The sequence below is a fragment of the Tachysurus fulvidraco genome, chromosome 10 (assembly GCF_022655615.1).
Source record: "Tachysurus fulvidraco isolate hzauxx_2018 chromosome 10, HZAU_PFXX_2.0, whole genome shotgun sequence".
Lineage (NCBI taxonomy): Eukaryota > Metazoa > Chordata > Actinopteri > Siluriformes > Bagridae > Tachysurus > Tachysurus fulvidraco.
Genome location: NC_062527.1, coordinates 23,342,004 through 23,414,092, shown reverse-complemented (window position 1 = coordinate 23,414,092; position 72,089 = coordinate 23,342,004). Strand labels below are relative to the sequence as shown.

Here is a 72,089-nt window from a genome sequence, read left to right as displayed (position 1 = left end):
TTTACAAGACAAACAGATCCACAGATTGCTGCTATTTGCTGTGCACAAAATCATGACTCTGAGAAAAAGGACAGTTTCACAAACACACCCGGCTCTCATTGTGCAGAGCCCCTGCCCCCACCTCGGCTACACAGGCCACATCTCTGCTATGCTACAGTAATTCCAGCATACAGACCACTCGTCAGACTCTAAACAGGTTCTGAAGCAGGTGAAAACCTGGCCATCAGGAGCTACCTCTGCTCTTCAGGACTGCATTGAGTGCACTGACTGGAACATCTTCAAGAAGGCTGCAAAAAATGGCGACTCCATTAACTTGTAGGAGTAAACGGCATCTGTGACCATCTACAGTACATCTTGAGTCCATCACCACACAGTCCAAATAGAAGCTGTAGACGGCCAAAAAGGTACAAGTGCTGTTATGGGTCTCATCAGTAAGAACGATGAGTCAGCATACAGAGAGGAGGTTGAAACAACTAACTTCCTGGTGTAAAGCCAACAATCTGTCTGTAAACCTGAAGTACTGTAGGTTCATCGGAGTCAAGAACACCAAGACTGGAACATGGATCCATTGTAGACCGTTCATAAGCACTTTGGGACAGCATTGGACACTCTTGTATGTTTAATGCTGTTATGACATCTGCCATCCTAGTCCAACCCCTATTTATTTTTGATTAGTTCTGAAAAACACTTGAACATAAAGAACCCCCCCCCCCTATATATATATATATATATATATATATATATATATATATATATATATATATATATATATATATATATATATATATATATATATAATAGAATCCCCCCCTTTATTTATATTATATATATATATATATATATATATATATATATATATATATATATATATATATATATATATATATATATATATATATATATATATATATATATAAATACAACACTAAAAACATTACAAACACATGTAGCCCACTTGGGTGTTATGTATTAGTTCATTAGATGTTTCAGAAAGGATGTTCAACCCACTCTGAGTTTAAAAATGAACTCTGAGTTTATTTACCCTGAGATGGGAAACTCAGAGTTTTCGGTTACTTAACAGCTGAAAAGAGTTTGTTTTTATCAACTCTAAACTCTAAAGCCATTATCAACGGAGCGCAGATATAACGAGTCACCATGGTAACAGCATCATGAAAAAGGGGTCAATGTATTTCTTACCAACAGAACCTTAATTAAAGACTATAAAACCATTCTGTATAAAACAATAGTGGATTTAACATTAAATGTAAGTAGACCAATACTTTCTAGAGATAGTAATTATTATATTAATCTAATATTACTTGTTGAAGATGTAATTTGTAGTTAGTAATTAAGAACTATTTTAGTAAACTGTTAGAATATCAGAGGTGAAACTGGAAGAAAAGTATTTTATTAATTTAATTTTCATGTATAGTTGCAATCCTACAGGCATTAAAAGAACGTGGCAACAGATTAAGATTAAATATAAAAACATAATTTAATCAGGGAAGCCTTGAGCATATCATAGGTGTATGGTACATGGCTTTACAAACATTTGACATTAAATAACTAAATAGCATTCAGTGTCTAGCAGTGCAGCAGCATTTTTATCATGGGTCTAAATGCTCATTCTCATTCGACTACTCAGCCAACAGAAAGAAGGCAGAGACTCGCAAAACAGGGGGAGGACCTGCACCACCACCACCTCTGACAAATGCAGAGGAGATTGTCCTGAGCCTGAATGCTAGAAGGCCAATGGCTGAGGGAATTCCTGGAGGGACTTCATCAGAGCCAATCACTCCAGAAGATTCCAGAAGTGCCTTCATAAAATGTAAGAGGTCTACCTACAGTATGTGTTAATTTTATATAGACTTTTTGTGATATTCCCATTTATTACTTTGGGTTGGGTTTTTTGTTGGTCCCAACAGATTCACATGGTAATACCTGTCTCTTGGAGCCTCCTGTCCCAACAGAACCCCAGGCAGTTGTAAGTAGCCTACTCATACACCATAAATTATGACAAATAGTGTTATAAAGTGTACTTTATGGAATGCTCATCTTCACAGGATGATGAGAATGATGAAGAAACTGTTTCTGCTGCCACAGAGAGGCCTATAGAGGTAATGTTAATATTATGTGTCTACACATCAAACAATCTACACATTCACATTTCTTCACATTATGTGGAGTAGCCTATAGAATCTAAGTTTATGTCTATAAATGGTCATTCTTTCTTTCCAGAGTGTGGAGGAACGACAGGAGGAAGGTCCATCAACTTCTGGTGCACAGATGAACACAGTTCAGTGACTTACAGTAAATGACAGTTTTATTCTGTAGAATTTTAGAACTACATTATGTAACTCTAATCTACTGTATTTTCAGTTGCCAGTTAAAGAGTTATATAGAATTCTTCTGATTAAAAAGATCCAAAAAAGCAGATCTGAAAATGGAGATTTTGAAAGAAAAGCTAAAGGTGAGTGTATGGTCATAGATGAATTCTAGGAAGGATTGAGAAAATATTAAAATCTAACCTTTTTTAACACCACCATATAAATTGCTGTGATTTTGTCTTTTCATTTTTTGTTTTTTTTTTGTTTTGTGGTGGATATAATTATTAATCTGAGAAGACATTGCAGCATATCATATCATGGAATACCCTTCCATCCTGGAAATCTGCAGGGTTGATGAGGTATTTTTCAGGATCTTGTAATTGTAGGGCAGGGTGTTGCTCCACTCTAATTATGGCAATATTATGGAGAAAAACACATGCCACAATAATGTCGCAGGCCCTTACAGGGGTTACCCTGAGGTAACGTAGGCACTGATAACATGCTTTCAACAGGCCTATGGTCATCTCCACCCGGGCTCTTGTCCTGCAGTGTGCCACAGTGTTGCACCACTCTGCAAACAGTAGCCTTACTAATGTGTTCTGCGTCCCTGATGTTATACAGAAAACTACCATTTGCAAAGAAGCGTAAGGCAACGCAAAGCATCTGCTTGGATATAAGCGCACGGACGCGGTGGCTGAAATTTTTGATGTATGGATGGATGAGATATATTATGCAGATAAGTACATAGGTAAATAAAAAATAGTGATAAATGTACTGCATTCATTGAATCAATTATTTTATTAATGGACAGAGAATTTCATCAACATCATTTTCAAATATTTTAAAATTTAAAATATTTTCACGAGTCATGCATCGTGGGAAAAAACGCCTTGAATGCTGTATCCATCCTTGACATGCTTGTGCCCCAATATCTCCACAGGCCTCTTCCATCGCTTGAAGAAGACTTACTTGGTTGTAAGGGTTGCGATCATGTACTTTCCATCTCCAAGAGGAGAATTCCTCAATTCAGGAAATTAGAATATGGTGGAAGAAACACCATCCTGAATTGTGAGTGATTCTCAAACCACTCTTGCACTAGTGCTGAATGGTGGAATTGAACATTGTCCCAAACAACTACAAATTTCCGCACCATTTACTCCTGATCACCCTGCAGAAAGAGGATTTCATTGAGGAGGTTTAAAAAAAATATAGGAGCCTTGCTGTGTTGTATGGTCCCATGACAGCATTGTGAGCCACAACACCAGTTGCTGCACAGAGAGTGATGTTGCCTCCTCGTTGTCCAGGGACATTGACTGTAGCACGATGGCCAATCACATTTCTCCTCCTTCTAACTTTTTTTTTTTTTTTTGAAGACTGAAGCCTGCTTCATCAATATACAGGTACTCATAATGAGTTACACTGCTATCCAACTCCAAGATTCTCTAGAGTAAAAAGAACACAAGGTAAAATATAGTAAATTTGTGTTTTACAGTAATGGCATTGATTGCAGTCAATACTACTGTGAAATTGTTGCTGAAGTTTGAGTTCACACTTTGAAGCAGCAGTATACATACTGTAGATATGCCTAAATCTTTTCACATATAGTAGCATGGAATAGTTTATGGACACACATTTAAAATTCAGGAAAATATATCTTTGAGTTGACAGTAAAATTGCAGTAATTGGGTTGCACATACTTGAACAAACTGGAATCGCAACTCCTTCACTCTAATGGAGTTCCTCTCAAAGGGCACTTTGTATACTTGCTTCATTCGGATAGCATTTCTTCTTAGAACACGGTCAATTGTGGAGCAACTGCATTGGTGGATATTGTGGAACAGTTGATTGTCCTGTGTTATTCTTTGTTGAATTTCTTTGAGGCTGAGGGTGTTGTTATGGACCACCATGTCAACAATGGCATGCTCTTGTTCAACTGAAAAGTCTTGTTCATCCACCTGAATGTTCTCGAACTTCAATTCTGAAAAAGGTTTGGATAAGCAGGAACATTTACTGTAGGGCTCTAACTGGGTTCTCATCTATGGTCTTAGATGAAGTGCTCATGAGAAAGACAGCAGCACTCACTTGAGTAAGCATTTGGTTTAACATGGTTTCAAAGTCTACCCCACTGAGTGTTGCTATCTCTACATTGTAAATTTTTTATTGTAATTTTAAAGTTTGTTGACCTTCTACCCTTTGTTCCCGTGAGGTAAAAAACTAAATAATGCATTTATAAGGTACAAGTGAAAGTAACATGACGTACAGCTAAGTATGGTGACTCATATTCAGAATTTGTTCTCTGCGTTTAACCCATCCAAAGTGCACACACAGCAGTGAACACACACACACACACACCGTGAACACACACCCGGAGCAGTGTTCAGCCATTTAGGGGGGGTTGGTGCTTTGCTCAAGGGCACCTCAGTCGTGGCCGGCCCGAGACTCGACCCCACAACCTTAGGGTTGAGTCAGACTCTCTAACCATTAGGCCAATATGACAATAAAAAATCTTGAATTTAGGTCATCACAAGCACCATTAATTCACGTGTTTGTCATATTTATGTGATCTGCAGTGAAACATCAAATCGCTACTGGACGGAGCAAATGTCAGTCAAAAAGAGGGTCACCCACATAGCATGGAGAGACCTCATTGGTTTCTTAGCTGCCTATCTCGGCCGCACAGGCACTGGTTGGCTCATGCGAGGGCTTGTTTGATTCGTCAGATCCTCGACTACAAATCTGACGCGTTTTGAAATTTTGGTATGTGTCCAATGAGACGTAGGAGTCCAACAAAGGGCGGAAGTGAAGCTTCATGTTCAGTTTCCGGTCAAACACATAATTCTTGTGAAGCGAGCAAAGAGTTTTGGATTAAAAGGATTACATTTTCAAGTTTTTTGGACTCTCAGGGATTTTTACAAGCATTTGTTTTGGAAAATACATTAACATTAGTGACAATGTGAAGAAAGGGAAATTTAAAGACCAGCGTTAAAGGTGAGTAAACAGATCGAACTAGCGCCACCTAGTTCAATTTTCTATCAAATGGTTAAATTACTATAAATCATATTATGCTTTGTGTGTGCGCTTAATAAAATCCTGAGAGTCTAAGCTTTCAAACAATATATAATTTAACCATGTATTTAGAGGATTTAATGCTTAAAAGTTACAATGAAGTTACAATGAATTTGATGCACTTTCGCCTCCTAGCGGTGGTGGCTCGGTACCGAGACGTAGACATGCCATTGACTCAAAGTCACTACCCTGAGACTTTGGACGAGGTATTTTTCATTTTTAACTACATGCAGCAAATCATGGAATAAATATTTATTAATAATACATTCTACAATGCTTACATCTAATAACTAAATTCTTCTGCTGCTTTTATGGTGAAATGTAGCACTATAACAAGGTTAATCTATCTAGAGCACACATAAATAAAGAGTCTAGAAATAAATGATCATTAAAGGGTTAAATAAGGTACATATTCATATAAAAATAAATCAGTACTAACATGAGCTGTTTTTTTACGTCCCTGCAAAAAACTAGCGTCAGTCCATGAAGGCAGCTAGAATGGAAATGACAAGTCTCAGATTGTATACAACAGGGTTTTGAGGAAAGGATTAATAATGCAGGTGTTGCAGAAGTCTCAGAATCTCATGTTTCTAATATGATACATTTGGCATGATATGGTTAAAGGCAAATTTGGTTAGTAAGATGTAACAATATCCAAGATGATATATTCTTAACGACTGTTAAATGATAGTGCCATGGTGAGGTATACAAATGTTTAAAATTAAAACTTTCAGTTTTCAGTTTTACAGCCTTTCACTTCCCTGAGATAATAACACACAGCTTTTGTGTAGGCATCAGGTCAACATCTGTGAAGATGTGTACCACACATTAATAATGATATTAAAAAATAACTGCAATATCATCTTAATTTTAAACTTCCATCACACTGAAGCTCCTACATGCAAAAAACAAACGGAACATTGAAGAAGCACTTCAGACAAAATACAAGTGATTCCTTGCACAACCAATGCTGCTAATTGTAACCTATAAATTTATATTGATTAGCATAAATATACCAGTCGTGATCCATTGAGCATCAACAAAAAGACGAGTTTAAATAAGCAACGCTTTAAATTTTAGTTTAGTTTCATTTAAATTCATTAACTCCACTCAGCAGGAAGTTCTGGGGGTTTTTGTAGCAGCTAGTAAACTTTTATATAGCTGATTTACCAGATTAAGCCTCGTAAAGTCTGACACATAAAATAATTGACGTGATTTTTTTATTTTTTTTTGGAAACTGAAGTGTTTATTGGCTCTTTAAAACAAAGAAATGACAAACCATTTACAATTGTGATTTTTGTTGCATCATATTGGATACATCAGGCATTTATGGCAATTTACTGACCACAACAGTGTTTATTTCCAAATAAAAACAAAGAATGATTATTGCATTTTGAAGATTTCTTTTTAAAACCAGTAACCTTTCTATGGCTTCAACACTGTACTTTTGACATCTCGAAACACATAAGAAACAATATTGTTTTCTGAATTTCTTCTCTGAATTGGTAAATATAACAGATTATTACAATCATTTAATTGTCTTACTAAAAACTGATACCTGCTGTATCACACATATATACACGTTAAACACTATTTTACTATAACATTCTGTGTAACAGATTTATAATTAGTTGCTTATTTTGAGTTAAACACAGGACAGAACCATAGCTTTAACGGCCCTCGACAAAATTGTAAAAACTGTAGCAATAAACCTACTGGGCAAATCAAACAAACACATCTTGAACAATAGTAATGATAGCTCTGAATATTCAGACTCTGAAGCTTTTCCTGATGTTCTGGAAGCAGCACTAGCATGCACCATACCATGTCCTGATCAGTGCTTGAACGTGTCTGTCTCTGATCCTGCTGCTCCTGACCCTGTAACTGACTCGAGCTTGTGGAGGAGTGGTGCAGTACTGACAGTCTGGGTTAATACACATATATATACACTGCTCAAAAAAATAAAGGGAACACTTAAACAACACAATGTATCTCCAAGTCAATCACACTTCTGTGAAATCAAACTGCCCACTTAGGAAGCAACACTGATTGGCAATCAATTTCACATGCTGTTGTGCAAACGGAATAGACAACAGGTGGAAGTTAGCAAGACACCCCCAATAAATGAGTGGTTTTGCAGGTGGTGACCACAAACCACTTCTCAGTTCCTATGCTTTCTGGCTGAAGTTTTGGTCACTTTTGAATGCTGGTGGTGTTTTCACTAGCATGACACGGAGTCTACAACCCACACAAAGGGCTCAGGTAGTGCAGCTCATCCAGGATGGCACATCAATGTGAGCTGTGGCAAGAAGGTTTGCGGTGTCTGTCAACGTAGTGTCTAGATCATGGAGGCACTACCAGAAGACAGGCCAGTACATCAGGAGACATGGAGGAGGCCGTAGGAGGGCAACAACCCAGCAGCAGGACCGGTACCTCCGGCCTTTGTGCAAGGAGGAACAGGAGGAACACTGCCAGAGTCCTGCAAAATTACCTCCAGCAGGCCACAGATGTGCATGTGTCTGCTCAAACGGTCAGAAACGGACTCCATGAGGGTGGTATGAGGGCCTGACATCCACAGGTGGGGGTTGTGCTTACAGCCCAACACCGTGCAGGACGTTTGGCATTTGCCAGAGAACACCAAGAGCGCCCTGTGCTCTTCACAGATGAAACAGGTTCACACTGAGCACATGTAACAGACGTGACAGTCTAGAGACGCCGTGGAGAACGTTCTGCTGCCTGCAACATCCTCCAGCATGACCGGTTTGGCAGTGGGTCAGTAATGTGTAATGACGAGTTGTAAGACTGAGGATCCATTTGCAGCTTTAATTTGACAATCTCATGAACAACAGGCAGAGTTCGATACCGAGTTCGAAGTTCACCGAGTTCGAAACACAACAGAGTAGGCAAGGCAAAGACATAGTCAGAATAACAGGCAAAAGGTCGGGGGAGGCAGAAAACAGTCGTAAGGCAAAAATACAGAACCAGGAACAGAAACAAACGCTCAGTAAGACAGCCGTAGCAAATTAAGTCTTCGCACTGGAGCCAAGTTCAAGTTTGCCTTAAATAGGCGCTGGGTAATTGGCTGCAGTTGGCGGTGTAATCAGTCCCAGCATGTGGCTTATGGGAAATGTAGTCCAGAAAGGTTAATACTCAGGGGACAGTATTGTATTTTTTTACTTCTTGCATTTATGGGTGTTTTGTAATCAGTTGTATTTGACTTGGTAGACTTGACCTCTGGCATAATAACAAAAATAACATTGTGACTTTTATAAATAAGGTTTTGTCTGTATATTGGTCAGAACTCACTCTTTCAATGCAATCTTTGTTACATACATCGGAGAACCAGAAACCAGAAAAATGTATGTCTGTGTGTCTATCTAGATTTGTCACAACACACAAAACTGTCTTGCCAGAATTTAATGAAATTTTTGCAGTACTTAGACATCTGCCTGAAGTTTAACCTGTAGTGAAATCAAAATGTTTAGTAACAGTGATGTTATGAACAGTTAAATACCGAATTTATTACTCTCTCTCACTCACTCATTTTCTACCGCTTATCCGAACTTCTCGGGTCACGGGGAGCCTGTGCATCTCAGGCGTCATCGGGCATCATGGCAGGATACACCCTGGACGGAGTGCCAACCCATCGCAGGGCACACACACACTCATTCACACACACACACACACTACGGACAATTTTCCAGAGATGCCAATCAACCTACCATGCATGTCTTTGGACCGGGGGAGGAAACCGGAGTACCCGGAGGAAACCCCCGAGGCACGGGGAGAACATGCAAACTCCACACACACAAGAGGGAGGTGGGAATCGAACCCCAACCCTGGAGGTGTGAGGCGAATGTGCTAACCAATAAGCCACTGAGTCTAGCCACCACTAAGTCAAGTTCACAGTAGTAAAGCCTTTTCATTGTCATTGTCCTTTTGTTTCTTCAACAAAGTAAGTTTGTAAGTTCTTAGTTACTGTGAGCTGTTGTTTCGAAGGTGTGAAAGTAACATCCAAATCTTTGACTGCATCCCACAGCTCTGTGAACCTCACTATTCAATCTCTCAGAATAGTAGTTAAAAGAATATCTATTCAATTCAATTCAAGTTTATTTGTATAGCGCTTTTTACAATAGACATTGTCTCAAAGCAGCTTTACAGAACATAAACATAAAGCAGAAGGTAAACATAATTAATGATAAAGGAAATAACGAATAATAAAAGAAATAAGAATTAACAGAATAAAAATTTTAGATTATTATTAGATGTATATAGTTCACAGTGTGTATGTATTTATCCCCCTATGAGCAAGTCTGAGGTGACTCAGGCAGCAGTGGCAAGGACAAACTGCCTTAAATTGGTAAAGGAAGAAACCTTGAGAGGAACCGGACTCAAGGGGGAACCCATCCTCATATGGGTGACACTGGGGGTGTGATTGTAATATACAGTCAAACAAATGGTGTATTGGTGTGAGGTTTAAGGACTTCTGATGGATGTGGATGTCCAAAGGCTTCGTCCCACAGAGGACGATGGGAGCTGGTACAGTGTCTGGATGCCTCGGGATGGGTACAAAGAGAAAAGCAGTGGAAAGGGATTAACATATCTGCCGTTCATAAAAATGTGCTGGTCTGATGTACTGGTGCATGATATTATGGGATGTATTATGTGTACGCCTGACTGAAGAGATGAGTTTTTAATCTACATTTAAACTGGGAAAGTGTGTCTGAGCCCCGAACACTATCAGGAAGACTATTCCAAAGTTTGGGAGCTAAATAAGAAAACGCTCTACCACCTTTAGTAGACTTAGATATTCTGGGAACTACCAAAAGCCCTGAGTTTTGTGATCTCAGAGAGCGTGAAGGATTGTAACGTGTTAGCAGACTAGTTAGATACATGGGAGCTAAACCATTAAGAGCCTTGTACGTAAGTAGCAGCAGTTTGCAGTCAATTCTATACCTAACAGGTAGCCAGTGTAGAGATGATAAAATTGGGGTTATATGGTCATACTTTCTTGTCCTAGTGAGAACTCTGGCAGCTGCATTTTGGACTAACTGTAACCTATTTATTAAAGATGCAGGACAACCACCTAGTAATGCATTACAATAGTCCAGTCTAGAGGTCATGAACGCATGAACTAGCTTCTCAGCATCAAATACAGACAGGATGTTTCTCAGCTTGGCAATGTTTCTAAGGTGGAAGAAGGCTGTTTTGGTAGTATGGGCGATATGATTTTTAAAAGACAAGTTACTGTCTAGTATAACACCGAGGTCTTTCACTGTCGAGCTACTTGTAATAGTACATCCCTCTAAATGGGAGTTAAGTTGTGAGAGTTTCTGTGCACTGGTTTTTGGACCTATGAGTAGTATTTCAGTCTTATCGGAGTTTAACAATAGAAAGTTGCAGCTCATCCAGTCTTTTATCTCTCTAAGGCACCGAGTTAATTTGGACACTGTGGCTATTTCATCTGGTTTTGATGAGATATATAACTGTGTGTCATCAGCATAACAATGGAAACTAATCCCATGTCTTCTAATAATGTTCCCTAATGGAAGCATGTATATAGAGAAAAGCAGAGGTCCTAGAACTGATCCTTGAGGGACCCCATAATTAACTGGTAGTAAACTGGAGGATTCACCATTTAATTCTACAAAATGGTATCGGTCAGACAGATAGGATCTAAACCAGCTTAAAGCCTGACCATGAATACCTGTGTAATATTGTAAGCGATCTAGAAGAATGTTGTGATCTATAGTGTCGAATGCAGCACTAAGGTCAAGTAGAACTAATAGTGACATACAGTCTTGGTCCGAAGCTAAGAACAAGTCGTTTGTAACTTTAACAAGTGCAGTTTCTGTGCTATGATGGGGCCTGAAACCTGACTGAAACTCTTCAAGGATGTTGCTCCCCTGTAAGAAGGAGCTCAGTTGAACAGACACAACCTTTTCAAGTATTTTAGACATAAACGGGAGGTGTGAGATAGGTCTGTAATTTGATAGTTCATTAGGGTCTAAGTTAGGTTTTTTGATGAGTGGCCTAATAACTGCCAACTTAAAAGACTTCGGGACGTAACCTAAAGATAACGAGGAGTTAATGATATTAAGAAGAGGCTCACCAGCTTTATGTAACACTTCTTTCAGTAATTTAGTTGGGATGGGGTCTAGTGAACATGTTGTTGATTTAGCTGTAGTAATAAGTTTATCTAACTCTTCCTGTCCTGTACTTGTAAAGCTGTGTAAAGCCTTAGGTGAGATTGTGTCACTGGTTGCTCTCATATGTTGAGCGTCACCTATTTTATTCCTGATACTTTCGATTTTATCAGTGAAGAATCTCATAAAGTCCTCACTACTGAAATGTGATGGAATAGTGTGTTCAGATTTCTGATTTTTTGTTAAACTAGCCACTGTGCTAAATAAAAACCTGGGATTGTTCTGGTTATTTTCTATGAGTTTGCTCAGGTGCTCAGACCTAGCAGCTTTTAGAGCCTGTCTGTAGCTGGACATACTGTCCTTATACGCTATTCTAAACACCTCTAATTTAGTTTTTCTCCATTTCCGTTCGAGGTTACGGGTTTCTCTCTTGAGGGTGTGAGTGTGACTATTATACCATGGTGCAAGTGTTTTATCTCTAACCTTCTGTAATCTGACTGGGGCAACAGTGTCTAATGTGCTAGTGAATATAGCGTTAGTCTATGCTGTTAGTCATTGCATCTAGGTCGTTTGAGTTTGAGGGTACATTAAGAAGTCCAGACAGATCAGGCAGGTTATTTGTGAATCTGTCTTTGGTGGTCGAAATAATGGTTCTACCGAGTCGATAACGTGGTGAGACACAGTTAGTCTGTTCTATAGGTAGTGTGTACATTATAAGGTAATGGTCTGTGATGTCATCACTTTGGGGTATGATATCTATATCAGTGACCTCTATTCTGTGTGATATTATTAAATCTAGTGTGTGGTTACGTCGGTGAGTTGCACTAGTGATGTTTTGTTTGAGCCCAAGTGAGTTTAGTAAGTCCATAAATGTGAGTCCTAAAGCGTCGTTTGTGTCATCAACATGAATGTTAAAGTCTCCTACAATTAATGCTTTGTCAAAGTTAACCAATAGGTCTGAGAGAAAATCTGTGAATTCTCTAAGAAAAACTGTGTAGGGCCCTGGGGGTCTGTACACGGTCGCTAGAGCAAGAGACATCAGGGATTTCTTCGTGTGCACGTGCGATAGTGTAACATTAAGGACGAGCACTTCAAAAGAACTAAATCTAGGCTGTGTTCTCTGGGTAACAGTGAGGTAATCACTAAGGATAGTGGCGACACCACCTCCACGACCAGTCAGACGAGGCTCATGCTTATAGATATATCCTGATGGTGTAGACTCGTTTAGACCGATGTATTCATTTGGTTTAATCCACGTTTCGGTGAGGCAGAGTGCAGTAAGGCTATTATCTAAGATCATTTCATTTACAATAAGTGCTTTGGGTGCAAGAGATCTAATGTTCAGAAGTCCAAACTTTAAGAACTGTTTTTGTTTGTTTCTTTGGCATTTTTCTGGTCTAATTACAGTAAGATTATTTCGAGGACTTCTCGTGTATTTACTTTTGGATCTCACTGCTCGGGGAACAGACACAGTTTCTATAGGGTGAGCTATGTGTGCATTTTCTGTGTCAATGTGCTGAGGTGAAGGATGGCTATTAAGATTTAAATTTAAGGAGTAGTTTACCAGTCAGAAGGTGTTCAGCGCCCTGGAGATGTGGTCCGAGAGGATCTCCGCTCCAACTCTGCTGGGGTGCAGGCCGTGAGCACGGAATAGCCTAGGACGCTCCCAGAAAACATTCCAATTATCGATAAAGAGTAGTTTCTGAGCCTGACATCATGACTGTAACCATTCATTTAAAGCGAAAAGTCTACTGAACCTTTCAATTCCTCGTTGGTAAGTTGGAAGTGGTCCAGACACGATGATCCTCGTCGTGGGTGATGTGCTGCGTCGTGGGTGATATCTCCCATATGGTATAATTGAAATTGTGTTCAGTTGAACAATTGAAGTTGTGACTTACAACTGAGCAACTGAGGGTTAAGGGCCCAGCAGTGGCAGCTTGGTGGACCTTGGGGTTTGAACCCATGACCTTCTGATCAGTAGCCCTACACCTTAACCACTGAGCTACCACATCCCCAATTGCTCATGACTTCTGTCTCGGGCCCTTCCGTGTGAACAGTAGACAGGGGTTGATACAGGCGGCTCCTGAGGACAGGGAGGGAAGTTTCCTTCCATAGCATTACTTTTACTAGCAGCTAGATGGCCATGAGCAGGCTGGCTGTGAAATAGTGAATACATTTCTCCATCTGTTACTGAGTGCGGTTTAAGGCACCACTTGCACTCAGACGCAATCACCAATGTGTCATCATTAATGCCGTCAGTTTTCATTAAATTTATTACGAGGTATTATTTCTCTTATGAATAATTTTATTAACGGCATGTTATTGTCAGGACTCAGCCCGGACTTTTGGCCACGTGCCTTTTTGTTTATCTTCCTCGTCACGTGTCTGCCCTGCCTTCGTCTGCCCCGCCTTCGTCTGCCCCTCCCTGTCTCCACACCTGATCCTTATTGTGTCATCGTGTCTTATATTTAAGTGAGCCGCGTTGCCAAGTGCAGTGTGGAATCATTAGTTACGTTTACCCTTCGTCATGTCTAGTCATTGTTAAGTGTCGTCAAAAATGAAACAAATTAAATAACTTTTACTTTCTGTCTCTCTCTCTCTCTCTCTCTCACTCACACTCACACTCACACACACACACACACAGTGTCGCTCTCTAAAAGGTAAGACATAAAATAATTTAAATAATTACGTTATTTCATCTTTTTTATATAAATGATTAGATGTGGTAAAGCTTTTTTGTTGATTGTTTTCTCCCAAGTTTCTCTTAAACATCAGAGAGAATTTTACGAAGCTGATTATTTAAACATTTCCAGTGTTGCTGAGATTTGATTTTGCCTCCAGTTTGATCCTGAGCTACGTTCAAGCTGCATTCAAACCTGTGTAGAATATTGTAAAATAAAAAAAGAAATAAAATAAAAAGCATGTGGTCCAATGAGTCAGTCAGTCATTCATCTTGGCTTCTTACTTTATCTTGACAAGGTGTCTGTGGAGATGGAGTGAAGTACAGCAGTGCGTTTTAACACTGTTTCACAGCAACATTTATTCAAAAAAAAAAAAAACAGAAGAGACTGAATGGTGTGGAGGAAAAAAAGAATTACATAAAATGAAAGATATTCATGAAATGCATAACGTTATCTAAATTTAAGCTGAGCATTTTATTACATTTTTTTATTTTATTTTTTTTATAACTGAACACAATCATTTGTGGATTTTTTTTCTTTTCCTTTTTTAATTAATTATTTCTTTTATTTGGAACTTTTATTAAAAAATCTTTTATAAACGAAGAGGGAAGGAAGAAAGAGAAAGTATCGATAGAACAAAAGTGAAAGTGTCACTGACTTGGAAATTCCAATGTTCTAATCAAAGTAAAATAAATCTTATTTTATTATTATAATGTATTCTTGTGTTTTATCCTTTTTTATGAGTCTAAATGAATTCTACATTCTAATGTAAAGCTTCACAGTGAAAAACAGGTGAAATTCCATCAGCTGTATTGACACTAATCATGACTTTCTTATGCGAATTTTAGAGAATCAGCACTTCATAAACTCAAGCATTATGACCTTCCTTCTTTATATTTACATCATGTGGATTTCAAGTATAGGTATGTGTTTGCTTTCAATAAAATTAAAGCTACCTGAAATCTAAAATAATCGACTAAAGATGTTAAATGCATCCCTTTAAAAAGACTCCAAACATGAACAAATTGACTTTAAGTTGCTAAAATGACGTTATTGTATTTAAAATGTTCCCACAGGCTTCCTCACAGCAGACTCTGAGATATCAGCTCGAGTGGGTTCCACAGTTATCCTGCCGTGTGAGTGGAGAGATGTCCATCTCCAGATACCTCATGTTCAGTGGAACACAGTTTCTGAGACTGTGTTTGAGAGAAAGGGTGTGGAGATGTACGTGGGTGAGGGATATCAGGGCCGTGTGGACGTTCCTCAAGACAAGCTGCTTAAAGGAAACTGTTCTCTGGTGCTGAAGAACGTCACACTCACTGATGCAGGCGTCTACGAGAGCTACCTATCTGTGAGGCGCATGAAGAGATCCAGCTCTACGAAATGGGTTTTAGTCCAGTGGCTCAAGCTCTCAGTCGATGGTACGTAGATATCAGAAACCCACAGAGTTCTGGACTCTGATTGGTCTATATCGATGTCTGACAGGTTTATATCATTGTACTCGCTCTGATACGTTATCGTTACCATAGTAACAGCCCACTCACAGGAATGTGTACAAGAGGTGTTTCACATCAACGGAATAAAAAGAGATGTGTGTAAGGAGATATTTTTGTACAATGCAATGTGGTGAAGGAGTCAGTGCTGTGTTCCAGTCAGAGGTGAAACTGGAACTGTAAGTGCTGCAGCATCTTCAGCATGGAGGAGTTTACATTTCATTGTGGTTAGTCAGTAATGCAACAAGCTGCTGTTTTGTCATTCGATTCTGACGAGAACAATGAGAGGCTTGTGAGAAGATTGTGTTCATAGCTGGTAAAACATAAGTGAGAAAAGGAGCTGATGGAAAGCATTCTGCATTTGTCAGTTGAGTGTGATGTGTGAGATGTAAACCACAGATTTCACATATACACAGATCATGTCAAGTTTGTGCTCTTTGCAAGACACAAAGAATAAAAAACAATCTGACAAGATTTCCATAATGTAAATGAATTAAAGCTAGAGTTAAAATCATGTCATTATTTGAAGCAGATAAATATTTCATCACCACCATGTGTTCAAACATCTAATGAACTGAGCAAGTTTCGAGACAGAAACATTGAGAGCTGTCCTGAAGTTCATACAGTGACTGGATGAGAACTACATAAAGGAGGAAAGCATAATGGTGTCAAAATTAAGCATTCATTTTCGTTATTTCCACTCAAAGAGAATCAGCTGGAAACTTCATCTGCCAGTGGTGAGTGAATATAAATCAGTTCGAAACTTTACAATCACTGCATTTATTAACCACAAAGTGAATGGTGCAGCTTTCACTTCAGTCTAAATCAGAAACTACGGTGCATCAAACATTTATTATGAAATGATTTCATCTCTAACATCTGCTCTTCATCTCTTCATCATCATCTTGAATCTCTGAATTCAACAGTAAAATGTTTTTCTGTAGATTTGCTTGTTTATTAACCACCACATTATTAAAAATATCGAAGTCGTCTTTTTGCTCCACCCACTTTTTAATTCCATCAGGTCATATCTCTGAAAAGGTTGTGTACTGTATATATCGTATGTGTGTAATAATATACGTATTTGTTATGATGCACTCGTCTATAGAGCTTCATTAATCATTATTATTGTGTAGATCTGTGACCATATTAAAATGAAATCATTAATATTCCTATTTTTCCTTTTCTCCTTAAGAAACTCCCCTACAGGACCTTTCAGAAAGGTTAAACACCACAGGTGAGTGTTGAGAAAATATAAAGCCGCCAACATCAAGTGTGTGTTTGAGTGATGAATTGTTCAGATGGAATGATTGATTCTCTCATTCTGTCTAGATGATGTTGGAGTGAATCGTCCTCGACTAGTCGTCATCCTCTTTTATCTTCTTTCATGTTTCCTGATGATTGGATTCTGTGTGTAAACATCAGTAGAAGTGGGTTTACATCAGAAACCGCTGTGATGTAAACGAGGACAGAAGCTATGAACATAATATACAGATGAATATATATGTACTATGAATATAATATGCAGATGGCTATTAGTATAAACTGAAATTTACAGAATGGTATGTGCTATAGACAAAATATCTGGCTATTAGTATAATATTTTGCTGTTACTATAAACAGAAATCAGGTGGGTATATACAATAAGGCAATGGTGAGCAGCGATGCAAAAAAGAGAGCAAGTGTGCAAAGTCTGTGTAATAGTCCATTGGTGCAATAACGTCCATTTGTGTAAACAGTCCATTAGTGCAATAACAAAGTGTGAGGGGGGAGATGTAACAGTGTATGTAGGACAGTAGGATCAGCGAGGGTCCGGAGGCACCTCAAACGCCTGCTTGAGGGCAGAAGTAAAAACAGTCCATGGGCGGGATGAAAGGAATCCTTAAGAATGCTGCAAGCTCCACGCAGACAGCGTTTCAACTAGCACTTCAACTAGCACTTCTTTTACTATCTTTTGCATTAAGAAAAAAAAAACAACCTTTGACGCTTTTTCATTGTAACTTTGAACAATGTTTTAAACTCATGGTAAGTCTGTAACCTAGTGAACCAGCATTAATGTATTCAATGTTAGAGATTTAAGCACTTATGTACGTCACTCTGGATAAGGCGTCTGTCACATGCTGTAAATGTAAATTGAGAAAAAAGTATGTTGTTTCTGTCTAAAAACAAAAAAATATAAAAGCAATAAACAATATAATAAAATAATAAAGCACTCAACATTACACATTAGTTTGAATTATTTTGTATTGTTCATAATGATGTGGAAAGTTTCTGAACTCTTAGCTGTGAGTCATAATGAAACCTAATGATGACATAACAATGAGCAGCACTCACACTGGAATGCACTTTAATTTTCACTTTATCTTTTCTCACACACACACACACACACACACACACACACACACACACACACACACACACACACACACACACACACACATACATTACACACACCACTCTGTGTGCTCATGTCTCTCTATCCAGCTCTCATCTCTTTCTCTTTTTGATTCACGCGAGTGTTCATTCAATCTTTACCACAGTAAAGTACCTAAGAAACTTACTTAGGTGAACTGCTGAAATAAACAATATATCAGTCTAGAGTTTATATCAAGTTTGAAAAACTTAAACAGACTGATATTAACACAAGGTGAAATGTAAAGCATGAGCAGTCGTGTTTAAAATGTGGCTGTTGTTACTAATATAAACGATTTTAAATGTTGTGTGACTGTAAGCTTAGTTTTACATCCTAATACTTCATGATACACGACACGTCCTGGTTGTAATGTGTGTTACACGTTACATGTAACAACCAGAGGAGGGAACAATCTTTTATTAATCTTTAAAAAAGAACAATCTTTTATTTATTTAATTTTTTTTTGTTGTTGCTAATTTTATTGGTTATTTACCAACACAGCTCAGGTTGGCTGTTTTGGGGATGAGGACAAAGAGAGACTAGATTGAGATGGTTTGGACATGTACAGAGGAGGGAGATGGTTATATTGGTAGAAGGATGTTGGAGATGGAGCTGCAGGTAAGAGGTCAAGAGGAAGGACAAAGAGGAGATATATGGATGTGTTAAATAAGGACATGAAGGTAATTGTGTGAGAGTAGAAGATGATGAGGATAGAGTTACAGTAGGTGGAAACTGATGATTGCAACCTCTAAGGGGAAAAGATCAAAGTAGAAAAAGAAAAATAAGACTTACCAACACAGTTAGAAAACAGCGAAATATAACCACAAATGAGGGAGAATTTGCAGAACAATCTCTGGAGTTCTTTGTGCACATTTTCTACAAATACAAGACAAAAACAAATAAAAGACATGTTCATGAAGGCGACGTGAAATCACATCCTTACAGTGACCCCTAGTCACCAACACATTATCAAGAAATACAATTATATAGTAAATAAATCCTTTATACAGTGTGCATATAAACAACATAATCAGACACTTTTCATGGTGTTTAAATATTTCTCTTTCGGTTAGAAAACTGAATTCTAAACGTTAAATTTGGAGCAATTGTGCATGAGGGACTGAGAAGTATCAGATTTATCAGATCAGTTCTATTCGACATTAGGACTCTGAGGATTAGGTAGATGAAGTCAATATTTTAATGATTTTATAGTTTTAATTCTTGACCCTATTTTCATTCTCACCCAAGCTTGAAGTAGGCCATTTATTTATTAACGTTGTTCTCTAGGAGAATAAAATCTCATTGATGAATGTCAATGTTAATTACACTTATTGTGACAGGAGGGAGACTGATTACTTACAGCTGATCTATGTACCTGATTTATGTATAATCTTTAAGTTTCTGCTTTACTCATCTGCAGGTAAACATTTGTTTCTTTTCCCTCGCTATATGCACATGAATGCGCTGAACTTGGCCAGTTTTTCTTATATATACAACATTATATTACAACATTAGAAGGATTCGGCCATTTTTGTCCACACAGGCTGCTCTGGTACTTGTTCAGTCTCTTATCATTTTTAGACTGGATTACTGTAATGCACTGCTGGCAGGTCTACATATGAACGCAATTCGTCCTCTGCAAATGATCCAAAAATGGGCCATCTCCCTTTTACCTCAAAGCCCTCATCACTCCTCACACTGCACCCCACACCCTCCAATCTACCAGCACTGCTCGACTGGTTCCACCATCTCTCAGGGTAAGAGGCAAGTATACTACAAGACTCTTCTCTGTTCTGTCACCGAGGTGGTGGAATGAACTTCCCCTAGAGGTCTGGACAGCCGAGTCACTGGCTATTTTCAAGCGGCGGTTGAAGACCTACTTATTCAGGAAACACTTCAACTAGCACTTCTTTCCTTATCTTTTACATTAAAAAAACAAAGACAACCTTTGACACTTTTTCATTGTAACTTTGAGCAATGTTTTAAACTCATGGTATCTTAAGTATGTAACCTAGTGAGCAGCATTAATGTATTCAATGTTAGAGATTTAAGCACTTATGTATGTCGCTCTGGATAAGGGAGTCTGTCACATGCTGTAAATGTAAATATATATATATATATATATATATATATATATATATATATATATATATATATATATATATATATAGATAGATAGATAGATAGATAGATAGATAGATAGATAGATATAAAATGCTGTAAACAAAGAATACTTTCAGAAATAGAAGTGTTAAACATTTATTTTCATAAATGAACAAAATGCAAAGTGAGCAAACAAAAGAAAAATCTAAATCAAATCGATATTTGGTGTTACTACATTTTGCCTTCAAACCAGCATGAAGTGATGGCACGACCCCCACAGAGCCCTGATCTCGACATCATCCAGTGTGTCTGGGATTACATGAAGAGACAGAAGGATGTGAGAAAGCCGACATCCACAGAAGATCTGTGGTCAGTTCTCCAAGATGTTTGGAGCAACCTACCAGCCGAGTTCCTTCAAAAACTGTGTGCAAGTGTAAATAGAAGAATTACTGCTTTTTGAAGGCAAAGGGTCGTCACACCTATTGATTAGATTTAGATTTCTCTTTTGTTCATTCACTGCATTTTGTTCATTTATGAAAATAAATGTTTAACACTTCCATTTTTGAAAGCATTCTTTGTTTACAGCATTTTTTTCACACCTGCCTAAAACCTTTGCACAGTACTGTATATACAGTATACACACAATACTGTAAGAAAATCAAAACAACACAAACAGCAAGCCAACCAAAATAATCAATTTCAACCAACTCTGAATCAGACACGAGTTAATGGGTGTGAGAGACCTTAATGAAACCTGTAATATCTTATTACTGTACATGCCGCTGATCTGCAACAAATGTTTTACAATGTTTTAGATTGTAGATCTTTTTTTTTGCCTATTTAAATGCACAAGATTCAAACAACTCCATATAGAATACACTCTATAAATGTTTAACTAAAGTTAATTCTATTTATATTATAGAGTATAAAAAAGTAAACTCACTTCCTGTGCCGAGGATCTGCAACATGTTGACTGCGAGTATCAGAGTAACATGACCATGTGTTCACTGATCCCAGTCTGTCTGAATTTCTCAACACGGATGTTTCAAGACACAACTAGACAATCACTAGCGTCATCGTTCAATCAAACACTTGTCCTGGTGTAATTAAGTCACCGACTGAGTTCAGCATAGAGTCAAGCAAAGAAAAGAAGCTTATGCTGTATACATAATTTAAATTTTGTTATAAGAATTTAAAACTATATGTGTGTGTGTGTGTGTGTGTGTGTGTGTGTGTGTGTGTGTTATATAAGGTACATTAAAATGCTTAGAAACTTCTGAACTTTTGAACATCTGAACACACAGTACAGGATTTTCACCTTCTCTTCTTAAAAATGCAATAACGTATATTTTTGCAAGCACTCGTCTGAGCGACTAAATGGAATAAAGCTCATTCTGAACATGTCGTGTGTCTTCAGTGGATTTAGTGCGTGCAGTGAACTGAACAAATCCAAGAGATTTGGGAACCAATTTCTATTTTATATTTATGGAGTTATTTACAGAGTAAAGACTGAAACGTAGCCAAGTCTAAGGAAGGAAAACTTGATCTTGTCTCTAGAAATGTACACAATCCAAAATGTTACTGAAGTCAATTGTAGCAAGGTAACAAAGAGGGGTGGGGTCTCTAACCCTATTACAGATTGCCAATAAGCCACGCTTATTTAAAGGACAGGCGAAAGCGAAAGGCGGCTGGGGTCCTGTTAGCAATTGCCCGGTGTGCGGCTTGTAGCTGTGTGGGACCATTAGTCCCGGTATATTTCCCCCGGTATAAGTATTTTACTGTTTTTAGCATGTGATAGTTTGAAACTCAGGATCATTGTGGATTTGTTTTGCCAAGGTATGTTTTGTTGTTTTTATTTGTTTTGTTTGTGTGTTTGGTTATAAGTGATGTATGCAAATGATTTAATTTATTTAGAATGTGGGTTTGATGTTCGGGACCACCGTGCAGTTGGCTGGTTGGTTTCGTTTCGTTAAGGTATGTTTAATTTTTATTTTATTTGTTTATTTGAGTGTGACTGGTAATAATTAAATGGCCTATTGGTGACTATTCGCTGTTCTCTTTTGGGTTTTCTTTTTTGTAAAATTGACTGCTCCCTGTGGTGAATGTATGTTAAATCCCTAGCCAGCTGGTGTTTTGTTTCTTTTCGAATTATTAAGTTTGTGTAATTTGGTTTAATGGTTGGCTAGGGGATTTTGTTTTTATTTTTATTTTTCCTTTCTCTTTTTAAGTACATTTGATTTTCTGTGTCTTCCTGTACCCTTTGGGTATACCCCTTGGGTAGCTTCCCACCAATTTGTGGGGAATCAGAGATGGGGATTGATAGAGCCCCAACAGGTTTTGTGTGCTTAATTGTGTGATGTATTGATATTGAGGGTGCATTATTAATGATTTGTGGTGGGTTTATGGGGTGGAGATTGCTGTGCTCATACAGTTTGCAGTGAAACTACTCTTCCCTGTAGGAAGCTCTATATCTTTTGTCTGCTGAGTATACCATCTGAAGGAGGCTGCTCTGGGGGGACTGTGTCTGGTCAGGGTGAACGACCCCAACTTATTTTTATGTTCTGTTTAAATAAAGTTTAATGTGTTCTATTTTTTTATGCTTACCTGTGGTGGATTTTCTTTGTATGCACCTGAGTTCCCTGGGCATTCGGGTGCTACATTTTGGCGCTTGTGAGCAGGGCTGCGATTATTTTGCAGATTTGTGTTTTTGGGAGCAGTTTCAGTTGTTTTGTTTTTTTGTTATTTACATTTTTTTTTTTTATAAGCTAGAGAACAGCGGCTAGAACGATCAGCCTCCTCTTCTGCATCACCGTCTGGTCGCTCGGCAAGCCTTCAAAATGGAAGAGGAAGCTGCAACGACTACGTGCTCAAGTGGAGCAGCTTACGTCGGAAAATCAAAGACTCTTGGGGCCAAGTCAAGGTGGGAATGTGGGGGAAGGACAAGCTAGTGGGGGGGATGTTTTCTTCATCACGCAGAGAACAAGCTGTGTATTTTCCCAGAGAACGTAAATGCTCAAAGTTTTCTGGATTTCAGCTGTTGGGGCATTGTCTGTGGAAGAATGGATAGAGGAGACTCAGAGTTGTATTAGGTCAAGGTATATGTCTGAATGGGACAAAGCTCTCTTTCTTTTGGATCATTTAGAAGGAGAGGCCCATAATGAAATTAAATATCGGCCTCAGGGAGTGAGGGAAAATTCTGAACAAATTTGAGGTTTTAAAAGAAGTGTATGGATGTTCAAAATCATATGTTTATTGGCAGCAAAGGTTTTTTGATCGAAAGCAGAGGGATGGGGAATCATTATACGAGTTTTCACATGCCCTGTTGGCTCTAATGGAACGGGTAGAGCAGTGCAAGCCAGGTGCTATACCCAGTACCGAGACTGTTGTTAGAGATCAGTTTTGTGAAAATGTGCGTGACTCTATGCTTCGCAGGGAGCTGAAAAGGTTGGTACGAAGTAGAGAGACTGTCACTCTTAGAAGTACGACGGGAGGCTGTCCAGTGGGTTGGCGAAGGGCAACCTAACAGAGACAAGCAGGTACGCTCTACCCCATATACTTACGAGACACATGTTACACCTAGATGTGAGGCTCTTTGTGTTCAGTCTTCTACAGAGTTGATAGAACTTAAGAATATAGTCCTGAAACAACAGGCACAGTTGGACTTGTTGGTAAAGCACCTCGCTCCTGCTATTAGTAAACCTTCTGGTCAGAACAATCGATTTAAGCGTGCACCGGATGGTAGACCAATTTGTATTAAATGTAACCGACCTGGGCATATTGCTCGGTACTGTGATACTGGTCTGGATACTCATGGGGGGGAACCGGTTAGAGAACCCTCTGGGCTGTCGGAAAACTAGTGACCCCCAGCGTATTGAGCCATACGCTGGGAGGAACGGTAGAGGGCTCCTGTGCAGATTCTTCAGTTTATGATCGGTTAGTAGGACAATGTCCTGCTTTAGGTGTAAAGATGGATAATGTGAATGTTCCATGTTTAGTGGAAACGGGTTCTATGGTCACGACTGTGACCGAGAGTTCTTTAATAAGTATCTTTCTCATGTAAAAAAGCAAAGAGAGTGTGAGTGGCTTGGTTTAAAAGCTGCTAATGGGCTTGATATTCCTTATATAGGTTATATGGAATTAGACGTGAATGTTTTAAATCAGTGCATTCCAAGGCGTGGTATTTTGATTGTAAAAGATCCTATACATACAGCATTACAAACTCGTAAGACCATCACCCCAGGTATCTTGGGGATGAATGTTCTGAGGGAATGTTATCAGAGTCTTTTTGATCAATATGGGGCTGGGTTATTCCAGACCCCGCTAATACAATCAGCCACTCCGGGGTTTCGGCGTGCACTTAGGCAGTGTGAGAAAACTGAGGCCGTTCTTAATTCAACAACTGCATTTAAGGTAAAGGTGTTAGGAGATCAGCCTGTTTGTATCGCTGCTGGAACTCTTTCTATGGTACCTGTGACATGTCCCCAGTTTCCTTTAGCAGAATTTTTGTTGGAGCCTTTGGGCCCAGAAGAAGGTACCCTCCCTGAGGGGTTACTTGTCTCCCCAGCACTCCTACAAGCAGAGTACGGTACATTATATGCTCCTATTACGAATGTTGGTTCTTTGGACGTTTGGCTTTTTCCACGGAGAGTGGTCGGTACAGTGCAGGTGGCATCAGTGGAAGTGGAGGCCCCCGCCCCTGTGGCCTTTTCAGTCAGCCAGACTGCCTCAGAGCGTGTGGCTTTTATAGCCACTCAACAGGTCTTGATGGACCACACTGTAGAACGTTTGGAGTTTCCTTCATTCGAAGGGTTAACTGAAGAACAAGCCATGCAAGCAAAGTCTCTTCTTCTTAAGTACTCTCATTTGTTTTCTAAAGATGAGGGAGATATAGGGTGTACTGAGCTGATTGTTCATGAGATTCCGTTACAGGATGATATTCCTGTTCGCCAGCCCTATCGTCGCCTTCCTCCATCACAGTATGATTTAGTAAAGAAACACATTAAACAACTGTTGGATAGTCAAGTTGTTAGGGAAAGTAGTAGTCCCTACTCTTCCCCTATTGTAGTAGTGACTAAGAAAGATGGAACTATCAGGTTGTGTGTTGATTATAGGCAACTAAATGCAAAAACCCGTAAGGATGCCTATCCACTTCCTAGAATTGAGGAGTCACTAGATGCATTGTCAGGTGCGAAGTGGTTTTCCAATCTTGATTTGGCCAGTGGCTATAACCAGGTACCAGTGGCGGAGAAAGATAAGTTCAAAACAGCTTTTTGTACATCTTTTGGCTTATTTGAATTTAATCGTATGCCATTTGGCCTCTGTAATGCACCGGGCACCTTTCAGCGCTTGATGGAGCGCATGTTTGGTGATCAGCGGTACCATTCAGTGTTGCTCTACCTTGACGACGTGATTGTGTTTTCCTCTTCTATTAGTCAGCATCTGAAACGGTTGGAAGAGGTGTTTTCCAGACTTGAACGACAAGGATTGAAGATTAAGTTGTCAAAGTGTAATTTTTTTCAGAAACAGGTTAAGTACCTAGGACACGTGGTGTCTGCTCAGGGAGTGGCAACTGATCCCGATAAGGTAAGGGTGGTACGGGAGTGGAAACGTCCTATACAATTGGCTGAATTACGATCGTTTCTTGGATTTGCCAGTTATTACCATCGCTTTGTTAAGGGTTTTTCTTCTCTAGCTGCTCCATTGCATCAGCTGGTGAATCGGATGAGTGGGCCCAAACGGAAGGGTAAAACCCCAAAGCTTCCACTAGGGTCAGAGTGGAATGAAGTGTGTGAGAATGCTTTTGAATCCCTGAAATTGCGTTTGATTACTGCCCCAGTCCTGGCCTATGCTGACTTCACTAAGTCTTTTGTGTTGGAGGTAGATGCCAGCTATGGAGGGCTGGGAGCTGTACTTTCTCAGGAGCATAATGGAAAACTTCGTCCTATTGCGTATGCTAGTCGGGGGCTGAGGCCCACCGAAAAAAACATGGATAATTATAGCTCCATGAAGCTCGAACTTTTGGCAGTGAAAAGGGCAGTAACCGAAAAGTTTCGAGAATATTTGTTAGGGAGTAGCTTTACTATTTTTACTGACTACAATCCACTAAGTTATCTCCAGACTGCAAAATTGGGTGCGGTGGAACAGAGATGGGCTTCTCAATTGGCATCTTTTAATTTCACTAAGATATCGCCCAGGTCGTAGTAATGGTAATGCAGATGCCCTGTCGAGGCAATATTTAGAGAGGTTTGCTTCCGGGACTGACATTCCGCCCGTTTTGGGGGAGTCTCCGTCCAGAGAAGCATGGAGGGAGGTGGAGTGTAGGGAAGTTGTTGCCTTGGCCGGGCAGACGGTTGAGGACCTTTCTTTGCTTCAGGAAATTGATCCAGTGATTGGTCCAGTGTTAAAGTTTTTTCGTTCTGGGTGTCAGCCTAGATCAGAAGAGCGAAATGTGATGTCAGCAGGGAGTAAGGAGTTGTTGCGGCACTGGGATCGGTTAAGGGAGAAAGGAGGCGCGCTGCATCGTGTAATACGACTGCCAGGAGAGTGTAAAGAGACCTTCCAGGTTGTGCTTCCCCAATGTTTGCAGGATGAGGTGCTTCAAAGTGTGCATGATGGCCATGGGCATCAAGGCATTGATCGTACTTTCCAGCTGGTTCGTAGTCGGTGCTTTTGGCCAGGTATGACAAAAACAGTAGAACAGCGATGTCAAAAATGTGAAAGATGCATTTTAAGTAAGGCAGTCCAACCAAAGATTCGGTCATTTCAGGGTACGCTTCAGGCCTCTGGTCCGCATGAGGTCTTGGCAATAGACTTCACAGTTTTGGAGCCAGCAAGTGATGGTCGAGAAAATATACTGGTTTTTACATATGTTTTCTCCAAGTATACTCAAGCTATTGCGACCAGAGATCAGAGAGCTAGTACTGTTGCTCAGATGTTGGTGCAGCAGTGGTTTCATCGTTTCGGACCACCAAGTCGAATTCATTCGGACCAAGGGAGAAATTTCGAGAGTATGGTGATTCAGCAGTTGTGTAAAATGTATGGTGTCCAAAAGAGTAGGTCCACTCCCTACCACCCTCAGGGAAACGGGCAGTGCGAAAGATTTAATCGCACCCTCCATGATCTGTTGCGGACTCTGCCACCAGCACAAAAGAGACACTGGCCCCGTCATGTTTCGCAGGTTGTTTATGCATATAATACCACCGCCCATCATGTGACTGGCATGACTCCTTATTATCTGATGTTTGGATGTGACCCTAGACTCCCAGTGGATTTCCTTTTAGGGAAGGGTGTTATGGAGGATAGTTTTGGTACCATTGAGGACTGGGTGCAGGGTCATCAAGAGAGTTTAAGGGTAGCACATAGTCATGTAAGGCAACAGTTGCAAGTTAAAGCAGAGAAGCGGAATAAACCACACAATGAGAGAGTAAATGATAAGGGATTACAAGAGGGACAGCTTGTGTATCTGAGGAATCATGTTAGGGGAAGGAATAAAATTCAGGATTTTTGGGACCCATGTGTTTACAGGGTGGTCAGAGGTCCTTGTGGACACGAGGCCGTGTACTCCGTAAGACCGGTATCAGGGGAGGGCCCAGTTAGGACAGTGCATCGGTCAGAATTGAGGAGTGCTATACAAAAATCAAGTATTGATGCATCTGATTTGCCAATTGGACCGGGTACTGGAGATTTAGCTTTGAGTTCCTCAGTGGATGAGGAGGAGACATTTTGGGGGCCTCTTGTAATGGTGGAAGATCAGGTAGACGATGTTGATCACCTAGATGAGTCCGGGTCCCTTGCGGCGGTCTAGTAGGACTTCTGCTGGTTGTCATTCTAACCCTTACAGATTGCCACGTTCTGTGGTTGCAGAGCAGTCAATTAATAGTGAATAACAGTTTTTGTTTTTTCCTTTTTTTTTTTTTGTCATTGGGGCAATGACAAGAATTCCAGGGGGTGGATTGTAGCAAGGTAACAAAGAGGGGTGGGGTCTCTAACCCTATTACGGATTGCCAATAAGCCACGCTTATTTAAAGGATAGGCGAAAGCGAAGGGCGGTTGGGGTCCTGTTAGCAATTGCCCGGTGCGCGGCTTGTAGCTGTGTGGGACCATTAGTCCCGGTATATTTCCCCCGGTATAAGTATTTTACTGTTTTTAGCATGTGATAGTTTGAAACTCAGGATCATTGTGGATTTGTTTTGCCAAGGTATGTTTTTGTTGTTTGTTTTGTTTGTGTGTTTGGTTATAAGTGATGTATGCAAATGATTTAATTTATTTAGAATGTGGGTTTGATGTTCGGGACCACCGTGCAGTTGGCTGGTTGGTTTCGTTTCGTTAAGGTATGTTTAATTTTTATTTGGTTTGTTTATTTGAGTGTGACTGGTAATAATTAAATGGCCTATTTTGTTATAGGTTGTTGGATGATGGTGACTAGTCGCTGTTCTCTTTTGGGTTTTCTTTTTTGTAAAATTGACTGCTCCCTGTGGTGAATGTATGTTAAATCCCTAGCCAGCTGGTGTTTTGTTTCTTTTCGAATTATTAAGTTTGTGTAATTTGGTTTAATGGTTGGCTAGGGGATTTTGTTTTTATTTTTATTTTTCCTTTCTCTTTTTAAGTACATTTGATTTTCTGTGTCTTCCTGTACCCTTTGGGTATACCCCTTGGGTAGCTTCCCACCAATTTGTGGGGAATCAGAGATGGGGATTGATAGAGCCCCAACAGGTTTTGTGTGCTTAATTGTGTGATGTATTGATATTGAGGGTGCATTATTAATGATTTGTGGTGGGTTTATGGGGCGGAGATTGCTGTGCTCATACAGTTTGCAGTGAAACTACTCTTCCCTGTAGGAAGCTCTATTATCTTTTGTCTGCTGAGTATACCATCTGAAGGAGGCTGCTCTGGGGGACTATGTCTGGTCAGGGTGAACGACCCAAATTATTTTTATGTTCTGTTAAATAAAGTTTAATGTGTTTTCTATTTTATGCTTACTGTGGTGGATTTTCTTTGTATGCACCTGAGTTCCCTGGGCATTCGGGTTGCTACACAATGTACTGAAGTGTAAGCTTGTTTCTCTCCACCTCTACTGATATGAGAGGGAGAGAGAGAGAGACTTTTTTGACTTTTACCTTTACAACACTTTATTTATGCAAGTCACATCATAAAAATGAATGGTGACTTAATAAATAAAAAGTCTTACACTCGCTCACACACAATCACCAATGTGTCATCATTAATGACGTCAGTTTTCATTCAATTTATTACGAGTTTTCAATCATTTCTCTTATGAATAATTTCCTTAACGTCATGCCATCATTTTACATATGTTATGTATTCAGATATAATAACTTTATTTATTTTTGTTTATTAATCATGTTTTCAGTAGTAAGTGTGTCCTTTTTGGCTTGAGCTCCTATAAACTCATTCTACAAACATATTTTCCCCCACATTTTCCAACACTTCCTGACTCAACCATTACTTCTTCCGAACTCTTACACACAATGAAACTAAAACTAAATACCTTTTACAGCCACTTAAGTGAGAACAGGAACTGACTCATTTCATTACATTTAATACACACTGTACAGTTTCTTATCCAGCTGGGGCTTGTTGGATCAGATCATTAGTGAACTGCTGGAATAAACACAGGGATGTGGTAGCCTAGAGGTTAAGGTGTTGGGCTACCAATCGGAAGTTTGTGAGTTTGATTCCTTCGTCCACCAAGCTGCCACTGCTGGGCCCCTGAGCAAGGCCTTAACCCTCAATTGCTCAGATGTATAAAAGCAAGATAAAATGTAAGCCGCTCTGGATAAGGGCTTCAGCTAAATGATGTAAATGTATCAGCCTAGAGTTTATATCAAGTTTGAAAAAATTTAAACAGACTGATATTAACACAAGGTGAAATGTAAAGCATGAGCAGTCGTGTTTAAAATGTGGCTGTTGTTACTAATATAAATGATTTTAAATGTTGTGTGACTGTAAGCTTAGTTTCACATCCTAATACTTCATGATACACGACACTTCCTGGTTGTAATGTGTGTTACACGTTACATGTAACAACTAGAGGAGGGACAGGAACATCGTCAGCAGGACAGGAGAGTTTCTTCCGGCATCATCTAGAAGGAGACACATTCATGGCTGTAAGTAAACCTGCTTCTCATTTCTCAGGGTTGTGAGCTGTTAACAGTTTAATTGTGAGATCAGTGAAGTTCTTCTGGATTTCTAAAACCTACCATAAACACACCAACCAGTCTGAGGTGTAATGTGTGTTTACCTGTGGCAGGTGGCGGTGTTACTGATTTATTGGGCACTGAGATGGAGAACAAATTCATTAAAACATTAAATTAAACTGTGCACAGTACAGGGTAAGTAAAACATCTCAGTACTAATCAGTCAGCGAGCTGTGAGGAAGTTAGCAAGCTAATATCCATCTTTTAATTAAACACCTCATTTATTTTGTGTTTGTTAGCTGTACATTCGTATCGGGTGAAAAACACACACCCAGAACTGTAAAAGAACAAACTTTAATCTATTTAAGATTAGTATTAATCTGTCCATCGTGATGAGTTACAGAAATCCAGTGAGAAGTTACTGTAAAGTTAATCCATTACATTAATCACAGAAAAAACCTTGATATAATGTGAGGACAAATGTTACAACAAATATTTCTTTTTTTTAAAACAAATAAACTATAAAATTGCTGCACATAATTTACTACTACTTTATTTCCAAATATTTAAAATTAATGGCGAAAATAAACGAGATGATTTTGTCTATGATTTTTGACTAATCGTTGCTGCAGCTCTAGACACAGACTCACCTTTAACTGAGAGTTCACAATGTCGGATCAAAGCCCAGTCAGGAGAGCGGACTGCCTTACGGCTCACTAACAGGTAGCTGCTTTAGGTTCCTGCATCATCAATACTGACATTCATCAACACCAGAGAACAGTTTCCTTTCCTCAGCTCACCCTCAGGAACGTCCACACGTCCTTCATATCCCACACCCTCATAAAAGCGCGACCCAACCCTCTCGAACACTGTCTCATTAGCAAAGAGCCACTGAATATGTGGGATTGTAGACGTGATTGATGTGACATTAAACACACAAAGCAGGACAGCCGAGCAGATACAACCTGAGAACCTGTGCAGAGGAAGAAAACATAAAAAACATGGTTGAGTACAGGGGCGGTTCTAGGATTTCATCTTTTTTTATTGCAAAACGACAAACACAACATACACATTTTGTTCAATGCCACACGAAGACAAACAAGAGGTATCAGTCACATAGGTTACCAGAAAAGAAAGGAAAAGGAAAAAAAAAATTATAAAAAAAATAATTCTTGTAAAATAACACGTTTTCTGAGCTTTTTTGTTTTTTTTTACTTTTTCCAAAAGATTACTGTATAACTTGAAATCATTTATAAAATGGGACAGATTTGGTTTACAAAGGGCCCACTTTGTTTTGTGTATATGGTACTTTCCTAATACAATGAATAGTCGTGTAATATATTGTTCATTATTTCCCAAATTATCTCCCTGAAAATAAAAATAAAAAAACACATCGAATTTCTACCACATAACACAATTTTCTACTAATATAATTTTCCATATCTTTCCAAAAAAGTCTTGAGTAGATACAATGATAAAACAAATGCAAAATTGTTTCTTTCTCCTGACCACAAAATTTGCAAGCATAATAAATATTAAGCTTAAATCTTTCCAAAAACAAGTTTAACAGGATAAATCATATGTAGAATTTTGTAAGACACCTCCTTAATTTTATTATTGACACAAAACTTGTTCAGTATTTTCCATGTTTTATCCCAGTATACAGTATATTGCCAAGTATGGAAGACCAAAAAAAACCTTGCTGCAGGGAAAGAAACAAAACAGAGGGCATTTCTTATAATATTATTGCTACACGTTTGTTTCAAGATTAACATTGCCGATGTATAAACTACTACAAAAGTCATTTATATTCATTTGCAAGTACCTGTGTTTCTCTATTCAGATAAAGCAGACAGCTGAAGACACACTTTTGAAAGACTACAACACGCGTGTAAAAGCAAAGTAAAAAAAAAAAATCGCTCTTGTATCAAACTGATAAATAATTTTCTTTCCCATCGACGACATGTCCTGCATTTTAACGTCATTTTTTTTTTCTTTGGTAAATAAATAAATGAAATCTGAATTTAGCAAATTGGTGTGGTCTAAAAGAAGAGGAATAAAACACTTTTGCAATTCTGTTGTGGGAAAATTCTCATGTTTCCCGAACATCTGAGCGTGTAATAAACACTACACATTAGTTTAAATTAATTTGTACTGTTCATAATGATCTGGAAAGTTTCTGAAATCTAAGCTGTGAGTTGTAATGAAACCTAATGATGATGCCAATGATCAGCACTCACTTTTATTATTACTTTAACTTTTCACTGCTTCTATACACACACACACACACACACACACACACCACTCTGTGCACTCCTGTCTCTCTATCCAGCTCTCTTCTCTTTCTCTTTTCGATCTTTACCACACGACCTCAGAAACTTAATGTACAGTTTAATATTCAGCTGCGGTTTGCCGGATCAGATCATTAGTGAACTGCTGAAATAAACAATATATCAGACCAGAGTTTTCCTCATATGTATAAACTATATGGAGTTGCTTGAATCTTGTGGATTTAAATAGACAAAAAAAAAAAAGATCTACAATCTAAAACATAATAAAACATGTTAAATCTTGCTGAAGTTAATCAGTGGCATGTAATAAAATATATAAGCTTCATTAAGGTCTTTTTCACACCCATTAATTGATTCTTTTGGTTTGCTTGTTGTTTGGATTATTTTGATTTTCTTACAGTATCCTGTGTGCATAAATATTATATACTCTGATTCAGAACCGAGCACAAGATTCAAGCAACTCCATACTGAATACACTCTATACATGTTTAACTAAAGTTAATTCTATTTATATTATAGAGTTTAATAAAGTTAACTCACTTCCTGGGCCGAGGATCTGCAACATGTTGACTGCCAGTCAGAGTAAAATGACCATATGTTCACTGATCCCAGTCTGGACTGATATAATATATGTCTGAATTTCTCAAAACGGATGTCTCTCAGCTCCCCTGTCTCTGAGAAGTACAAGCCACAACTAGAGAATCACTAGGTTCATTGTTCAATCAAACACACACACACACACACACACACACACACACACACCCCACTTTGTGCACTCTCTAGAGTCATTGTTCAATCAAACAGTTCTTCTGTTTGTGCTATAAAAAAAAAGACTCTTCTGCTTGTCCTGATGTAATTACGTCACCGACTGAACTGACTCTTATGCTGTATACCTGTACATACTGTGTGTGTTTGTGTGTGTGTGTGTGTGTGTGTGTGTGTGTGTGTGTGTGTGTGTGTGTGTGTGTGTGTGTGTGTTATAAGGTACATTAAAATGCTTAGAAACTTTGGAACTTTTGAACATCTGAACACACAGTACAGGATTTTCACTTTCTCTTCTTAAAAATGCAATAACGTATATTTTTGCAAGCACTCGTCTGAACTAAATGGAATATTCAATGGAATAAATGGACGATTCAGTGCGTGCAGTGAACTGAACAAATCCAAGAGATTTGGGAACCAATTTATATTTTTTATTTATGGAGTTATTTACAGAGTAAAGACTGTAACGTAGCCAAGTCTAAGGAAGGAAAACTTGATCTTGTCTCTAGAAACAATGTACACAATGTAAGCTTTAAAAAGTAAAATATTAATCTTGAATTTTGTATTCTATTAATGTTTATATTATTCTTTATATTACCCTTTTTTTTCTATGTTTATGTTCTGTAAAGCTGCTCTGAGACAATGTCAATTGTTTAAAGCGCTATACAAATAAACTTGAATTGAATTGAATTGAACTTTTGAGTCTGGTTCCTCTCAAGGTTTCTTCCTCTTCCATCAAGTAATAATGATCAGGCAAATAAGACCTGAGACAGAAGAGGGCAGTTCAGTGGCTCCCTTTACATGCTGTCTGAAATACTACCAGTTTGGTTTGCTCTCTTTACATTATCATTAGTGGTCTGGTTTCAGGTTTGTGTGTGTGTGTGTGTGTGTGTGTGTGTGTGTGTGTGTGTGTGTGTGTGTGTGTGTGTGTGTGTGTGTGTGTGTTGTTTAAACAACCCAGTCTCAAGGCAGTTCGTGACAGAGGTCACGAAATGTAATCTGTTTGATTCGTGTTCTGGAGACGAATTTAGACTGGGTTGGTTTAAATGTCCTTTCATTAAATACAATAATAAATCTAACTGATTCACGGGAAAATATGATCATGTAAATAAATAAAGAGGGAAAATACGAAGAAGTAAAAGGGGAAACCCTGAATAATAAAGAAAGCGAAACTGAATGATGTTACTTTAATAAAATGCGGCACACACAAACACACGCTCTCTCTCTCTCTCTCTCTCTCTGTCTGCCTGCAGGATAAGACTCAATCATGTCATTTGTTACAGTGAGTATGAATGTTATTGCTTCAGAGAAACTTTCAGAAGGCTTTTTTAGGAAGGATTAAAAAGGGAGAAATGATCAGAGTTTAAGCTGCAGTTAAGATGTGATGATTTTTTATCAAGGATTCGTGGTTTTATTAGAATGAGCGTTTATTTAAACATCTCCTCTGATGCTGTGTGTGTGTGTGTGTGTGTGTGTGTGTGTGTGTGTGTGTGTGTGTGTGTGTGTGTGTGAGGAGCTCATTCACAGTACTGAACACACTGAGTTTATTCTCTACATGTTGTTGGGGGTTTTATAATTATTACTGCAGCTCGGGTGTTTTATTGAGTTTTGGAGATGAGATCAGCTTCATGTTGCTAATGTAGACTGTATAAGAGTTTAAAAAAAGACTGATGATTTATAGCAATTCAAAAATATCTGAAATATATGTACATTGAATCAATCTTTAGCCTCTTAAAACTGACTGTTTTGTTCAATTAATATGCATTTAAACCCTTTGTGATAAAACTTGTTTAGATATTTTAACATGTACACTTGGAACTGGGTTCTTATTCTCCGCATCCTTATAAATTATTGCTGCTTAATATGAAAGTGAAAGTATTTTTATTTTTATACAGGGAGTAAAACACACACTAGTGTGACAGGAGGAGAGGCCATTAATATCATGCTTTAATTTATATGTAGAATTTATCTGTCTGTGTGTGTGTGTGTGTGTGTGTGTGTGTGTGTGTGTGTGTGTGTGTGTGTGTGTGTGTTTGGGTTCGCAGAAAGTTTAGCTCTTTACAGTAAAGAGGAAATGACAGTAAATGACATTCACAAACAGAAAGTGAAAGATAATCTTAAGGGAAAGTATTTAAAGGGAAAGTACCACATTGGGACAGAACCTGTAATAGACAATTACAGCTATTTTTCTGCATTAACATACTGGGGTTTTTTTGTATTTATTTCATTGCTGTGAAATGAGAACTGTGCTATTTGTTTTCTTGAATTGTGAAAAACTGGTTAATTTCTTACTATGTACTAATAATCTAAAGTCTGTTTTTTTTTTTTTTTTTAATTTTAGAAAATTCTCACACAAAACTCCATGATCTCTATTAAACATCATGGTCTCACTACTTCATATTGCATCATATGGTTCGTGAGTATAGGTAGGTGTCCACTTTTGTTAAATTACAGACAACATAAGTCTCCAAACATGAACAAATTGACTTTAAGTTGCTAAAATGACGTTATTGTATTTAAAATGTTCCCACAGGCTTCCTCACAGCAGACTCTGAGATATCAGCTCGAGTGGGTTCCACAGTTATCCTGCCGTGTGAGTGGAGAGATGTCCATCTCCAGATACCTCATGTTCAGTGGAACACAGTTTCTGAGACGGTGTTTGAGAGAAAGGGTGTGGAGATGTACGTGGGTGAGGGATATCAGGGCCGTGTGGACGTTCCTCAAGACAAGCTGCTTAAAGGAAACTGTTCTCTGGTGCTGAAGAACGTCACACTCACAGATGCAGGCGTCTACGAGAGCTACCTATCTGTGAGGCGCATGAAGAGATCCAGCTCTACGAAATGGGTTTTAGTCCAGTGGCTCAAGCTCTCAGTCGATGGTACGTAGATATCAGAAACCCACAGAGTTCTGGACTCTGATTGGTCTATATCGATGTCTGACAGGTTTATATCATTGTACTCGCTCTGATACGTTATCGTTACCATAGTAACAGCCCACTCACAGGAAACGGAATAAAAGATGTGTGTAAGGAGATATTTCTGTATAATGTGGTGAAGGAGTCTCCAGTGTCAGTGCTGTGTACCAGTCAGAGGTGAAACTGGAACTTTAAGTGCTGCAGCATCTTCAGGACGATGGAGTTTACACTTATTGGTGGTTTCTCAGTAACACGACAAAATTTTTGTCTTATTAAATTGATGAGAGAGAATTAAGCGAGGCTGGTGAATGAACGAGGGTTTATAGCTGCTGTGATGTGTTTCAGCTCCAAAGTTAAGAAACAGAGAACATTAGTGAAACTCAGGAGATGAACACCAAGTTAATGAAGGTGATTAATGGTGTTAAACAGTGGAATGTTTACATTTGTTTTTCCTTCTTTTCCCAACCATAGAAACACCAGAGGAGACTGTACATCACACTCTATCTGCCAGAGGTGAGTGACTTTATTTTAGTACATTTTATTCAGAAAGATTAAACCAAAGATTTTGTTCTGCTCTCTGCAGTAATGTTCAGTTCCTTCCTCACACACTGCTAGACTAGGTTTAACGTGTTAAGTGTGGAGCATCATTAGATCTATGACACAGTGTTTAACGTTCGTTTTCTTTTCCTCCTAAGAAACACCTGAGGAAGATTTAAATGCATGGATGACTGGTACGTGCTGAGTTTAGAAAACTACAGAAACCTCTCAGATATTCCAATGGAAATACACAATAATGGACTGTAATTACTTTTCTTTTTCTTTTTCTCTCTCAAGATGATGCAGGAGTGACTCATCCTGGACCTCAGATCATCCTCCTTTCGCTTCTTGCATGTTTATGTGTCCTTCACTTCTGAGTAGAATTTACAGAAACCTGGACATTAATAGTTAAAATCTAATATTATATAAACTAATATAATTTATCATTTTTATTATTAGTTTATACAAATTTCAGCTAACGTTGCTGCTTACTGATGATAAACGGAGCGTAAACCCCTGAATGTGATAATGCACTGGCACTGGAGACTCCTTCCACACAGATGAATGTAAAATATAATGAACTGTTACTATAGAAACAATATTTATAAGAAGGAGCACTTTAATTATCTCTGTGATACAAATTTATATAGTTTTTAAATATTATCCGAATTTGGAGCTTCTGTAATTTAGGGTAATGGAAAAATATGATTATACACTACAACAAATACCTCATATGCTTCCTTTTAAACACTCTTGTTTAAAGTAAAAAAAAAAGAAAAAGAAAAGAAAAGAAAAAGAAAACACCAGTTTCGAAGCTATAGTATAAGAAGTTCATCATTTGAACTCTGTTGCACTAGACAGTGAAATGAGACAATGTTCTACAGGATAATGGAGTTAAATAGAACAAACACAGAGTTATGAACTTAAGTTCTACACACAAAGTATATCTGAGCAATGTGGTGTAAACAATGAGACAAAAACATATTACAAATGAAATGAATAAAGTGTTTAATTTTATTTGTATTTATTAAAAAACTTTTTCTATCTCTTTTTCATTTTTGTTAATAATATAATCATATTTACTTTACTTTTCATCTTCTGTTAAAATTTATGTTAATAATCCATCTTCACACTTTATTACCCAACACCATGAGACTCATATCATATGATTTCTATACAAATTCTCATGAATTAAGAAGAGTCAGTGATTTTTTTGTTGTATTTTATAGATATCACTTAATATACAAGTATATATAAAATAAAAAATATATATATACATTAAAGTAGAACTGTACATTTGTGTATACAGTCATGAACCAGTGAACCAGTCACCATAATTACACACTGTTATTACTGTTTAACTGCAATAATAAACAATAACAAAGTATTTTAAACAATATGTGCACTAAAAGAAATTTAAAAAAAAAAAAAAACATGCAATTTTACCTTTTTATAAATTGTGTTGTGTTTATACTGTATATTATTTTATGTCTCTATTATATTATATTTGCATTTCTTTCTCTTTGCTGCTTATCTTATGTTATTTCTCACAGAAAAGTGTTGCAATTACACACGTTTTGCTATACACATGTACATTTCCTTTGTGTGTATTGAAACAACACGAAAAAAATAGAGGAAAAAGCAAATGTGACATAATTTCACACACAACTACAAAAATGGGCCGGACAAAATTATTGGCACACTTTCAAAATTGTGGATAAATAAGTATGTTTCAAGCATGTGATGCTCCTTTAAACTCACCTGGGGCAAGTAACAGTTGTGGGCGCTGTCATGATGGAAGCACCTGTCTCGTCCTCCGATCGCCAACAGAGGGAACCGTCCCCGGGGTATTAACACTTCCGGACTACATTTCCCATAAGCCACATGCCGGGACTGATTGCACCGCCACCTGCGGCCAATTACCCAGCGCCTATTTAAGGCAAACTTGAACTTGACTCCAGTGAGAAGTCTTGATTGGCTACGGCTGTCATGCTGAGCGTTCTCTAGTTATTCCTGTTTCTGTATTTTGCTTCATGACTGTTTTCTGCCTGCCCCGACCTTTTGCCTGTTATTCTGACCACGTTTTTGCCTTGCCTACACTGTCGTATTTACTGGCACTGAACTCTGCCTGTTGTTTACGAGATTGTCTATTAAAGCTGCAAATGGATCCTCAGTCTTATGACTCGTCATTACAAAAGCAGACAAAAAGGAGAGAGGTTGACTCAGTCTTTGCATTGTGTGTCTGTGTGTGCCACACTAAGCATGAAGAACAGGAGAAAAAAGGAGGAGAACTGTCTGAGGACTTGAGAACAAAAATTGTGTAAAAATATCAACAATCTCCAGAGATCTAGATTTTCCTTTGTCCACAGTGCGCCACATGATCAAGAAGTTTGCAACCCATGGCCCTGTCGCTAATCTCCCTGGACGTGGACGGAAGAGAAAAATTTATGAAAGGTTGCGACACAGGATAGTGGCTAATCAGCCCCAAACGAGTTCCAAAGAAATTCAAGCAGTCCTGCAGGCTCAGAGTGTATCAGTGTCAGCACAAACTATCCGTCAATGTTTGAATGAAATGAAACGCTGTGGCAGGAGACCCAGCAGGACTCCACTGCTGACACAGAGACATAAAAAAGCAAGATTTCAGTTTGCCAAAATGTACGTGAATAAGTCAAAATCCTTCTGGGAAAATGTCTTGTGGACAGATGAGACCAAGATAGAGCTTTTTGGTAAAGTACATCATTCTACTGTTGAAAATGGAATGAAAAGAACACAGTACCTTCAGTCAAATATGATGGAGGTTCAAAGATGTTTTGGGGTTGTTTTGGTGCCTCGGGCACTGGGTGCCACGACTGTGTGCGAGGCATCATGAAATCTGAGGATTAGCAAAGGATTTTGGGTCACAATGTAGTGCCCAGTGACAGAAAGTCTAAGGCAATTGGTCTTCCAGCAGGACAATGACCCTAAACATGCTTCAAAAAGCACCCAGACATGGATGGCAACAAAGCGCTGGAGAGTTCTGAAGTGGCCAACAATGAGTCCAGATCTAAATCCCATTGAAAACATGGAGAGATCTTAAAATTGCTGTTGGGAAAAGCCGCCCTTCCAATACGAGAGCCCTGGAGCAGTTTGTAAAGGAAGATTGGTCCAAAATTCCAGGTGAGCGATGTAAGAAGCTTATTGATGGTTATAGGAAGCAATTGATTTCAGTTATTTTTTCCAAAGGGTGTGCAACCAAATATTAAGTTAAAGGTGCCAATAATTTTGTCCAGCCCATTTTTGGAGATTTGTGTGAAATTTTTTGTGTTGTTTCAATACACACAAAGGAAAAAACATGTGTATAGCAAAACCTGTTTAATTGCAATACTTTCCTGTGGGAAATACTTCATTTTCTGGAAAAATTTCAGGGGTGCCAACAATTTTGGCCATGACTGTATAATCCAGATGAGTCACCTTTTAATATAATGTCACAGAGCTTCAAGTGAACAGAACTTCAGTAGAGAGCACAGAGAAGGAAGGAGTTTTTTTTTTTTTTTTTTCACATATAAATCACAACTCAGTAAAATTATTTTTTTCACATATCCTAACAAAATACTGAAAAATAGAGAAAAATATCATGAACTACATCAGATATCAGTTAAGATGAGAGATTCAATTGTCAGGCTGTGAGGAGAGTTGATTCCTGAATCATCTGGAAGGAGATTCAGATCATTTTATAACCTCGTTAAACACACTGCTTAATATTCAGATGCATGTAGATAATTAAAGTGAAATGTGAACCTGTTCTCCTGTAGGTAGATTTGACTTTGTGTGAAATGTGATTTAATAATAACATTAAATAACAGTATTTTTAACAAATAAGAATTTGTAGGGTTAGTTATGAAGTTATGAAGTGGCCCCAGGGAGTGGACTCCCTGGGGCCACTTCATAACTAACCCTGAGCTCTGACCCCAACATCCTAACACACTTGGAGGAAAAGAATTTTACTGTACTGTAATAAACATCATTACATTTATTAAATATTAGAAATAGAAATTAATTTTTTATTATTTATAAATTTGTTGAACAAAATGTGGCTGTATTTCTGAATATGATTTCGGTAAGTACTGTAATGGTGGTAATGGAATTGTAAACACATTAAAATTATTCTACCTCTCGTGTCCCTCCAGGTTTGTGTCCTTCAGAAGAAGCATCACAGATGTTTATTGAAAGAAGTTTTTTCATTTTATTACATAATTTATTATTATTATTATTATTATTATTATTATTATTATTATTATTATTATTATTACTATTATTATTATTAATAATAATAGTAATAATAATAATAATAATAATAATAATAATAATAATAATACTGTTAACCTCATACTTATTTCCCAAGGCACATGAATTTCTGCAGGAACCTGAATTAATGCCTTAAATTATTATTTTTAAGCCACTTTGAATCACTGCTTCATCAAAACTGACTTTCATTAACATTTTATGTTAAAAATACAGTTTCAGAAACAAATACATTCTGAAGCTTTTAAGTTGAGAGACACTTCAAGATTTAGGTTCAACATGGAGAAGAAACATCAATCTTACTCTGAACTGTAAGGAAGCAAAAAAACTCTTAGCACAAATCCACATCATCAGCTATAGCACTGTATTCACTCACGTCTCTGCAATAATCTACTACACAAAGGTGATGTCATTTACGGCTATGAATTGTATTACAGTTTTTTTCAGTCGCTAACAAGCGTTTGTCCAAACAGTTGTCACATTTTCAAAACTCTAAACACAATTAGCACAGCATCAGTCTGTTGTGGCCATACCTTTCACACATTTCATGTCGTTTTCACACAATATGCAATCAGTGAACACATTTCCACAATGCTTACATTTTCTTAATAGACAAGCTATACTGTACCTTCCCACAAAATTATGGATTGTTTTTGTAATATTCACGAATGTTAACACACAACATCCCACAGTAGAAAAAACAATATTCCAAACCTTAGATACAGTATAAAAACCTCTGCTTCTGCAATGATATCAGTTCAAAAACAATATATCTCAGCTGATAATAAATAAACAATTGAATAATTGACACATAGCTGATTTATGTTGGGTGAATTGGGCCAACCACAGCTGATTCCAGTCTGGCTTAGACTCAATGGCAGGGGTTATTTTTTTTCTATTACAGTACTATAAAATGAGGACTTTGAGGAGTGATATTTTTGGAAACAGAAACAGAAAAAGACAAACACTGTAATGTCTGGACGAGGAAGAGGAAGAGCAAGGGGCCCAGGGAGAAGACCAGCTCCAGTGAGAGATGCAGGGCCAGGGAGAGGTGCAGTGAGAGGTGCAGTATTAGGTGCAGTAGGAGGTGCAGGTGCAGTGAGAGGTGCAGTAGGAGGTGCAGTGAGAGGTGCAGTAGGAGGTGCAGGTGCAGTGAGAGGTGCAGTAGGAGGTGCAGGTGCAGTAGGAGGTGCAGATGCAGTGAGAGGTGCAGGTGCAGGAAGAGGAGCAGGCCCAAGGAGAGGGCAAGGTAGAGGTGTAAGAATGGTGGTGGTGGCATTCCAATGGCTGCAAGAACAGTAGTCAGTGATGAAATTCGTGCCACTATCATTGACCATGTAATCAACCACGGTCTCTCACTAAGAGAGGCTGCTGAAAGAGTGCAACCCAATTTGAGGCGGTCAACGGTTGCCTCCATTATTCACATCTTTCAACAAACCAACAGGTAAGTATTGCATTTTACATGGATTGTTTCTATTCTCACTTGACATGTCAATAAGGTCATACAATAATGCATATATTGATTTTTTTCCTCTCTAAAGAAGGCAATGTCTTCCACCCTCTGGGGGAAGAGGAAAGCTCCTCAATAATGATCAAGAGCTTGCCGTTGTAGAAATGGTTGTTGCAAATAATGCAATAAAACTGCATGAAATTAAAACTAGAATTGTGGAGGACCATGAGATATTTGGCAATATAGAAAGCATCAGTCTCACAACCATTACACGGACATTGTCCAAACACAGAGTGCGGATGAAGCAGCTCTACACTGTTCCCTTTGAGAGGAACAGTGAGAGAGTCAAGGAGCTACGACGACAATATGTCCAGGTATAGTGTATATTCAATTCAATGTCCAGTTCTATAAGCTTTGCACTTTGCAAGTAGGAAACCTACACAGTAATAGGTTACAGTACAGTATGGTATACAGTAATGACATGATATACATAAACTTTGTTTCAGAGAGTTATGGAATTGAAGGCCAACCAGGCCCCTCATGAATTCATTTACATAGATGAGGCAGGATTCAATCTATCCAAAAGGCGTCGATGTGGACGAAATATAATTGGAAAAAGGGCCACAGTTGATGTGCAAGGACAGAGAGGGGCAGACATTACCATGTGTGCAGCAATGGCAAATGCAGGATTACTCCTTCACAGATGTCAGGTTGGACCCTATAATACCGAACGCCTCCTTGCCTTTCTCAATGATCTCCACCAGTGCCTGGTACCAGAACAAGATCAGGAGGGTGAAAACATGAGGACATTTGTAATTAACTGGGACAATGTTGCTTTCCATCATTCGCAAGCAATAACAGCATGGTTTGAAGTCCACCCAAGATGGTAAGTCTCTTCCTTCCACCATATTCACCTTTCCTCAACCCCATAGAGGAGTTCTTTTCTGCATGGAGGTGGAAGGTTTATGACCATCAGCAACATGACCAGATGTCCCTCCTTGAAGCCATGGATGCTGGCTGCAGGGACATCACAGTTCAAGATCGCCGAGGGTGGATCCGACATACCAAGCGGTTTTATCCCAGGTGCATCGCCTTGGATGATATCAGATGTGATGTTGACGAAAACAAGTGGCCTAACCCTGAAGATCGCAGGGATTAGATACATTAATTTTGTGCTATTTTTAGTTCCCCCCTTCATACCTGGGCTTTTTGCTGTTTTGTTTTGTTTTTTTGTTTTTCAGAATGCTATTATATATGATATTTTGTTCACTGTAAGCAATACTGTAAAACTTTTTCTGTTCTATTATATTGTGTTTCTACTGAACCTCCTTTAGTAAACAGTAAAGAAAAAAATAACTGATTTGCTTTTTACTGGAAAGCGTTTGAATGTGAACATTACTGTACATGTGGACATACAGTTCCAAACTTAGACATTTTGTGTAAAAGGTGGATTGCATGTTACCTGATACATAAACGTCTATGCAGTTTTTCTAATGTCAATAATAGCCAGTATTTTGAAACCTGGTGTACTTTGATTGACTGCATATACCTTGTGAAGTGAAAACAAGTGTTATTCTTTGACAGAATAATTTCATTTTGAGTCAGATTTCGAGTGTTTTGGTAAAATTAGTGTGTGCAGAGAAAGATGTGTTCTGTTTTGAAATGGAGAGTTAGTATATATTTAACAAAATGTGTTTTTGAGAGGAAATCAATCAAAATCAATTTGGCCAATTGTGTTTTGTAGGTGTAAGTCTGTGTTAAGATTTTAGAAAAATTATCTTAAGTATAGGTAAGCGCTTGTTAGCGATTGAAAAAAACTGTAATTTACCAAACATGAGCACAAATCAAGCCTTCATGGTAATGGACTGTAACAAGGAGGAGGAAGGAGCATGAGGATAATTAAAGAATGCTTTTGCCTCCAACAAGGGAACATTTTCAGAAAACATGCCGATGTATAGATGTATAAATACGTTAAATAAGTTAGAATTATTATAAATCTTTCTGGATAATTGTAAAACTGCAGTTTCACCAGACGCAAGATGACTGAATTTTAAACCCATGAATTCATAATGAATTTGCTTTTAATCAAAACTGGAAGGTTGCATTTGCAGCGTTGAGTGAACGGTAAAGAAACGTGTGCTATAGCAGGCTGACACTAGCAGCGTATTTGTAGAAAATAAATACTGCCTTTATGCACAAATAATAAAAAGTCAAACACTTGAGAATAAAATCCCTCAGACAAATAAAGAAAACATTTTTTTCTTTATTACAGCTTTCATACAAAAATGTACAATTCTGTAGTAGCAGCGCTCATACAGAAATAATGCTTTTGGGTGTCAATATATTCTGAAAAATATAAAAAATGATTTATTCAAAACATAAAGACTATTACTGTTCACTTAAAAAAAACAACAACAACAAAAAAAAAAAAATCATGAGTATCGAAAAAAACAACAACAATTGAAACCATCTTTCAGACCAAAAGGATGTCAGACACTAAATCTGCAGAGAGAAGAGTCAAAAGGAGCTTTTGTAAATGGACTGCAGTGATCCACAGGGCAGTAAATAAACCTAATAAGGTCTCTGTGTTTAACTGCAGAACTGTTTAACTGCTTCCAGCATATTATTGTTACAGATAAAGGATCCATAAGCAGCTCTCATACAAAACATAAGAAACAGTCCACAAATATCGCACTGATGTAATGATGCCTGGCAGTGCAAATGTGCTTACTGTAGATAGCTTATGTATAAGAGACCAGTCAGTTCTACCTTTATTACATTCATATCCACATTGTAATGCATCTAATAATCAGTTCTAATAATCTAATAATCGTTTCCCAACAAAGTCAACGTTACCATTTTTCTGTTTAAGCTAAATTACATAAGCACAAGATAATTATTGCTCAAAAGTTTGGATAAAAATAAAAACCTTTTAAATTCTCAAAATCTATATAATAGATTTTGAGAATAATAGTATATTGTTTCCATAGAAACCATTCATTCACTTTTCACAGTCACATGTATGGAAGGAGACACCAGTGCCTAGTGATATGTGGTGAGGTTGGTGGCCTTTGAGAAACTCACTGACTCAGGGACTTTTTACACCCGGTCACTTCATGTGTTGTCTCTGATCCGATAGCTATATGATTTGTTAACACTGTTCCATTTACATCAGGCCACATAAACGCGTCTCGGCGAATCGGATATCGATCCGATCTTTCTACCTCTGCCCAAAATGCAAATATATTTGACCTCAGTTCCGGGCTAATTGAAATGGAACACACTTTGGTGTATGCGGTTTTCAGAACGCGATCAAAAAGACGACAAAAAAACTCATTATGACGTTTATGTTACAAAAACCCAACCCTGCGTGTCATCCATGTTATCAGCATAAAATAAATGTTCAGCATAAAAAAATTTATTTTGTTATATGTACTTGTATTGGTGAGTTGTAACTCATTTTAATAAGTCTTTCAAAATTAAAATAAAGAATACTGTCTTAATTATATATCGATTCTGAACACACACTTTTACCTTCATGTAACAATAGAAAAATAATAAGTTAGTGAAACTGAATTTGCCTGGACTTGTTTTGCTGCCAGAGCGGGACTACTAGGAGCCGGAGAAACGAGAGAATCGAGGCTATATAGGTAAGTTAATATTTTTGCTTTGTTTTAATCTCAGCAGATACCAACTGTATCTACACAAAAAAATCGTTGACTTAAGTAAAGTTGGCCGCATATTCACAGATTGGTGTTTCCCGAGTCAATAACTCCTGAGCTAAACACAGTTACTACACAAATAACACCTCTTTTCTATGTTATTAATGTAGAGAGGCAGCTACAACCCAGTTTTCCTCGGTGGACAAAATACATATAAACCTAATTATGAAACAAAATGAATATGCAGCCAACTTTACTTAAGTAAATAGTTGTTGTCACACACTAAACTGAAAAGACAGTTTGACCCAAGTTAATTCATCGATTCTAAAGTTAGACTTTTAGCTAGCTAGTGTGTTCAAAATAGACTTTGTTTTACAGTGGCAGTGTCTGATGTTAATTGACATACATACAAAAAAAACTGTAACAAGTTAAATAGTTAAATAAGCTAATAGTAACTAATTTAAGCACACTACCTAACATGACAATGTGTTTGCATGCCATTTTATCTGCTGTGCTGACGCTTATGTTTTTACCTTTAGCTTTTTGTACATTTGCCATTACAACATTTGATTTTTTATTTTTCTTTCAGTTATAATCTGCTGCATTATGTTTGATGGTTAGGCAGCTGACACATTTCTTTATGTTTGCAATTTTTCATGTTTAGTCAGTTGTCCAACTTAAACACAATTGGAAAAGATTCATTACTCAGCAACGCTTAAGAGTACATTTTTTTATGCAATGTATAATTAATTTATAATATTTTTATAAGGTTTTACTGTCAAATCATATGTTTAAAAGGTCTGAATTTTTCTGTGGAAAGGAGGAGAGAGACTGCTATACATTCCTTAATAGTATATCTTTGAGAAAAGGAGGAAGATCTCTTTAAAGAGCACTTGGTATGTAAATCAGACACTTACACTCAAATACACTGTATTACATTGTATTACTCATTTTTAAATATGACTTAAAACACTGATGTTGATGTCTCACTGACTATTGCAAACATCGAAGGGAAGAGAAATCCATAGGCGGGGGGAGGAACATAACTAAAAGATCTGGCACCCATAGTAGTAAGTTGAATCCAAGGTGCATTGACATTGGTTTTATAATAAACCAGTTTCATCATAAAACTGGAATTGCTGTGTTATTTCTTCTGATTTAAGTTAAATAAGTTACTTATACTCAAAAAAAAAAATTAAAAAAAAAAATAGAGTAACAATTTGCATGGTCATATCTAAGTAGAATGGATTCAAAATAAAGAAGTTAGAATAGCTTAAATTATGTAATTTGACCACTTAATATCACCAAAACTTTGAAGAGGTTGGAGGTTAAGTCAAATCATGTTGGATGTACTCAGAGCCGATCACTACGCAAGTTGCATAGGGCCCCGCAAATTACACAAGGCCCCACCCCCCGCTTCTTTTTACAGCACGACAATATGAACAATATGACAATATGAAGCAGAGCATGAGTGAGGCTAGCCCCTTTTTAGGAGTGCTTCAGCTTCAGCACCCCTAAAAAGGAGCTCAGCACCACTAAAGTTTTTATTAATATTTTAGCCCAGCGAGTCGCCACCGCTGTGGAGTAGCACAGGACCTGAGTGACTCGTCCATAGTCATAAACGGAGAGAAGTAGCGCCGGTTACAATGTTCTTCCGCAAGACACATGCAGTTGTGTTTATTAACCGCTAGAGCGTGAAACAAAAACAGCAGCGCGACAAATAAACCGTACCTGTGTAGTGTGTACGTGTGTCTCTGTTGGTAAAGTTTATCGTTAATTTGATACTCATTTTAACAATCGAGAGTCGTGTAAACATGACGTCACATGCGTCTTTTCTGGTCAGTTGTCATGGAAACAACAAGCCCTGGCATTTGGACCAGAGTTTTTCACTTGTGGCTGACCACCAAACTAGACAATAAAAGAAAGTTTAATGTTTTTCTTTTGCTGTATTTATTCATTCCTCACACAGAGGATTTAACCTGAACCAGGCTTACTCCTGGCCCCTCCCTCTCTCTCTCTCTCTCTCTCTCTCTCTCTCTCTCTCTCTCTCGCAATGGACATACAACAGTTCTTTAGAGGAAAAAAAGACAGATTCAGTTGAGAGACTAGGGACAGTCCATAATAAAATGAGAGTGAAATGTGAGAACAGCAATCAGGTAAACATGTTCTCTTCAAGTTTGATGTCAGCAAGAGCAAATAACAGTAAAGTTGATGTGATTCTGTCTCTAGTCTCTATCTGACTAGATAAATTAGCTGCCAGTGCATCTCTTGGCCTGTCTGTCACAGTTTATTGCATGAACATTCACGTGAATAAACGGCCGTGTTTATAAACGGCAGCTTGATAACCGCACCGCACGTGAACATGCTTTCATATGCGAGTGCAATCGTGCACGAAATGACACGTGTGCTCAAAATCCAAAGCGGTGTTCTATTTCTTTATATATATTTATATTTTTATTAATATAAAGAAATAGAACATGAATATTAACATTATCTTAACATGATTATCTTAAATAAGCAGAAAATAATAAATTGTTATATTGTATTATTTTCTGCTTATTTAACCCTCTGGGGTCTGACCATTTTGGGACACTGGCAGAGGTTCTGACATGCTCTTACATTTGGTCTTTTTTCAGTTATTTCAAAACATATTAATGGCTAATATCACATAACACGGTATTCAGCACAAACTGGGCTACAATATTATGTAAGTAAAATGTATGTACATGTTTGTATTTTTAAGTAAATGATGTTTATGCATGGGTAGTAAAAAAAGAAAAAGAAAAGATGCTGAAATACGGCAAAGAAACACATACTAAACATTTGTTCACACACAATAAAGTTCTCTACTCTTGTAGAGTTGATAATTTGCTACAAAAAGATGTGAAGAAAAACCATTTTACCCACTCATTCAGATGAAACAATACATTGATTTAACTTTTGTAAAACAGTTTTTGTTGTGTAAAGGCAATATGCAAGGGAGGGTCAATGGTCATGAATATTGATGATTCACACCTGAGGAGGCCCAACCCCCTAATGGCTTAGTCTGGATTGTGTTGACAAAAGAATGAATGTGGGGAGACTTAAAGAGAAAATCTTTTGCTTGTAGTGTAATAAAATAGTGTACAATGAAGTACAAAAGACTTAAGATTTTATTTACAGTATATCTGTACTTGACAAAATAAGACTTATTTTACCAATGTTAAAAAAACATGAACAATACAGTAGAGTCATGAATTGTATGCAGTGATTCAAAATGTCAGCTGTAAATGCACAGTTTGGTGTGCATCTAAAAATACTTTACATATAAATTAAATATTTATATAAATATACATTTTTTAAATGTTGTCATGCCATTGTTCAAAACAGTTTCTATTTAACTGAACACACAAGGGAACATTACACTCTAAAAAATGCTTCATGGGGTTAGTTTGTAAAACTTAAAATAAACAACATTTTCAGCATAAAATAATTAAGTTTGTAATATGTACTTGTATTGGTGAGTTGATAACTCAAGTTATTGAAACTTGTATATCTAGTGAGCATCCTTTAAAAGTTGAATAAAGGCGTAATTTGCCCGGACGTGTTTTTCTGCCAGAGAAGGACTACTAGGAGCCTGAGAAACAGGAGAATCGAGGCTATATAGGTAAGTTAATATTTTTGCTTTGTTTTAATCTCAGCAGCTAACAACTGTATGCACAAAAAATCGTTGACTTAAGTAAAGTTGTCCGCAGATTCACAGGTTCGAGTTTCCCGAGTGAGGCGTACATATGCATGCATATACATACATACACACACACACACACACACACACACACACACACACATATACATACAGTATGTATACATACATATATACATAAACCTGTAACAAGTTAAATAGTTAACTAAAGCTTGTTAATTTTTTGCACAATACCTGACAATGTGTGTGCACGCCATCTTTATCTGCTAGGACGTTTTCACAGTTGATCCATCTTGTAACCTTGTAAACCTTGAGCTTTTTGTAAATTTGCCATTACAACATTTGTGTTTTTATTTTTCTTTCATATACAATCTGCAGCATTATGTTTGATGGTTAGGCAGCTGACATTTCTTTAAGTTTGCAATTTTTCATGTGTAGTAAGTTTTAACTCCTAAGATTTAACACCCGTGTCCATTAATGTCCTGTTCCTTTCCTTGACTTAAAACACTGACATTGATTTTGATCTACTTATTGAGGGAACGGAAGTCCTGCAAGACCTGGATGTATCCAGAGCCTGTACCCTGCTAGGGCTGGTATATGCTCTCAACCTCAACTACCCAAATGAACTAAAAATACTTTTGAGGTGTTTCAGGAAATAATTCTTGAGCTGGATGGTCTGAAAGCTAGGCCGAAGGTAATGTCTTTAAACAATAAACTGTTGTATTCCTGAAATGTTACATGTAAAAGTTTTGTTGTGCATACGCATACAGAAGCTGTAATTTTGACAATTTTTTACATGTATGTTACAGTGTTGTATTTGTTTGAGACTTTATGGCGGCTGTAGTTTATGTGATGAAGGTAAAATTTAATACTTTGCAATAATATAAAAAAAAAAAAAAGGAAGAAAACTTTTAGTTTCAGCTAGGTGGACCCAATAAGGTGGCAATTGTGTCTGTTGTAGGAATTCATTTTTCACGTTCCCTGTGATTTATTGTTATTTTTTTCTGATATGTACCTACCAGAAAAATACTTGATTCTTTACTTGACTTTACTTGAAAAAAATACTTTAGTCCTGGATAATTATCTTTTTGTCAAAGCATGGTTAAAACCTTCTTGTACATAAGTTGACATTGGTTTTAGAATAAACCAGTTTCATCATAAAACTGGAATTGTTGTTATTTCTCCTGACTGAAGTGAAATAACTTACTTGTACTCAAAAAAATAAGGTAACAATTTGCATGGACATATCTAAGTAGAATGAAATCAAAATAAAGAAGTTAGAATAGCTTAAATTATGTAATTTGACCACTTAATATCACCAAAACTTTGAAATTAAAATTAAGTTGTTTCAACTTAATTAAGCTCTTAGAGGTTAAGTCAAATCATGTTGGTTGTACTAAACAAATTGGGTTAGTCTAACTATAAAAGGTTCATGTTATCTACTTAATAATGACTGAGTTGAAGCTACTTAAAAAGATGCATGCAAATTGTTACCTTAATTTTTTTAAGTTGAGCCAGCGTTTTATTTTTTAGAGTGTAGGTGTGTCCTGTCTTTTACCATGCACTGTCTTGCAGCGCACACATTTATTCTTTATTGTTCCCGCAGGCGCGTTTTTGGCGCTTTTTTCCTCTTCAACGTGAAATGCACTTAAAATACTCCGTCATTCATAATCATACACATACATGTAATACATCATTCGAAACTGTGAAGTGTCTACTTTTATTTGACTGCCTTCATAATAATTGTTAGAAAGCAAATATTGTCTTTTTGTGTAATTTGTATGATTACACGAGTGAATGAATCCGTTAAAACTTTGTGCTTCTTATAGCATTGTTTGGGGGCGTTGATCTTGTTTGCATAGCTCGCTCAGGTCATTTTCATATGAATGGCGCGCACGCGGTAGGTGGGATCACATTAAGCGCTAATGAGGTCGAGCCAGAAAAACTGTACCTCTCTTTACTTGCATACAGATTACACAATTACACGATTTTAATTACCTCATTTAAAAGTAGACATTTCAGGCTTTCATTAGACATATGTATCATGTTCGTGTATAAGTATTGGCAGAGTTATCAGTTCATGTTTGTAACATGTTTCAGGAAGATGGTCAAGGAGACAGAGATGTCTGAATGCACACCCTGGTTATTTTCTTTATTTGCCAAAAGCACAGCATTTTGTTGTTATTATGAAGGCAGTCAAATAAAAGTAGACACTTCACAGTTTCGATTGATGTATTAGATGTGTGTGTATGATTATGAAAGACGGAGTATTTTAAGTGGATTTCACGTTGAAGAGGAAAAAAGCGCCAAAAACGCGCCGGCGCGCCTGTCGACCCCAGAGGGTTAACGCGTCCTACTTCTTGCCTTATCGTAAGTCTTTCTTCTCTTTCTTTCTTTGTTTTTATCCTCCATGTCAATGTTAAAACCACTTTCTGCTAATGTCACACATGCGCACTGAACACTCTCTCTGCCCATATTGACAAGCCCCGCCCCTTTCTGCTCATTGGCTACAACGTTTGTATTGATTTTTGATTATTATCGGCCTGACTCAGTTTTCTGATGCATTTCTCAAAAATCGGGAGACCCTGCATTTAACGACTGTCAACAGAGAATGAGGGGTGCTTGCTGTTCGTGACTACGCGTCAATACAGTGGCAAGGCATTCTGGGATTTGTAGTATTAGCGGAGCATGTGGCTAGCCAGCTGTAATGCACATTTGATATGATCTCGCGGGCCACCCCTTTGACACCCCCTGCTGTAGAACATCTGAAATGCTGCATTCTGGATGAGTAAACAGATGAAGGACAAGACCATGACCAGTAGGTGAGGACACTTCATTCCTGTATCAGCTGGAGAGAGAAACACACACACACACACACACACACACACACACACACACACACACACACACAATTCATGTACAATTCCAGTGATTTGTTGATTTACTGCTAAGATATTTTGGTAGCTTGTAGTAAACCCCAGCACTGAGAAGCTGCATCTGCTTGTATTACTGTATCACAGCTGACCCTGCACTTTTATATACACTCTGGATGAAGGCCTGTGCCAGATGTCATAAAAATAACAGTGCTACTTACACCTCATTCTAAATAACTCAATTGTTTATTAGGGAAGAAAATAAAACTGATTTACAGCTGATTAACACACAATGCTGGCAGTGACTCACCTGAAGGAACTGGAGTAATACTTCTGTCTTCTTTAGGAGGGAGCTCTAAAAGAAATAAACATTATTAATATCTTGGTACATTTAGAAATCCTCTGTATGAGCACTTCTTACTTCACAGATTTACAGCGTGTGTTATGTGTAAGTCAAAGTCTCTGATATAATTCCCAGTTTTAACTATTACTCCATTACTGATTTGAACAGACTTAATTATCCCACACAGTATATCTGTAAGTTAATTAAGAATAACCAAATGAATATGGTGTTTAATTAAAAGCACTGAAATTGTATTAAAAGGTAAATAAACTACAAATGAGCAAGAAAATCATTTCAGTTCCTGCAGCTGAGGGAAATAAATGTTTGTGTAATGAAAATGATTGTGATTTAAAGTTAGATAGAGTAAATTTTTTGTTATAGTGAGATTTTCCAGTCATTCCTTTGTTTTCTGATGTGTGTAATGATCAGTGTGTGTTCTACTGACAATAACTCACTCACCATTGACTGAGAGATGAACACAGCTGATCAGCTTTATTTTTGGTGTTTCAGATCTCTTTAACCTGTTAGATCTCTTTAACCCGTTAGATCTCTTTAACCTGTTAGATCTCCTAGTGCCTCTCATCTCGTAGCTCATGTAGTCAGCTGTATCAGTAAGTTTCAGGTGTTTTAACACCAAGGAACAGTTCCCTTTCCTCAGCTCTTCCTCAGGAACGTCCACACGGCCCTCATATCCCTCACCCTCATATGTCTCCTTACCCCGTCGCTCAAACACAGTCTCAGTATCGATGGTCCACCTAATATACGGTGTTTCAGTGTCTACAGTCTGCAGTTCACACGGCAGGACAGCTGTAGAACCCACATGACCAGACACAGGGATATCAGCTGCAGACAGGAGACCTGAGATGGGAAATTTAAAGTCTAGATAAATCCAGACAGGAAACTTAAGAACATTATGTTTTGTCTGTTTTATAAAAAATAAAAGTTACTTACTCAAAAAAGTAGTGATGCACAGAATACCCAGTTCAGAAAAGCAGGTCATGATGCCCTCAATGTCTGCAGATGTTCTACAACAAACAAATGTCAGGTGTCAAACTAATATATCTAGATATTAGACTTCTTAGTTAATAGACTTATTTAAATCTGTGAATAATTTCAGTTCCATTTTAAATGTTATCTAATCATACAGTATAATGTTTTATACAGTATAACGCTGTAAATCACCATCAACTTCAGCAGCATGAAATAAATAGTCATGAGGAGAATCATGTCACAGAAACACGTTCAGCTACAACACGTTCAGCTTCAATCAACACATTCATCTTAACACATTCATCTTAACACACACATCCTAAAACAATAAATAAAACAGGGTTTTTCCTACATTGAAAATTTTTTGGTGGCCACCAAAACGATTTTTTGTCCCGCAAAAGCTGTATTTGATTAATTGGTTTTTGTGACCGAAGCAGGCTATTAGGACTGATGGAGAAAACGAGCACGATTCATTATAATGAATGGATAAAGCAATTTGTCTGCCCGTCAGTGTTTGAATCGGCGTATAACAAGTTCTCACTTCCATTCTACTTCTCAGAAGAACATACACATCTGAACTGAGAAAGTAAGTGTGTTTACCCCATTTAGCAAGAGTGTTTAGTAAAATTTAGCCTTAATAACCCACATTATGTATAAGCCTTTGACAATGTGTAGTAAATTACCTATAAAACCATTTAGTTTAATTAGACAGGAGTGAGATGAAACTAGATCAAAGCACAAAGCAAGTTGTTGCTAGTTAGCTGCTAATTTTAATAAATTTTATATGGTAAAAAATTACACTATTACACTTTTTAATGCTATGTTTTTAATGCAACTTTTTAATTGATATGATTATACTAAAATAACTAACAGGTTCTATCAAAAAAGGATTTTATCTTTCAAAACTATGAAAGCCAGTCGTGGAAAAAAAAAAGAAAAAAGAAAGGAAAAAAGAAATCAAACTGTTTTTGTATTATTTTAAATTTAAAATTCATTGTCAATATTGGGCTTCCGGATCATGTGAGTACTAGGGTACTCTTTGCTGTGTGTGGATGACCAAGTGGGTCAGCCACCACCGAAGACTAATTTTGACCCAGGAAAAACCCTGTAAAACCTTCACACACTATAGACATTTTATCAATGCAAGCTTCATACAGGACTATGACTGACTCACAAGCTCTATGTGGGTATAATCCAGGACATTCTGAACTGGTTAGATAAAATCATCCTGTAAAATATTCAAGGACCAAGAACAGAGTGACCAAAGACTGACTTCAGCTGGGTTAAAGCAAATAACAGACAATAATAGAGGAATCCATTCATCCAGATTTTTGGGTGATTTAGACTTTTATGGCTGATGAACCCTTTCTAATTAACCTTGGGGTGTATTGCACCAGGGCACTATTTAATCATATCATTTAAACATTTCAAATTGGAAGATGATCAAAACCTACTCCATTCAGTTCAAAGTAATTTGTGCACACAATAAAAGAACAATTGGTTTTAATTTAAAAGTTTAACATAATTGTTCTTGAACGTCCATGGATCTGGCAATAGCTTTGTACCAGGAGATATTTCGGTGCATTTAAAAAAAAACAACTTATAATTATAAAATTCAAAATTTCTATAATTTTTTAAATGGAAATGTTAACATGAGTTAAAGCAATAATAAATTCTGAGAATGATTTTTTTTTGTGAGGTGGGAAATAAATACAAAATAGAAAATGCACAAATAGTTACACAAAACTACAGTTCTATTGTATTAACAACAAAAACAACAACAAGAACATTACAGTGCTATACTGATACCTAGTGGTCAAAAGCAATAGCAAAGGTTATAGGTCAGTATTATTAAATTGTAGACAAATAATTTGGATAGCTAGGCTGGCTTGTATGTTTGGTGTGAAATGGGTGTGGTAGGTTCCCAGTCTCATTTTCGGCCATAGGGTCGAAAATTGCTAGCGGCACCCATGGTGGATATAAAAGATATACAGGTTTGGTGCTATTAGGTGCTAGAGACATGAAATATACACAGTGTAATATATTATATAGACAAATATACAGGTGCTATAGACATAATATACAGGGGTGGGTGGTCACTGGGAGTAAGGTGTAAGTAAGGTTACAGCTCTAGGCAAAAAGCTGTTGGTCAGTGTACTGTGTATTTTAAACTTACGTTTTAAGTCCAAAATACTGGGGCCGAGAAGATCGTTTTAAAATATAACAAAAAAACAGACAGTGTGGTTTTGTCCAACGTACAGCGACAGTGTTACATTTTAAACTGTTTGTAAGTGTTGTTGTAGTTGTGTGTTATTGTTTGAGTTGTGAGTGTTACTGTAGTTGAACTCGAGGCCAGACGGAGTGTGGTTGTGTCTGAAGTGGTGAGACTTTTGAACTCAAAAGCCCGACGTATTGTGGTTGTTTTGTTCTGAAGTCACTGGAGCTGTGTATAGTTTAAGGGTGCTTTCACATCTATAGTTCGGTTCATTTGGTCCGGACCAAAAGCAAATAAATGTCCCATTGTAGCTTTTTAGCAGTTTTGGTTCCTTTTCACACCACACTGATCGTTCTGTTCCGCACCAGTTGAAACGAACGAAAATGCGGTCATGTGATAACATCCACATCACTCATTGGCCACATGTCTTTGAGCGTATTTCCTAAACCGCTTCTCGATTGGTCAGAATAAACGTGCGGAAAATTTCAACGAAACTCCGGAAGTAAACAAAAAGAGGAAAATACAGCATACAGTACACCACGGAGAGACGACTGCACGCTGCAATTATGTTGGTAGCTGTAATCTACTACATCGCTTGTATACAGCACTCTATGCAAAGTCTTAATTTTCAGAATGAAGCTCGGATGCGGCTTGAAAATATCGTTTTAATGCACTGCAGATGGCGAAGACGCATCGCAAGACACGTCAGGAGGCGGCGAGCATTACTTTTGCGAAACTGTGACATGCTCATCTTCCGAAAATATTGCCAACGGCCCACTACAGCAGATGGTTTAGTCCAAAATGCGCAATACTTTTTGCAGTTAGGTCTATTCGATCTTGGATCCTGTGTTCTCACCACAAACGAACCGTACCAGTTTGTTTGAAAGCGTACCGAGACCAGCTCTTCAAGGAGGTCTCGGTACGCTTGTTGAATGTGTGTAAACTTTATAGTCCTCACCGAATCCAATGGAACAGTGAAACTCCAGAACAAAGCACCCACTTGAAAAAACATGATAATCAATACAATTTTCCCTGACGTTTATCCACAAACTATCACTGTGCGAATCACCCATCCGACGATGTAAACAAGGTAGCAGCAGAAACCCCACGCAGTCTACTTCCGTGTTCGGGGGTTTTTCAAAATGGCGGGGTGAGTGGCAGCTTTTTTGCAGGTTCCGGTTTTTTTTTTGTTCTAGAAATACGATAAACAAGTGTGACACCCCTCTATTAAACAGCTATTTTAATTAGGATCAAAGTTAAGTGACAAAAGTAAGATACTACATCATTCCGGGGTTTTTTCTTTGTTTTGTGGAATCATGTCCGACCACAAATACAGCAGGGCTGCTCTCCAAGAGGCATGTGATGCTTCTGACATCGAAGAAGAAAAGGAAGTAGAGCAGCACTCATCCAAAGAAGGCAAACTTAAAGAACACACGCCAATTAAACAACCGAATCCAAAGAAACTGAAAAACCGTCGGGAAAGCGAGGACGTGAGTGCTGGCGCCACAATTCTACAAGCCGTGCAAGTTCTAAACAAAAAAATGGATGAGCAGTGCTTCAGAAAAAAAATAGAAGACATTCTGAAAGAAAACAGTTTGTTGAAAGAAACATATGTTGAGGATAATTGGCCTCACTGAAAAGGATGGCGAGGAAGACACGAGAGAACTTTCATAGGGATTCTGACAAGAATTGTTCCAATGTCTGTTGAGCAGTTGCGCGACACCGTGGACACCGTTCACTGGCTGGGGAGGAGACGTGACACCGCTACCTCAAATAACACACCAAGAGCAATCATCATACAATGGGATGAGAACGGTGCGGGATGATGTTTGGAAGAAGTCGAAGGATGCGAGAGTGTGTAAAGACATGCACATACACTTTAAAGAAGACTTCTCGAAAGGCGCGTGCGAGACTGTAGCAACTGGTTCAAGAAGCCAGAAAAACAGGTAAACGGGCATTCTTGAAAGGATACGCTTTAATCGATAACAGGAGAGTGGACCCAAACTGAACATGTCCTTTTGATATTGTTTGTTTGAATGGCTGTCAGAAATTCTGCCTACAATCACTTTCTTCAATGAAACTTTAATTTTACTGTCTGTTGGACGTTAATGCTCTGATATATAAGTAATAACACTACTTGTGCTTTGTGTGCTAATGTATCACTGAACATTTGAGGTTAAATAATTGTGGTTTTTTGGGGTTTTTTTTTTGATTGGAGCATGGTTTAAGTTACATTGTTTGTTACATTGTTGATTCCTTATTTTTGCATGCCAGTTTATGGCAGATACTGAATGTTCACCTTGTTTACCTGTTCATAACATAGTATTGAAACTGGTCACCTCTTGATATTTTCCGTAAAATTAAGCATATTATAACAAAGTAGGTGATCTAGATTCATATTTAAATAGAACTTTGCTATAATAGTTGTTTGGTCCATAGTTTTCTCTCTTACTTTATAGTTTTAGAGGGTTAGTTACATAAAACATACTGTTTAAGTACTAAATACTCATTCCTGTGCATCTTTATATTGCCATTGTTTGTAGGTTGCATATATTTATTACTTAAAAATTTTGTCCTTTATTTCTTTAAATACTAGGGGGATGAAAGATAATGCAAAATGTAAGGCTATTTTTCTTTTCTGTAAAGACCAAAAGGCTAATTGTGTATTTTTACAAGAAACTCGCTCAGCTGAGGCTGATACAAAATTTTGGAAATTGCAATGGGGCGACTCCATCCTTTTCAGTCATGGTACGGCATACTCTGCTGGAGTAATGATTTTATTTAATAGATTTCCTGGGAAAATTATTGACCATAAAATTGACTCTACCGGCTATTGGTTAATGGTTGTGATAGAAATTAACGGTATAAACTACATTTTATTGTGTGTATGGCTATAACAAGAGAGCACAGAACAAAAATCGTTTTTCAACAGATAGAGTAGTAATTGGAGGAGACTTCAACCTAGCCCCTGATGTTTGGTTAAACCGCTTACTGTCAAGGCGACGTTACAACACACATGATGGCATAATTCTTGACTTGATCACAAAGGCCAATCTAATAGACTATTGGAGAATGAAAAACCCTACCAGAAAACAATTTACCTGGTTCAACTCCTCTAATAATGGACAATGCTCAAGATTCTCATTAATGAGGTTAATAGATGTGATATTTCTGCATCACCCCTAACTGATCATTGTGTAATATCCTTAACACTTTCTTCAGATGGAAGGGAGAATAATATAAATTCCATATGGAAATTTAACAATAATATACTGGAAAATACTGAGTTTTGTAATGTAGTTAAACAACTGGTTAAAGACGTAGATGAATTGGACATGTCTTTTCTGAGTAAATGGGAATGGTTTAAATTCAAAGTTAAACAAAAAGCTATCAGAATAAGTAAGCAATCATCAACACTAAAAAAGATAAAACAAAGGGACATTATTAGTCGCATCAATACTCTATGCTGTAAAAATGATTTAACTAGGCTAGAACAGACTGAATTAAACAGTTTACAGTCCCATCTTAATATATATCTGGAAAAGGCTAAGGGAGCATTTATTCGTTCGAAAAACACATCTTACTTTTTTAGTCTGGAAAAACAAAGACAGACGAAGAAAAAAATCAGAAGTTAAATATCAATGGCATTATTGTTGGTAATTAATATTAAAGCTTTCTATAGTAACTTATATAAATCCCTTTTTTTCCAAAGAAGATTGTTGTTTTTTCTTAGATAAGATCCAGAGGTTTAAAATGACAATGGATGATAATTTTAAACAACTTTTGGAAGATGAGCTGAGAATTGAGGAGCTAGATTTAGATGGAAGTCACCTGGAATAGATGGGCTATCCGTGGAGTTTCTGTCTTTCTTTTGGCGTGATATCAGGGAAATGCTTTATAATGCCTATTTAGATTGTATTTCAAAAGGTAGTCTTTCTCCCACAATGAAACATGGTCTCATCACTCTAATTCCCAAACCTAACAAAGAATCTTTTATTGGATAATTGGAGAACAATTAAATTAATAGCACTTGTCTATGCTAATCGTCTGAATATGGGATTATCACATATTATTGACGAACTGTCAATCAGCCTTCATAAAGAGTAGAAATATACATAAACATACCACGTTATTACTAGACATGCTTGATTATCAAGACTTCATTAATACTGATGCTTTTATTTCTTGACTTTTACAAGGCATTTGATACTGTTGAACATACATTTTTATTTGAAATCTTAGATTTTTTAGGTTTTGGGAGTAATTTTTGTAAAATAATTAAGATGTTTTATACTGACTTATAGTTCTGTATCCCTGAATTCTAGTATAACTCCTAGGTTTGAAGTGCTCCGCGGTATTAGGCAGGGATGCCTGATTTCTCCCAAACTGTTTATTCTAGCTACTCAATCACTTACATTTCTCATTAATCATAACCCCAATTTGCATGGGATCTCAATAGTTGACAAGGAATTTAAAATTAGTCAATTTGCAGACGACACAAGTTGATGTTGCCCTAGATTCAGTCTCGATTTTTTCTAAAGCTTCAGGATTAACCCTCAATATTGAAAAATGTGAGCTACTTCCCATTCACTCATCAACAGACCATCATCAAGTGAAATATTTAGGAATAGTTTAATCTAAAAATGCTATTAGGAGATGTAGTGGAAATTTTCACTTTAGAGATCTTCATAAAAACCTGTCCTTCTATGCTTCTGTATTTCCCATGGCTGGCAGTTGTGACTAGAGATTGCAGTTGTTTTCACAAAGCAGCTTCCAGCAGATCGTTCCCGTGGGACCTTGGTAGGTACAGATTAGCTTGGTCAGAAGATGAGCAGTCTTCTAAGCCAATGGTTGATTATGTTTTTCCTTTTACATGTCTTCTTTGTTTGAATTCTGTCTATAAAATCCTGATGTTATCTATAACTCTATACCCTTCCTCTCTCATGTTACATGTGGAGTGTTGGGTCCTGCTGCGCAGCTGAACACAATAAAATATGTGAAACCTTTTTTACTCTTGCCCATGCCTACCAGTGTGATATTTTATGCTTTAATTCTCTCAAACCTCAAGGCTGGCATAGTCGGCAGGATTCCGCGCTTGGGGATCGGCTATGGGAACTCCTGAGGAGGCAAACTGCAGGCGCCTTGAAGGCTGTTAACTTCACCTCGAACCGCAAAATTGGCCATGAGCGTGAGAGGACTCGGGAGTTCACCGTGAGCCACCTCAACACTGGAATCAAAAGTAATTGGACACGTGGAAGGTCAGAGAATTTATTTTATTTTAATTGTAATGTAAGGGTTTTTCCAGAGAACCCTAGTTAAATTTATTAGTGTTGAATAGTAAATATATATTGTTGGTTGTCTCTGTGTGAAAAGGGCTGTAAAGACAGGATTTAGACCTGGATCTGTCGACAGGTCAGGGACCTGGATAGGCACCTAGTGCATGGCCTAGAAATAAAAAGTAAAGCACGGCACTAATCTGTGATTAGGTGCTTAAGGTGTCTTGTTTGCAAGGTTTTCAGAAAACCTGCCAATAAGAGCTGACGAGCTCGGCGTAGACTCTCCGGAGAGCAAAGCAGGTTAGGGGGAAAGAGAAAAGGCCAAAACAAAAGATAAAGTACACACACACACACACCGCACAGAGTACAGGCACAGAGACTGTCAACATTAAACTAAGATAGTCATGGGCAACATTAAATCTAAGAGCAAGCTCAGTACACAGTGTGTGTCACTGGACCTAATATGAATTATATGAGAACTAATTATGGTCCTGATTCTGTATCACAACTAATGTGATGAGTGACGCAGTGCGTCTTCCCTGATGGAAGCAGTGTTAGCCTGAAACACTCACTGAAATATTATCTACTCTAAATTGAAAAAGATAAGAAGCCGAACAGGGTAAACGGAGACCCCATGCTAGTACACCGTCCCTGGGCACTAAAGGACCTCATGAGCACCTCCCTGACCCGAGAGAAGTCAGGGGGGAAAGGTTTGCTGTGTACCTTACTTGAACTGAGGCGACTGCTGGGAAGAAAACTAGTAAAGTAGCTGACATAACGTGGATTAAGTATGAAAGGCCGGATGAAAATCTGCGCATGAGACATCCAGATCATGAGAACGGGAGAAATGCCAGGTACTCTAACTTCATAATGGAAATACATGAAGCATAAGCCTTTTTTGTGATGCTTTTCCAGTGAAGACAGATGTGACAAAAGATTGCCCTGTGTAAACAGGAAGACGGCGATAACGTTGCACAATATCTCCATCGCCTCACTGACGTACACAACGCGCACAGCAGCCTCATTCCCCCAACAGGATATGAGTAAGGGTGCAGTGACAACATACGAGGCACACTTGAGAAACAGCTTCATGAATGGACTGATTCCAGAAATATCTGACAAGGTGAAAAACCTATGCATCACGTGGGACACTGGAAAACTGAGCCTCATCGAACGACATGCTTTGCATGCGGAGAAACTGCTTGCACAACACAAGCAGGAAGAGGAAAAGAAGAAAGAAGCACAAACGCACAGCTGACAATGATGCAAGCCATGGCGGGGTCTCGAACACATCGAGGAAGAGGGAGATATCGAGGAAGAGGCAGAGGCCAAAGAGAGAGAACGGGAGACAGTGGGTGTTTTATTTGTGGAGGACAAGATCACTGGGAAAGGGAATGTCCTAAGAAACACGACGAGGAAACTGCATGACAATCAGCATCTCAGGTCGGGGTTGAGGGGGGCAGTCCTGAAGGGACGGGCAAGTCAAAATCTTTGATGCTTTGCAATGAAGAAACGCTTCAGCTAACTTCTGATTCTAACTAAAATTTTGAATGCAATTGATTTTCTTGAGAAGAAACATACTCCACAAGGCACATATGAAAGTACAGTTTAGATGCCTATAAGCACATGCCAATACACACATTAAATGTAGAAGGGACAGACATTGTGTTTTTAGTAGATTCTGGTGCAGGAAACTCTGATCAAATTACATGAATTGAGGGAGATGCCAAAAATGAGTGGTAGATCCCTGAATTCAGTTGGAGCGCCTGGGATGATTGTGAAAGAAAAATTTACAGCACCCTTAAGGTGTGTTGTGCAGTCATTCACATTTTCTATTCTGCTATCTGAATGCTGCTCGGTTAATTATATGGCCAGGGATTTGATTTGCAAATTGTGAATAAACCTAATTAGCACCCCAAATGGATTGAAAGTGTGTACAGGTCAAACAGGTGAATTTCAAGGCATTAAGTGGGACCCCAGACCTCTGTTGTAGGTGTATGAGTGGAAACTCAGCACCTCTTCTGTGAATTCAGTGAATCAAGCTCTCATAGATAAGGTGCTGTTACTAACACTACACACACAGAGTACATGAACACACATGATCTGCACCGCACAGCTCACACACACATAAGGGAATATGCACATACGCACATTATAAACAAGAAGGTGTTATTGTTGAAGAATATGTATTGGGATAATTACAGATGTTCTGTAGAAGTGAGTCTTTGTAAAATACATGTAGGGCCAGAGAAGACACACCTATTCACTATGGAAAATTTATGAGTCTCTATCAAAAGATGAAGAAAAAAAAAAAGAAGTGGGAAGATTTAGAAAAGTGGACACTAAAATGTATGACAAGTGGTGATTGGAAACCCAGTTCAGATACCACGGTGTTGTACAGTGAATAAACTAAATGTCTTTGAGCTGTATAGCCTTGGCTGACAGAACATTTGAGATAACACTAGAAGCAAACACAGATGTGCTAAAAGCAATGTGGCACTTACCACATATTTCTGTAGATGATCCTGATTAAAACGTAGTCCTTAAGGAACTCTGAGAAAACATGATGTGGGTCTAAATAAGAATTGTGCACCGGTGCAATTAACCCCCAGATTTGATTACAGGCCTTGTAAATTACGGTAACCTTAATTTTGGTTTGCGTTATATATAAATGGAAAAATCACATTGTGAATCTACAACCATTTATAATAAAGCTTGAAAGTTGCAAAAATGGTTGAAAACATATCTATCACAACCAGATTCTATGTGGTTTCACATAACTAGAAATCTATTTAAACAAGTAGGAGGGCTTGATTTTCTTTTGCATTGTGATTTTGAGGTGACCAAAATTCCTGTTATGTTGTCAAAATTCCACAAACAAGTTCTCCAATATTGGAAAATTGGAATATATTGGAATATAAAGCCTTACTAGACAAACATAATTTGAACTGTACATATAGAAAATGATCTGTAAAGCAATACCTGCACCGTTATTACAGTTAATTCAAAACACATTGTTAAATGCAAGTACAAGACCCTTACCAACACTACCAAATTTAGTTATTAAATATAGCTGCAAGCAGCGATGGCGGGCCCTCGCATGTTTTTTTAATCGCTATATGGTGCCTCCCAGAAAACAATGCACGGTGGGCAAGTGTATGAACTTGGGAAATATCAGTGGACTATTTTACGTTATTACTGACCCATTTGGGGACTGTAGGTAAATGAAACCCCACATTTTAGACAAACGGGGGCACTAGTGAGCCACTTAAGGGACACACCTTTGACCATTTTGTCCACACTTAACAGCCGACAAATGTGATGTATGTGTCAAATTTCAAGTTAGTATAAGCACGCCAAAATCCTTAAATATGCCTGAAATAAAAGTAAACACAATGCCATGGCAACAGTGTTTGAGATATCAAAAATCCGTTCGCAATTTCACATTAGATTCAATCGCATGAATCCCCTAGGAGGAGCATTTAAAAGTTCATTGCATGCAACTGTGAAAAAAATCCACCTTTTACGTTTGATGTCAATCGCATGAATTCCCTAGGAGGAGCATTTAAAAGTTCACCGCATGCACTTATAAAACAATCCAAAATGGCCGACTTCCTGTTGGGCGGAGCTCAAAGTTTAGATAGAGAAATAGAAATATAGAAAATAATAAACCCGAGCCAAAACAATAGGGCTTCGCGCCAGTCGGTGCTCGGGCCCTAATGATTGCACTTTATTTCACAATAAATGTAATAATAAATTTATTAGTGATACTTTGAAATCTATATTGTTCGTTGGTTACAAAAGAGGATTGTGTGTACAGATTCCGAACATGGATACATTGTCCATAGAAAATTACATTTTAATTTCATTAAATGGCCCATTTCCCCAAAATTAAAGACTCTGGAACACACGTTCTTTTTTTGCCCCGTATCTAACAGCTTCTGGTCTGAGATACACAATGCTGTCACTTAAGATGGATAAAATCCCTACTTTCAACCAGTCACACATACTCTTTTATATGGACAATATAGATTCATCAGTAACTGATTTACTCAATATGATTATTATGATGGGTAAATATCATATTCATTGCAGTAAGTGAAGGTGTTCTAAGCCTTCTTTTGTTTGGTTTATGAATGACTTTAAACTGTTTTTTTTCCTCACTGAAAAAGATCAAATCTACTAAAATTGCAAGGAAAATGTATAGTGACATATCTAGGAAACTACTATTGTGATGAGTCTCTCCTTATGTACTGTTCTATTTGTTTTCTACTTTCTTTAGCCTTTTTTGACTCGTGTATTTGTTTTTTTTTTTTACTTTGTTCTTTAAGAAATTCTTTTTGTACAGTAACATTTGTATTGTATATACACATGTATATCCTGTTCCCCAACGAGAGTTTTGTAATGTTGATGCTTTTTGTTAATAATAATAATAATAATAATAATAATAATAATAATAATAATAATACAACTTCCGTGTTCAATAGCTTTGTTAATATGCATTTTAAAAAGGATACTTACAATTAATTTTCATAAGCACAATCCATTTTTCTGCAGAAGTCGATCTTTACCGCGGCTTCTGGTCTCTCATCACAGTTTCTCCGTCTCGCACTCACTGTATATGACTATTGGCGTTGTAAACCGTTCCGCGACGTTTGTACACTCAATAAACTTTATGATAGTTCGTCTTCTGTAACTTTACAAACTCTTTTCTTATTTATGAATTCTTTAAATTTTCCCTTTAACTTCATTTTTGCTTAGAGACACGTGGATATCTATTTCCGAGTGTTTAAGAGCTTCCTTGGCTAGTTTATCTACCACTTCATTTGCCTCCACTCCACATGAGCAGGAACCCACAAAAATGTTATCAAGCTTACTTTGCTGATTCTTAATAAACTTGCAAGTATCTCATATATAATGCCTTGTCTTGATGATTTTAGTCCACTTGTAATACTCGATAATGCTGCGTAGGAATCAGAACAGATAACCACTAAGCTTGGTTGTACTTCCTCTAACACAATCGGTTCCCGAAACTGCCGTCGGTGATGACAGGAAGCATGGGCGTAAATCCCGGGGGGGGGGACGGGGGGGACATGCCCCCCCCCCCCCCCCCCGCCGAGGATTGTCCCCCCCAAAAAAAATTTACTTAAAAAAATATCGCACTCTCTATTAGGAAAAATATATGTATGTATACCTAAATAATTGTCTAAGTAGAAAAAACCCGCAAAAAATGCATTTAGAAACAGTTGAGTTCCCCCCTCCCCTTCCTCACAGTGGTTTGGCCCTCCCCTCCCCTTCCTCACAGTGGTTTGACCCTCCCCTCCCCTTCCTCACAGTGGTTTGGCCCTCCCCTCCCCCCCTTCCTCACAGTGGTTTGACCCACTGCCTCCTTTCCCAGTACATCTCACCTATACACACACGAGTCAGGTGTGTGGCTGCGGCTCAATTAATGATAAACTCCATTAAGTCGGGGATTTTATTCACCTTAAATAAAGCGATTCTCTTTAATGTAGTTGATGCAGACTCATTCATAAATTAGTTGCGGCAAAAATGCTGATTACCGATGTTTTTTCCATGAATCTGCTATATTAGTGATTAAAATATGACTTATCTAGTTAAAATTAGTTTGTTTACTTGCTTGTTACACAGTGCACTGTAACTAACACCCCAAAGCCGTTTCCCATGCATTGTTTTATTTAGGACGACTTGGCATAATGTTAACTTAACATTAACGGCCACAATTAGCATATTGTTTAGCTGTACATTTACTAATGAGCACTGTGCTACGTCCGAACTGACCTCACTGTATTTTTTGTATAATCAATTTCTTTTTAAGTGTCTTAATTAATTTTAAATACAATTTTAAACCTTTTTTAATTCCTTGTTTTTATTGTTGTGATTATTTTTATGATAGTTTTACTTTCTTTATGTAAAGCATTTGAATTACCATTGTGTATGAAATGTGCTACAGTATAAATAAACTTGCCTTGCAGTGTCATAGACTAGATAAAATGACTACAATAATAATGATAAAAGCAAAGTTTTTCACTGTGGGGATCTTTATAAGTACAATTTAACTAGTATTTGTGTCCCCCCCCCCCCCTTCAAAAATTGCTCATGAGAAATTTTACATTTATTGCCCCCCCCCCAAATGAAATTTACGCCCATGACAGGAAGTGACGTCATTTCGCGTGTTGCTGTACGCCCACTGACCTTCAGAAGTCGGTGAGAAACCACCTCTTATTCTTTATCTTCGTTGGATTTATTGGCGGGTCGCATACCAACTTTATGGTGCATACCGCCACCACCTGTGCTGGAGTGTGAAGTGATTTCAGTCCAGAAGTATGTCAAAAGATGTTTATATTTTATTTTTAACACCACGCTTAATGTATTTTAAAACTAACCTTACAATTTTTCCAGATCCAAGTTTTATGTTTAATAGGTTATCGATTGTAAATACTTTGCAGCCTATTCCCTGTAGCTCCCTTATTAACTCATTCCTTTCCAGATCATACTTGGGGCAGAAAACCAGCACATGTTCAACTGTTTCCTTTACTTGGCATACTTCGCATAATCCCGTACCGTGTTTCCCTATGATATAAAGCGTAGAATTGAGTTTAGTATGTCCCATCCTCAGTCTTGGTAAAATAACCTGATCCTCTCTACTTATGATTAGTGTCACATTACTTTGTCTTACGGTTTTATGTATATTATATAAATGCCTTCCTGTTTTACACTCATTCCAATTCATTTGCCATTTCTGGTTACAAGCTTCTTTGATGATACTTTTCCCTTCCATCCTACTTAATGCAACAGTAATATTGGGAGAGTTCAATTTAAGTGACTCTTTAGCCACTCTTTCATTTCCTGGTATATCTGCGTGAGCTGGTACCCAAACAAGTTTAATTATTGTTCCGATTTGCCTTAATCTATACAAAATATTCAATATTTCTGTGTAAATATCAGATCTAGCTGTTTGATAAGTTAGTAGGCTTATAAGTGATGCCATAGAATCTGAACAAATCACAACTTTGTTTGGCATCACCTTTTCCACTCAACTAAGTGCCATATGAATTGTCACCAGCTCATTAGTATATACTGAGGTCCCATCGGTTAATCTCCCATATTTCTCTATTTTAAATTCAGGAACATAAAATGCTGATCCAGTACAACCTATCTCTGGGTTTCTTGATCCGTCTGTGTATATTAAAATTATAGACTAATGAAAAATAGACTGTTCCAATATATTCAATTGTCTAGTCCCCCAGGGCCCTACACAGTTTTGCTAAGAGAATTCACATATTTTCTCTCAGACCTATTGGTTAACTTTGACAAAGCATTAATTGTAGGAGATTTTAACTTTTAGGACTCACATTTATGGACTTACTAAACTCACTTAGGCTTAAACAAAACATCACTAGCGCAACTCATCGACATAATCACACACTAGATAATATCAAACAGAATAGATGTCACTGATATAGATATCATTTTAGATTAACAAAAAATCAGAAATCTGAACACACTATTCCATCACATTTCAGTAGTGAGGACTTTATGAGATTCTTCACTGATAAAATCGAAAGTATCAGGAATAAAATAGGTGACGCTCAACATATGAGATCAACCAGTGACACAATCTCACCTAAGGCTTTACACAGTTTTACAAGTACAGGACAGGAAGAGTTAGATAAACTTATTACTACAGCTAAATCAACAACATGTTCACTAGACCCCATCCCAACTAAATTACTGAAAGAAGTGTTACATAAAGCTGGTGAGCCTCTTCTTAATATCATTAACTCCTCGTTATCTTTAGGTTACGTCCCGAAGTCTTTTAAGTTGGCAGTTATTAGGCCACTCATCAAAAAACCTAACTTAGATCCAAATGAACTATCAAATTACAGACCTATCTCACACCTTCTGTTTATGTCTAAAATACTTGAAAAGGTTGTGTCTGTTCAACTGAGCTCCTTCTTACAGGAGAACAACATCCTTGAAGAGTTTCAGTCAGGTTTCAGGCCCCATCGTAGCACAGAAACTGCACTTGTTAAAGTTACAAATGACTTGTTCTTAGCTTCGGACCAAGACTGTATGTCCTTATTAGTTCCACTTGACCTTAGTGCTAGATCGCTTACAAAATTACACAGGTATTCATGGACAGGCTTTAAGTTGGTTTAGATCCTACCTGTCAGACCGATACCATTTTGTAGAATTAAATGGTGAATCCTCCAGTTTATTACCAGTTAATTATGGGGTCCAGGTTCAGTTCTAGGACCTCTACTTTTCTCTATATAGTACATGCTTCCATTAGGGATCATTATTAGTAGACATGGGATTAGTTTCCATTATGCTGATGACACACAGTTACAGTATATATCTCATCAAAACCAGAGGTGGGAAGTAACGGAGTAAAAATACTTCGTTACTGTACTTAAGTACATTTTTCTGGTATCAGTACTTTACTACACTATTTATTTTTCGGTCAACTTTTTACTTTTACTCATTACATTTTTACACAAATATCTGTACTTTTTACTTCTTACATTTTCAAAACGGACTCGTTACTTTTAGTATTATTTCTTCTCATTGAGCGCTGTTTCCAGCCTATCATCCTATCATTGTGTGGCTTTTTCCCCATGTGACTGGTGTACTGTATTATTTACTGGCTATCAGACACAGACTAAGGATAGCGGAGCTAACAATGAGCAGCGCCTACAAAAGGAATGGCTAATGGTAATTCAGAGGGAGTCACCGATGTTAAAATAACTAACAACGAGGACATTCCTGAACACACATGGCCATATATGAGGGAGATGTTTGTAATAATCGGCGTCAAAAAGGATTCCTGGCGAATGCGTTGCAAATTGTGTCACCCAGGGGCGGTTCTAGCCCTTTTTAAGGTGGCTTCAGCCCCCTGTCTGTAATCTCAGCCACCCTAAAACTATAAGGATCATTTTTACTTTCAGAAATAAACAATAAAAATTACGTTAAAATGCAGGACATGTCGTCGATGGGAAAGAAAATTATTTATCAATTTGTTTTCAAGGACAGAGCTGGAATCTCCCTACAGTTTGTTGTTAAACTCCGATAAAACAGAAATACTACTTACAGGTCCAAAAAACAGTGCACAGAAACTCTCACAACTTAACTTCCATTTAGAGGGATGTACTGTTACTAGTAGCTCGACAGTGAAAGACTTGGTGTTTATTAGACAGCAACTTGTCTTTTAAAAATCATATCGCTCATACTACAAATACAGCCTTCTTCCACCTTAGAAATATTGCCAAGCTGAGAAACATTCTGTCTGTATCTGATGCTGAGAAGCTAGTTCATGCATTCATGACCTCTAGACTGGACTATTGTAATGCATTACTAGGTGGTTGTCCTGCATCTTTAATAAATAGGTTACAGTTAGTCCAAAATGCAGCTGCCAGAGTTCTCACTAGGACAAGAAAGTATGACCATATAACCCCAATTTTATCATCTCTACACTGGCTACCTGTTAAGTTTAGAATTGATTACAAACTGCTGCTACTTACGTACAAGGCTCTTAATGGTTTAGCTCCCATGTATCTAACTAGTCTTCTAACACGTTACAATCCTTCACGCTCTCTGAGATCACAAAACTCAGGACTTCTGGTAGTTCCCAGAATATCTAAGTCTACTAAAGGTGGTAGAGTGTTTTCTTATTTAGCTCCCAAACTTTGGAATAGTCTTCCTGATAGTGTTCGGGGCTCAGACACACTTTCCCTGTTTAAATGTAGATTATAAACTCATCTCTTTAGTCAGGCGTACACATAATACATCCTATAGTATCATGCACCAGTACATCAGACCAGCACATTTTTATGAACAGCAGATATGTTAATCCCTTTCCACTGCTTTTCTCTTTGTACCCATCCCGAGGCATCCAGACACTGTACCAGCTCCCAACGTCCTCTGTGGGACGAAGCCTTTGGACGTCCACTGAGCCGAGGCCGACTCTAAGAATCCTGAGACATCTCCAGTTAGACTCTGTGATACTAAGGAGATCTGAAGTCCATGATCCTTACACCAATACACCATTTAACTGACTGTATATTACAATCACACTTCCAGTGTCACCCATATGAGGATGGGTTCCCCCTTGAGTCCGGTTCCTCTCAAGGTTTCTTCCTTTACCAATTTAAGGGAGTTTTTCCTTGCCACTGCTGCCTGAGTCACCTCAGACTTGCTCATAGGGGGATAAATACATACACATTGTGAACTATATATATCTAATAATAAAAAAGCACTATACAAATAAACTTGAATTGAATCGAATTGAATTGATGCAGATCCATATATAATGCATCCATAATCCAAAACGGATCTTAAGAGAGTGCAATATATGTTGATCATAGATTGTTTATCAGTTCCCCATTCCTGGCAAATTATACATCTCA

The 72,089-nt window shown here is 37.8% G+C and overlaps 2 protein-coding genes and 2 long non-coding RNA genes across 5 annotated transcripts; 1 reads left to right on the top strand and 3 right to left on the bottom strand.

Annotated features, from left to right (window-relative positions):
* Positions 1 to 16,239: 16,239 nt before the first annotated feature.
* On the bottom strand, positions 16,240 to 21,895 carry LOC125145781. Its single transcript, XR_007144216.1, has 3 exons — positions 21,173 to 21,895; positions 18,919 to 19,002; positions 16,240 to 17,121 (listed from the first exon to the last, which is right to left on the bottom strand). It is a non-coding gene; the product is annotated as an uncharacterized LOC125145781 (long non-coding RNA).
* A 7,563-nt stretch (positions 21,896 to 29,458) lies between these two features.
* LOC113634395 lies at positions 29,459 to 33,351 on the bottom strand. Its single transcript, XR_003438502.2, has 3 exons — positions 33,218 to 33,351; positions 31,037 to 31,359; positions 29,459 to 30,332 (listed from the first exon to the last, which is right to left on the bottom strand). It is a non-coding gene; the product is annotated as an uncharacterized LOC113634395 (long non-coding RNA).
* Positions 33,352 to 34,600: 1,249 nt separating this feature from the next.
* On the top strand, positions 34,601 to 37,934 carry LOC125145773 (programmed cell death 1 ligand 1-like). The gene is made up of 6 exons (XM_047820012.1): positions 34,601 to 34,721; positions 35,781 to 35,865; positions 35,973 to 36,317; positions 36,825 to 36,866; positions 37,049 to 37,084; positions 37,188 to 37,934. Exons 1-6 carry the CDS (start codon positions 34,707 to 34,709, stop codon positions 37,265 to 37,267), a joined length of 603 nt encoding a protein of 200 aa, XP_047675968.1. The 5' UTR covers positions 34,601 to 34,706; the 3' UTR covers positions 37,268 to 37,934.
* Positions 37,935 to 52,575: 14,641 nt separating this feature from the next.
* LOC125145772 lies at positions 52,576 to 66,717 on the bottom strand. 2 transcript variants are annotated; one of them, XM_047819999.1, is made up of 6 exons: positions 66,184 to 66,717; positions 64,167 to 64,215; positions 54,133 to 54,206; positions 53,641 to 54,039; positions 53,149 to 53,193; positions 52,576 to 52,813 (listed from the first exon to the last, which is right to left on the bottom strand). In XM_047819999.1, exons 3-6 carry the CDS (start codon positions 54,179 to 54,181, stop codon positions 52,644 to 52,646), a joined length of 663 nt encoding a protein of 220 aa, XP_047675955.1. In that variant the 5' UTR covers positions 54,182 to 54,206; positions 64,167 to 64,215; positions 66,184 to 66,717; the 3' UTR covers positions 52,576 to 52,643. The 2 variants fall into 2 exon arrangements, with proteins under 2 accessions (XP_047675955.1, XP_047675954.1); XM_047819998.1 differs by lacking the exon at positions 64,167 to 64,215 and having other exon boundaries at positions 66,184 to 66,714.
* Between the last annotated feature and the right edge of the window lie 5,372 nt (positions 66,718 to 72,089).

Excerpts from the sequence above, each read along its gene's own strand:
- LOC125145773 (XM_047820012.1), top strand. Across the intron at positions 35,866-35,972 it reads CATATGGTTCGTGAGTATAG|GCTTCCTCACAGCAGACTCT; the intron begins GTAGGTGTCCAC and ends ATGTTCCCACAG. Across the intron at positions 36,318-36,824 it reads GCTCAAGCTCTCAGTCGATG|AAACACCAGAGGAGACTGTA; the intron begins GTACGTAGATAT and ends TCCCAACCATAG.
- LOC125145772 (XM_047819999.1), bottom strand. The coding sequence starts at position 54,181 with ATGACCTGCTTTTCTGAACTGGGTATTCTGTGCATCACTACTTTTTTG. Across the intron at positions 54,040-54,132 it reads GTGCATCACTACTTTTTTGA|GTCTCCTGTCTGCAGCTGAT; the intron begins GTAAGTAACTTT and ends TTCCCATCTCAG. Across the intron at positions 53,194-53,640 it reads TGTTCATCTCTCAGTCAATG|AGCTCCCTCCTAAAGAAGAC; the intron begins GTGAGTGAGTTA and ends TATTTCTTTTAG.